Here is a 72089-nt window from a genome sequence, read left to right on the forward strand (position 1 = left end):
AATGATTTGTAACAGTCCGTATGATTATATTTCGAATATATAAAGGAAAAGTGTGATTACATTATGAAAATATAACAGAATATTACAAATTAGTACTAAATTAGGTAAATACCATTACATAAAAACTATTATTGAGAAGTGAAAAATGCCATTACATAAAAACTACGAAATGAAGAATAGTACAAAATGAATAATGAAAAATGCCATGAATAATAGTTTCCAATTGCGTGTAATGTTAGATAATAATAATAATAATAATAATAATAATAATAATAATAATAATAATAATAATATAACATCAAAATACAAACAATTGATTTGATTAAAAACAAAGTGCGAGTAAAAAATAATAACAAATAACATAACAAAGGCATGAGTTTAATAGATTAAATTGTTGACACACATTCCTCATTATTCATCTCTAAGTGGACTCCTCATTATTTGAATCCGCTTCTTTAGAATCCAAAATTCCAATTGGATCATATGATTTATCCTCTCCAGCTTGAGGGGAGTGTTGAAGGCAAATTATTGTGTGGACCATAACAAAAAGTACATTTTTAATATACTAAATGTATATTATTTATGTACTGAATGTACATTATATAATATAATGTACACTCAGTACACAAATAATGTACATCTCCTGAATACAATGTACATTTTTAATATACTAAAATACATTATTTTTGTATTGAATATATATTATTTCATAATATACAAAATATGGTCTACACAACTTGTGTGGACCATAGTTCACGCAATAATAATGGAGTGTTGAAACCCTAGGCCTTTTAAAAATAGGCCCATTAGGTTATAGTTTATTCCTAGTTAGGTATTCTTGGTCCTCTTATTCTACTACATATACATCATTCAACAACCCTGCTAGGAACGGACTACATATACACGCTTGTTGTTGGAAATGTTTGAAGGTTTAGTTTGGCAGTTGCTATTAGGTTACCTTGGCCAATACATTCGGGACATTCAAACGGAGCAGCTCAAGATTACTCTGTGGAATGGTAACTTGCTGATTATTTGAGAAAAGCACTCTTTTCCACTCCGGTTTACAAGTAATAGTAACAAAATTGACGAAGGGGAATTTTTTATTTTCTTTTCTTTAATGTGATTGCATTTGGGCATTTTCATTTCTTTGTGCTGGGGTTTGAGCTTTCTAATGAAAGTTTAGGGGTAAATATTTTGATGGTTGGCAATACATAACAAAGGATAAAGCTAATACTTTTTTCTCTTTTAACTTTTTAATTCATGTTATATTTTGTGGCATATCTGTATAATGATCATTTATAGCTACTTACAATAATCTGAATTTTAGATAAAATTTACATTAACAATCATCTTACTATCGCAGAAGAAGTATTATTGGAAAATGTTAAGCTGATTCTTGAAGCTTTTGATTACCTTCAGTTCCCATTTGCTTTAAAGCAAGGTAAATTCTCTGTACTTTTTCCATGTATTCTGCTAATTATTCTAGTACAAGCATTTTTAGAATGCTTTAAAAACACCATTTAGTTATTACTTGCCATAATTCCATTATAGTCTTATAGCTTGCAGCTATTGCTGTATCTGAGCTTAAATTATGCTTATGGAATTTTGTTCTCCAATTTGCTAAATTTACCTTAGCTTGCAACTGTTTGCTGTATGGTATTGTGGGAATTTAAAAGAACAACACTATGAAAGTTATAAGCTGCATTATTTTTTGGGAGAGGGTGGGTGGAAGCATAGATATTTTGATATGTGTGCTAAAGGTCGAAAGTCAAGTTTGTCAGCACTTGATACTTTGATGCCATTACAAGCCAACTAAAATAGTGTGACCTTTGGCTTTGTTATATTCATCTAAAACCCAAACCTGCTAAGTGAGTTATCACAGATAAATACTTGTGCAATATCCTCCAATTTAATAAAGAAATTATAAAGGGGATGAGGGGGTCTAAAACTTATTGTGAAGGCAGTTCCTTTGCCGTTTATGATCTAGGATTTATGGTTCATGATTATGAGTTCAGAGTACTAAAGCGTCTAACTTCATTTATGTTTATAGGTCATGTTGGCAAGTTGAGTATTAGGATTCCATGGAAAAAGCTTGGCTGGGATCTTGTTATAATCATCTTAGAGGATGTATTGATCTGTGCCTCCCAAGGAGATGAAAAAGAGGTATTAATTAATATAAACCACTATTTATGCTTGTTTTCCCTTTTAAACAGCTTTATTATAGTAGCTATTAATTAATAGCCGATTTTTATACATGATCCTAATTAAATGCTACCTAAGAATGATACAGAACTATAGTTATTTAGTAGAAAAAAAAAGTTTCAATAAGTAAAGCGGAGTTCCCTAGTTAATGGTATGCATTCAACAGAAAGAAAGGAAAAGATACAATGCTGAAATGCAGTAGCGGAAGAAAAATAAGCTGAAATGACAGAACCAACTTCCAATAGGATTCAAATAATATAATCTGACTTTTAACCAGAAAGGTCTAGTTTAAAGGAAGTGTTTGAAACATTAAATGCATGACAATAGGAAAGAAAATTAGATTTAAATGAAATGCAGATATAGCTCTAGCTGCCAAAACTGTAGGACTCTTAGACTTCCCGCTTACTACATCAGCCCCAAGTTTGCTGGTTATGGTGTTTATGTTGCTGTGCGTTCTTTTATGGTTGTTTCCTTACATCAGCCCTCAAGTTTGCTAGTTCTTGGTATTTATGCTGCTGTGCGTTCTTTTATGGTTGTTTCCTTTATATGAATTTTAATTGATGAACACTGCTTTGATTTATTCATTTATTTTTTCCAGGCAGTGACTGTATTTGCTATGAAGTTTTCAAGCTTGACAATTATGAAGCAACATTTTCCTGGGTATTATTCTATTTTTTGACGCACTAATTAGCTAAGTGCTCTCTGTAGTGGATAAATATAAAATAATAAATGTTTAGGCACAGCACAACAATTGCTAAGGCACAGAGAAACCAAAACTCTTAACTAGATTGTTAGAGATTGGTACTGTTGGAATTGAGGGATTGATAGGTCTGGCGGGTGGAGAATAACCACCACCCGCCAGTTAGGCGGAAGGTGAGAAGCAAAATATGTGAGAACCAAAGAACAAGAGAAGATAGAGAATATATTATAATGAAAGATTACAATAGATTGGCTCTCTGTATATGTTCTATACTTCAATGGACCTCTATATATACTAAACTAGATACTAAATTAGTCTAGGAAACTACTAATAAGAATAGGAAAGTAAGACAACTTTCATAATATTCAGCACTCCCCCTCAAGCTGGAACATCTGGAAGTTCCAAGCTTGGATTAAAACAAGCACTCTACCTCACTCAAAATTACAAATGAAAATTAAATGCAATTAGAGGATAACAATGCGAGATGGCTTCGGAGGGACAATGCAACCCTTGGGAATGAACACTTCAGGGGCAAAGCTTGTCACGAACATCCTTGGGAATGGGGGCACCAAGGGAAACACGAACACCGTCATAGCAACATAAGCACTCTAGGATGGATGACTTCAAAAGAGATTGCGCTATGTCTGACCCTTCCTTGGAATGAAGACGAAGGCCACCAAGAACGGAGCTGAACACAATCCTTGGGAATAAAGACGAGACACCAAGGACGAAGCTAAACACGATCTTGGGAATGAACACACCGAGGACGGAATTGAACATGAACCTCAGGAATGAAGATGAGCACACCAAGGATAGATTTAAATATGAACAACTCCCTATAACACAAGAGAGCGGTAGAGGCAAAAAGGAAGCAAAGAATAGCAAAGGACGCAGTAGAGCCCATAGTAGATAAAATACCAAATGATAGTAAAGGATAGCACACCGATTGTAGATAGTCACACTCCCCCTTACTTGAAACATGGGAAATAATCTAAGGTCTTTATAGTAGTGCTGAAACTGAACATCCATGGGATAAGCATACCAGAGATAAAGAAACAAACACGGTTATACCAAAACACAAACACCATGGGAAAAGTTCGGCAACAAACCCAAAGAAGCCTTCAAATTTCACCAACAAGTCGAAAGAAGGGAAAATAACAATCTGAAAAATTTCACCGAAAAATCTTGCCAGAGGTAGCGCGTGAGGATGACGGTGGGGGAGGAAAGCGATTAAATTTTCCAGATAAGGTCGCAAGAGGGAGAGGAATCCATTGGTGTATGAGGTGAGATCACAAAATCACTGGAGAAGAGGAGATCTGACCGGAAAAACTAAAGCAGTCCGTCGGCGATGGTGGCGCGTGACAGCGCGTGCGGCGGCGGATGGTGACGAGATTCCAGGCGTAGGCTCGCGACGATGATCCGAGAGGTCCTGTGGTGAAAGATTTGGAGAACAACCACAAGATACGTCGGAACAGGAGAAAACAGTCACTGGTTCGCCGGAAAATAAGTGTTGCCGGAAATATTGGAAGAAAAATAGCCTAGGAATGTAGGCTCTGATACCATGTTGAAATTGAGGATTGATAGGTCTGGCGGGTGGAGAATAACCACCACCCGCCAGTTAGGCGGAAACAAAATATGTGAGAACAAAGAACAAGAGAAGTTAGAGAATATATTATAATGAAAGATTACAATAGATTGTCTCTCTGTATATATGTTCTATACTTCAATGGACCTCTATATATACTAAACTAGATACTAAATTAGTTTAGGAAACTACTAATAAGAATAGGAAAGTAAGACAACTTTCCTAATATTCAACAGGTACGCAGCGAAAATAAATAAAGATAAGTGTGTGTGAGATTGTGTCAAGTATATCCCGTGAGAAGCAAATAAAGAGCAGTAAGTAAAGAAAGCAGTAAAGTACACAAGACAATTATAGTGGTTCGGAGGTGGTGTAATCCCCATACTTCCACTTGCTCTTATCTCCAAGAGCAAATCACTATATCCACCACTTCTTGGTTCCAAGATACAATGAATTCCGTGATCTAGTGCTTTGATCACCAAGCTCGCACTAATCACGCCCAGTGACACCACACTGCTGCTTCGGGTTTCACGTCGCCGTGCTACTTTCCCAGGATTTCACGACTCTGTGTTACTTCCCCCCCCCCCCCCCCCCCCGTCTTCTACGCTCCGGTAGAAACACTCTTCCGTGATCTAGTGCTTTGATCACAAAGCCCGCACTAATCACACTCAGTGTCTCCGACACTGCTGCTTCGGATCTCACAGCTCCGTGTGACAATCCAGGATCTCACATCTCCGTGTGACAATCCAGGATTTCACAGCTCCGTGCTACTTTCCTCCCTTCCTACACTCCTGTAGGAATATCACTTGTTCAAAGACAAGTTTTCTTCTTGCTTCCAACTTCTGAGACTCTGTAGATGATCATCAATATGATGCAGGTCTCTTGGTGATGAAGATTAAACACTCTTGAATGATTTCTCGAGTGTTTTTCTCTCTTTGAAAAGTATCAAGTATAACACTTGATTTTTTATGCTCTGTTTAGCCCTGTTTTTAGAACTCTCTGAAATATTTCTCTTTAAGCTCTCTAAGTTCTTTTTCTTTTCTCACTTGAAGATTTCTTTTCGTATGCTCAGTACCAATTTAAACTCTTGCTCTTTGAGTTCTTTGCTCTCTTATGCTCTATTTCGTATTTCTTGCTCTTTGTTCGTGAGTTCCCCACTTCCTCATCTTCAAGTCTTCATATCTTCATCCTTATATAGCTGGTAACGAGAATCTGCCCGTTGGAAAGAGACGATCTCATTTTTGAATTCTTATATCTTTTGTCAGATATCTTATCTTATCTTCTGGCAAAGTGTCAGAAAAGATAATCTAGCCGTTTGTAGAGCTCATGCAAATGAGTTCAAAGATAATCTAGCCATTTGTAGAGCTCATGCAAATGAGTTCCCAAACTTCATCTGATATTCCTCTGGTGTTCTCACGTTTCTTGGAAATATCTGGGTCTCAGTTTTATGTAGAACGGCTTTGGTTCTTGGGATTTTAAAGAAAGTATTTTTCTTTCTGAGAATTTCTTCACTGTAAGTTTTCTTCTTCTTCTTTCTCCCGTCTGGGTGTGGGTTTTCTTTGAATTTCTCTTTTGTATTCTTGATCGAACTCCCTCCCTGTCATCGTATCTTGTGTAAGAATCGTTTTCAGGCTTCTTATCGCTTGCCCATCAGTGGCAGTTTTGTCTCCCGTCCCTACCGATAGTAACTGATCAACTTACTGTTGGAGTTCAAGAGCATATCTTTTTCCATTATTAGTAGATTTCTATCTCGAAGTGGACAAAGGCATCAATATGAACTCCAAGCTCTATCGCTTGGGAATAAATGCTTCCCTAGCTGCTTGCCGTTGAAACCCGATCATTCGAAACAGCACAGACAGACCGAGGGTCTGGTGCCTATGATGTCATCGTCAAAGAACACTCGAATGGGCAAAACAAAAAAAAGAAAGAAATCCTTCCATCCAGCTTTCAAGTCAAGGAAGATTCAAAAAGATTTCCTGGATCTATTTATGACATATGTACGACTGGTTCTTGGGACCCAAAACAAGACTTCTCCTGGTTTTGAATTTCATCTCAATTCAATTTGCTTCCCAATGGCTCCTACAGCCAAACTAGAACTGAACTCCATGAGATTCGAACTTGAGCCATTTCGCATAATAAATCAAGCATTTTCCAACTCGTCCGTACGGTCTATTGGTTACATCTCCAATCATCTTTGATGTACTCCTTTCTTTCCATAGATGCTTGATCTTCAAGTCAAATTCATGCAAACTTCAAATCTTAATTTTCTTCCTCGAAAATTCTTCTGGGAATTCTTTCTGAGTAGTAGCGACGTGAAACTCATATCATTCATCTTCTTCTTCAATTTGTCATTTTCACCAGACAAATTCTTGATTTTAGGCTTTATATCTTCTTCTTTTATTTTCATACATCTTCCTCTGTTTTTCTCTTTTGCAAATTAAATAATTTCCCGATCATGGTCTAAGACTCTACTAGACCTATACAAATAAAATTGAGGGTTCTACAAATACATATTTGACATATCAAAACCATTACACTTTATTCATAACATGACTCAACAACATAGATATTTCAACACGTAAACATCACATCAAACTTATCAAGGCAACTCATGCTTACAAATAATTTCGTACTAATAAACCATACGAAAGTTATCTTCATGCTTTCAAGTTCTCATCATGTAAACTGGATATACAATACTTCAAAATGCAACTAAACCATCATACTCATAAACGAACTCGGCTAGTCATTCTCATTATGCAATTCATGCAATAATATACTCACATACAATCTCGTGCAAGACTATACTTTAATGCAATCTCGTGCAATACTATACTCAAATGCAATCTCGTGCAATACTATAAATATACTCATACACTCGTTTGTAAAATAGAATACATTTCTGTGTAGGTTTCTTAGAGTCGCAATGACTCGCTTTCTTTCTCTTGAGTCTCTTGATTCGATTTCATTCTTGTTCAAACTTTATCATATTTCTCATTTCACTTCTTGTGCGAGGCAGGTACTCCGCCGCAGCGAAACCCTAGCGTACGGTGCAATCTCGTGCATCCGCCACATCCGTAACTACGGAACCTCTAACTCATGGGGAGGTACGTCTTCACGAATCGTGAATGAACCTAACCGGCTCGGAAATCTTGCCAGCCACATACTCAACTCACCCATAGAACCACTCTCTTGGTTCTATCTCGCTTTCTTGCTTTCTCTGTGGAATCAGGTATCGTACCTTTAGTGTGCACACCAGGATTCCAAGTCTGGCGGGAAGCCTCCAACCTCGTAACATGGGAATACACCGCGTTATATGATAAATCTCTAGGACCGCAATGTCCATAACAAATCATCCGAGAAGACATAGTCCAAACGGGTCCTCCAAAACAAGGTTTCCTCACCATAGATATATATAGATATATCGCTCATGCATTTCATAATTGTAATACTTAGCTTATGCAAAATACATGCACATACTTCTCAATTTATTCTCAAAGATAAGATAAAGATGCTCTACGTGGAATGAGATTTTCTTTGGAAAATAATACTTAGGCTCACGTTGGCCACTTATTCATTTTTGAAACATGAAATACATGGAATGCCAAATACTAAACAACATGCTTCCAATTCATATAAATAGGTCATAAAGGTCTCAAGAATACAATATCATGCTCGGTTTGCAACATGTCAAATTCTATATATTTCTAACATCAAATTATACCCCAAATCCCATTGATCAAGCAACACATTCTAATCATGCTCTTCTAAAAATATTACTCCCTAAGTGATCATGCTTCTCTACTCAACACATAAATAATCATCAGGGCAACAAAGCAAGGCATTTTCTCATTACAGTGAACTCAAACAAACATACTACGAAGCAAAATCATCACTAAAACCTTCATAACATGCTCATTTCTAATCCAAATTCAACGAAATCAAAGTCTAAACGTGCGTCAAGACGGCCCGAGGTACCGAGCCACAAGAGCCCGTGAAACCTGGTCCGAAATGACACGTAGTTGAGCCACAAGGGCCCGGCCACTGCACAGGTAACTTGCAACGGTCCTAGCGGCGGGGCTAGGAGAGGCCCGCCGCCTGAAGCCGATCAAAGGCGGCCTAGGGCTGTTCATGCCACAGCTCTAGCCAACGGCTCTCCTCGTGGGCCGTTGGCTAGGCCCGCCACTTCCACTGTGCACACTGTGAGGTGCACCAGTGGCTTCTTCTTCATCTGTAAAACATTTCCATACAAGATTCCACTTCCAAATCATCACTAACACATTATACCACAACAACAAGTCAACTAATAGCTCAAACACACAACAATCAAGCATTTAGACTCATTTCTAATAATATAACAGTGGCTTCACCGAGCCAAAAAGAGATTGGGAATCCATGGGTTATACCTTTGTTGTTTCCTCTTCTTGTTGGGATTCCTCCTTCTTCCCAAGCTAGACATCTCCTTCACCTCCTAGACACCTCAAACAAGCCACACAACAACTCATAAAACTAAAGTCTCAGAGATAGAAACATGAAGCTGAAGAAATGGAAGGATAGAAAAACTTACTGTGTTTTCTTGTAGAGCTTTTGTTTGGGGAAGACAAGGAAGGGAATCAATACGCAATGGCTGAAAACATCTCATTTTATAGGGTTCTAAACGCTAGGAGAATGACCAATGATTGGTGGAGTGTAACACCCCCCTCAAACACGACCCATATAAAAGGCCTTAACACCTGCAGATCATACAACAAAACTAGCACAGCGGAAGATAAAACGAAAACTGGATAGAAGAAATCCAAAAGGGGTGTTATGCCACGTATACCAAACACGGTAAACGCTACGGTGATCAATCTGCAAGTGTATACATCTATCCCAAAAGGTAACAACCTAACACTACAACGGCACACAGGCCACAAAACAAAGGTAAAGATACTAGACTACCGGCCACTAACATCGCGCTCGTCTAGACATCACCTGAAAGATACAAAGATAAACATTGGGACGACGCCCGGTCAGCGATAATGCTGGTAACCCACCAATACCTGTTAAGTATCATACATAGGTAGGGTATATACAAAAATCATTTCGAAACGGAATACATATATATAAGTGTAAAACCAAGAGTAAACACCAACTCAAGACTCAACACTCATCAATAAACACCACGGGAACACATCCCAAGACCACAACGGATAGCGACACCACAAGGATCAAGACACGACAACCGGCAACACATGCCTAGGCAACACATGCCTTTGTGACTACACACGTCACAAGAGAGAACACACAACCACGGCTACACAAGCCCTCGCGACATCACCCGCCACGAGTTGATATGCCTTCCTTATGCCTTGTTCCAACCATATGGCTACCCCCAACCTTATATCTAGTTCCAACCTTTACCTCCATGACCCCTGTACATACAGTCCAACCTTATTCCCCCGGGAACCGTCGTTCCCCCTCCAACAGTCCTCCAACAAAGCCACCGATTCATAGTACACGAGGTACCGTACACGCACATGGCACACATGCCCGGATAACACCTGTTATCCCACAAAAACGTGAACCTTACACAAAGGCCACAGCTCCATAATCACGCCACGGCCACCACGAGGACCGCTGTAATACCTTGGTGACTAGTGTCCCATACCACTAATCGTGCAATCCAGGTAAAGCCACACACGCACCACAACTCAACAAGAGTCAAACAACGGATCACAACGAAGGTATGAAACATACTCAATCAAGGAACGGGTCACAGCCCAACAACATCAACGATTAATAACACAAGTTATCATCAACCAAACGGGAAGTTACAAACCACACACACGCTAGCATTAAGACAATAAACTAGCATGCTTAACAACGGAGAAACTCAAGATAGTTCCGAGGAACACACAAGACAGCTCTCGGTCCAACGAAACACAATGTTGAACACTTAGCACGATTCAAGACAACAAAGTCCTACATGGATACCTACCATATAGTTCTAGACATACGAAACATCAAGAAGACGCTCAAATAGTTCCACAAAAGAACATCGGGAAGTCAAAAGACCAAATACCGAGGCAAACGAATCACGGGGAACAAATCCCATCACAACACCAACCATGTACCCGCGGTGGACCCACGGGTAGTGCCCCACCCGTGGTTCCGCCCGCGGGTACACACTTGTACCACAACAAATCCCTTTGGGGATTTTCTTCTCCAAACACAAATTCAAGTCCAAAACATGCCAAATCTCACCCAACACAACAAAATGACTTGAATCATGGAAAATTCCAAGCAATGGAACAAAGGAACCCTAAACACAAGCTCTAGATATGCAATATCACAAGACAAATGCATAAACCCTCACATTTCATAGCAAAACACAAGTAGAATCCAAGAAATCACATATAGGTAAGCAAAATAGGTTTTAGTAGAGCATGGGTTACCTCTTGTAGACCAAAAGACTTCACTTTACACCTCAACAAGCTCCTTACAAGGCTTACTATCCAAACCCACTTCAAGATCAAACCAAAAGATCATAAAGATCCTACTTTTAAGAAAAAGACAACTAAGATGGAACCAAAAACACAAGATGGACTTAGATCTTACCATCCTAGATGCCCAAATAGCTGAAAGGTTGAATCTTGGGAGAAAATCTTGGAATCTTGACAAGGGTCTCAACTTGGCTTGGAGAATAAGCTACACTTATTTTCTAGAGAGAAGGTAGAGCTAATTTCTAGGAATTGTAAGGAATGAAATGAAGAAGTCTTCTAGGTTAGGTTACAATACTAACTCTTTGTGAAAAGTCAAGAATACCCTTACTAACCTTTAGAAAGTGTAAGGAACAAGGGAACTCCCCTCAAAGCTCAAGGTACAACACAACTTTAAGGTTGACTAGTCAAATACTAGTCCTTGAGTATTAAAAATCAGGATTTTAGGAATTAATTCCTCAAATAAAATAGGATTAATTACTCAATTAATCCATGGATTGAATGTGGATTTTTGGGGTGTCACATGGAGGGCAAAGGAGTAATTTAGCTTGGCTTCCAAAAGATCCGACAAAGTTTTGATAAAGCTTATGGTTCACCTTGCATCATGGACCAAGGTCTAGAAAGGAATTTTAAATAGTTTGGGGTCAAAATGTATTTTTCCAAAAATGATTTCCAAACCAACACTTGGTTCAGATTTCTCCCGGTCTCACTCAGATTGGTTTCTCAGTTTAAAACTTGGTACGCGAAGTACCCGAAAATTTAGGATTTTGGAATAAAAAATAAGTTTTGGTGTTGAATTAATTTAAAATGTGTTCAAAATAATTTATTCAAACGCCAATTGATCCGAAAAATTTTTAATAGAGTGAGAATGACTATTTTGGAATTTCTTAAAATTGGATTTATAAAATTAAATTTTGGGTTGTTACAGCCGCGGACATGGCAAAGGCCACCATGTCCGAGGACTGCCTCGGCCATGGTATCGGTCGAGGATTGCCTCAGTTGGTGGCCGAGGAAGCCTCGGCCACCATGGCTGAGGGTTGCCTCAGCCACCATAGCCGAGGACTGCCTCGGCCATGGCGGAGGCCTAAGCGCAGCCTCGGCTGCCATGGCCGAGGCGACCACTTTTTTTTTTTTTTTTTTTTTTTTTTTGTTTTATTTTGTTTTGTTTTTGTGTTCATAGCTCGCTTTGGCTGGTCATGGGCTCGACCAAAGGTATGCTCATCCGTAGGGTAGTGAGCGATGTCAGACGTCATACTAGGCCTTAGGGGATAACGTTTTCGTAACCATGCCATTGAGCTTATCCAAGAAAACGCCCTTCCGTCGGGTAGTTAGCAGGATCGGATCTCGTGTTGGCCCTTAGGGAATAGAGTGAGCGAGGTTTATTTTATTTTTTTAAAATTTTTTTTTTTGGAACTAGGATATGCGTCATTCAAATGAGTACGGGCCTCCTTTCTGTATTTCTAGCTTCGGGCTTGGTGGATGATTTTTTTTTTTCATTCAACAAAATTGATCAGGACGGACCATGACCAATAGTCACATCAATAATCTTATTGCTTCTTATGTGTTCTAGCGAATAACAAGCCTTTTGCGCTAAGCAGGTTCCTCATCTAACACCTTGTCTCATTCTTCCATGATCTGTTCGTACCCCCTCCCAAAAGAAATGTTAATGGCGACCGGGACTGGTATGCTCTCTTGTGCTGGGACCAGGAACGATGACGGCAATCCGTCATCCTTGAAAAAAACCTTAGAGAGAGAATCTGATTCTTGAATCTCTGATGAGTAGTGCGCTGGGGAAGGCAAGTCCTATCATTTTATAGCAACAAAAATTGACCCGATTCACATGAAATTAATACTTGGTATACATCTTTATAATTAAGATTAATTAAATAATAGAAAAAATAATAAACGGATATTACCGATTATATATATATATATATATATATATATATATATATATATATATATATATATATATATATATATATATATTGGAATTACACATTTTCCATCTTTAATTACGTTGCTTTATTTATTTTCCATCTTTACGCAATTTTTCTTATAATAAACGGATAGTACCGATTCTATATATATTTAAATTACACATTTTCCATCTTTAATTACACAATCTTCCTTATAAATTGTGGATACAACCGATTCTATTCCATTTTCCATTTTAAGATAAATAACATTATTATTAAAAAAAGTTTCAGCGGGAAACTACATATGAGGATTTTATTTTTATTAATAGTATAGAAGTATAGATCAGATAATATCAATATGATCCAAAGTATATTAAGATATTTTAATATTATCTGTATCAAATTTTCAATGTCAACAAATGCTCCATCGAGACTTGCTTGTACACCATTTGAGAGCATATGCCACTGAGAGTATGTAGTGGAAGGAAGTCTCAACACAATAGTTAAAGATATAAGGCCGTTTCAACTTGTGCCAAATAGTATCTTGAAGAATATGAGGTCATTTCAACTCGTGCCAAAGAATATCTTGAAGGATATGAGGTCGTTTCAACTCGTGTCAAGGAGCCTTGAGGGATATGAGGTTGTTTCTACTCGTACCAATGAGCCTTGAAGCATATGAGACCGTTTTAACTCGTGACAAGGAGTATTGTTTAACTTCATCCATTTCAAATTTCATATAGGGTTTGCCCCCATATCGGTTGAAATGTATGTTCTTATGAAGAGATGAGAGGCAAAGCTGTCCCATCGGGCATGCCAATTTGTTCTACTGAAGTGCCTCCGGGATTCAAACGGCGTGGCTTTCGCGATTCAAGTGATGAGTCTTCCAGCAAAAAATGTATCTTCAAGTTGTACCTTCAACTCTTCAAGTGAGCCTCAATTCTTCAATTGTCTTTAATGCCTTCAAGTGCCTTCAAGATCTTCAAGTTGTTATTTAAAGATATCGTTGTTCGAAATACATGGGAGAGAATTTACGAAGATATCGTTGTTTGAAACTCCATCCCCCAAGTTGGATACATAAAAATTTGTCCAACGTTCTGGCATAGTTTCTATTCGATTTTGAAATGCCTGCACACGGAAGACGCGATGATAAGCATACACATACAGGTGGGAAACTCAGAAATTGGAAAGAAAACCGAGAGAGAATACATACCAACAGCGACCGGGACCTGGATGCTCTCTTGTGCTGGGACCAGGAATGATTACGGCAATCCGCCATCCTTTAAAAAACCTTCATAATTAGAAGGTAAGTTGTTTTTGAATCACTGTAAATAGAACATATAATTTTATTTTTTTTACAATTCTTGTTCTGTTATCTTTGTTCCATGGTAGTATAGAGTTTAGTAATATTTTCGCGAATAGTATTAGGAGAACAAAGTGTAAAAATTAAGAATCATAATGCAATCTATTATATATATATATATATATATATATATATATATATATATATATATATATATATATATATATATATATATATATATATATATATATATATATATAAAAGTAAAATCCTCCTTCCTAAAATTTCTCCCCAAAACTTAGGTGCATTTGTGTAATATCCAAATTTAATTAATTAAAGAAATTATATATAAGATTAATTATACAAGATTAAGGAATATTTCGTGTGCATATACAAGATTAAGTAAATTCCGTGTGAATAATATATATATTTCATAAATATATAGTGTGTGACTAATTAGTTATGGAAAGAAAGAATTTTATGGTAATTAATTGATTACTTTATAAAATTTATTTCGTGTGAAGTTTTTCATAACTAAAATTTCATTAATTACAAATTATATATTCATATCCCTGTGTATATAATTACTAGATATATATTTCATAAATATTCTGTTTGTGACTAATTAGTTATGGAAAGAATGAAAATTATGATAATTAATTAATTAGTTTATAAAATTTATTCCGTGTGAAGTTTAGTTGACTTAAATTTAATTAATTATACAAATTATATATTCATATCCGTATGTATATAATTACTCTATATAAAGTTCATAAATATTCCGTTTGTGACTAATTAGTTATGGAAAGAAAGAAAATTATGGTAATTAATTAATTAGTTTATAAAATTTATTCCGTGTGAAGTTTAGTTGACTAAAATTTAATTAATTATAGAAATTGTATATTCATATCCGTGTGTATATAATAATTACTCTATATATATATTTCATAATCATAAATATTCCGTGTGTGACTAATTAGTTGTGGAAAGAAAGAAAATTGTGGTAATTAATTAATTTATAAAATTTATTACCTATGAAGTTTAGTTGGCTAAAATTTATTTAATTACATATTCATGTCCATGTGTATATTTTTTTTTTTTGAAAGTTACTGGCTCTATGACATTGTAGTATCTGTTCATATACTTTCTCAAACTATTGAAATACAAAGAACCAATAACGCCTCCACTAAGGCTCGAACACATAATCTTCCAAATGGAAGTCCAACCCGGGTACCATTAGATCACATAATCCTGGTATGTCCGTGTGTATATAATTCCGGGTGTGACTAATTAATTATGGTAATTAATTAATTAATTTATAAAATTGGAGTCCATGTGATGTTTAGTTGACTATTATTATTATTATTATTATTGTTATTGTTATTATTGTTATTATTGTTATTAAATATGAAAACAGAATGTGAAGTGATATGAGGGTAAATTCCCTGAAATTAGTACTATTGTTTGGAAAATCACCGACGTCCACGAGATCCAAATTGACTCCAAGATATTGAAATGGAGAAATCTTGGAGAAGAAGAGATGGGAAAGTTGCGATATTGGCAAAGCAGCTTTGCAAAGGGTTTCTGAAATCGAGAAATCTTGGAGAAAAAGAGATGGGAAGGTTGCGATATTGGCAGAGCAGCTTCACAAAGGGTTTCTGAAATGGAGATATCTTGGAGAGGAAGAGATGGGAAGGTTTCGATATTGGCAGAGCAGCTTCACAAAGGGTTTCTGAAATGGAGAAATCTTGGAGAAGACAAGATGGGAAAGTTGCGATTTTGGCAGAGCAGCTTCGCAAAGAATCACTTCTCGTACCCACAGCTTCGCGAAGAAGAAGTGGAAAATGACTTCCCCAAAAAAAAAAAGGGGGGGGGGGGGGGGGGGGGGAGTCATTTTCCGTAAAAATCCATTCATTTTCCATTGACTTTAGTGTTTTCCTTCTTGCCAAACACTGGAAATCCGGAAAATGATTTCCAGAAATCATTTTCCGGGTTTCTAAACACACTCTTAATACCACGTATATGAGTAGCATACATAGATGTACACGGTAAATTAAGTAATCATACCTAATATGCATGGTAATCTATAATTAAAATTATTTAATACCATACCTAATATAGACGGTATTATCTAATTAAAATTGATTTTAATACCATGTATATGATTAGCATACATAGGTGCACACACTAATTTTTTTTTTTTTTCTTCAATTGACTGATTTATTTCTGGCAAACACAAGATAATACATACCCAAATATTACTATATACATAATAACATACTTTATTATTATTTTTAATACCATGCACACCATTAAATAATCATACCTAATATATAGGATAATACCTAATTAAAATTATTTAATACCATAGTAGTTAATATACACGGTATATGATTACCTAATTAATATTTATTATGGTTATAAAATCATATTATGGTTTTACGTCCATAACTACCAAAAGTTAGGAGGCGATAAGCTTGTGATGACACGGATCCCTCGCATGACCACCATGTGCCTAACTATAACTCTCCCATTAATTACATCATAATAATTATTATTATCATTATTTACTTTCCTCACAAAATTTTCATCTAATGAATTGAAAAAAATGGATAGATTTTCAATTCATTGAAATTAACTTTGATGGAAAACCAATTAATATTATTTTAATATATTAGTTTATTATAGTTGGGGAAAAATTATACAATTATACAATTAGTTATATAAAATAAGGTAAAAATTTTGTGATATAATAGTAATAAAAATTTTGTGATACAATTAGTAATAAATTATAAAATTAGTTATATAAAATAAGGTAAAAATTACGGATTATTTACTTGCTGAAAAATTTTGAGTGAATTATTTTATTATAAGCAGCAAAATATTAAAAAGCGGAAAATACATAGGTTGTATTGTGTAAATTAAAACTGACAAAACCGGAAACTACATGCATACATAAATTTAGATTTTTAAATTATTTAATTTTCGAAATTTTTGAATAAATTTGAATAGTACTATACATATGGTGCAATACTTGGTTACAAAATAAGCTTTATATAATTCGTATATAAATATAAATTATTAACACAGTTATATCAATTACAAATGATCAATTTGTTAAATTATACAAATTGTAAAATTGTTACAAATAATTGGCAAAAATGGCACCACATCCGTAAATGATTTGTAACAGTCCGTATGATTATATTTCGAATATATAAAGGAAAAGTGTGATTACATTATGAAAATATAACAGAATATTACAAATTAGTACTAAATTAGGTAAATACCATTACATAAAAACTATTATTGAGAAGTGAAAAATGCCATTACATAAAAACTACGAAATGAAGAATAGTACAAAATGAATAATGAAAAATGCCATGAATAATAGTTTCCAATTGCGTGTAATGTTAGCATAATAATAATAATAATAATAATAATAATAATAATAATAATAATAATAATAATAATAATATAACATCAAAATACAAACAATTGATTTGATTAAAAACAAAGTGCGAGTAAAAATAATAACAAATAACATAACAAAGGCATGAGTTTAATAGATTAAATTGTTGACACATTCCTCATTATTCATCTCTAAGTGGACTCCTCATTATTTGAATCCGCTTCTTTAGAATCCAAAATTCCAATTGGATCATATGATTTATCCTCTCCAGCTTGAGGGGAGTGTTGAAGGCAAATTATTGTGTGGACCATAACAAAAAGTACATTTTTAATATACTAAATGTATATTATTTATGTACTGAATGTACATTATATAATATAATGTACACTCAGTACACAAATAATGTACATCTCCTGAATACAATGTACATTTTTAATATACTAAAAATACATTATTTTTGTATTGAATATATATTATTTCATAATATACAAAATATGGTCTACACAACTTGTGTGGACCATAGTTCACGCAATAATAATGGAGTGTTGAAACCCTAGGCCTTTTTAAAAATAGGCCCATTAGGTTATAGTTTATTCCTAGTTAGGTATTCTTGGTCCTCTTATTCTACTACATATACATCATTCAACAACCCTGCTAGGAACGGACTACATATACACGCTTGTTGTTGGAAATGTTTGAAGGTTTAGTTTGGCAGTTGCTATTAGGTTACCTTGGCCAATACATTCGGGACATTCAAACGGAGCAGCTCAAGATTACTCTGTGGAATGGTAACTTGCTGATTATTTGAGAAAAGCACTCTTTTCCACTCCGGTTTACAAGTAATAGTAACAAAATTGACGAAGGGGAATTTTTTATTTTCTTTTCTTTAATGTGATTGCATTTGGGCATTTTCATTTCTTTGTGCTGGGGTTTGAGCTTCTAATGAAAGTTTAGGGGTAAATATTTTGATGGTTGGCAATACATAACAAAGGATAAAGCTAATACTTTTTTCTCTCTTTTAACTTTTTAATTCATGTTATATTTGTGGCATATCTGTATAATGATCATTTATAGCTACTTACAATAATCTGAATTTTAGATAAAATTTACATTAACAATCATCTTACTATCGCAGAAGAAGTATTATTGGAAAATGTTAAGCTGATTCTTGAAGCTTTTGATTACCTTCAGTTCCCATTTGCTTTAAAGCAAGGTAAATTCTCTGTACTTTTTCCATGTATTCTGCTAATTATTCTAGTACAAGCATTTTTAGAATGCTTTAAAAACACCATTTAGTTATTACTTGCCATAATTCCATTATAGTCTTATAGCTTGCAGCTATTGCTGTATCTGAGCTTAAATTATGCTTATGGAATTTTGTTCTCCAATTTGCTAAATTTACCTTAGCTTGCAACTGTTTGCTGTATGGTATTGTGGGAATTTAAAAGAACAACACTATGAAAGTTATAAGCTGCATTATTTTTTGGGAGAGGGTGGGTGGAAGCATAGATATTTTGATATGTGTGCTAAAGGTCGAAAGTCAAGTTTGTCAGCACTTGATACTTTGATGCCATTACAAGCCAACTAAAATAGTGTGACCTTTGGCTTTGTTATATTCATCTAAAACCCAAACCTGCTAAGTGAGTTATCACAGATAAATACTTGTGCAATATCCTCCAATTTAATAAAGAAATTATAAAGGGGATGAGGGGGTCTAAAACTTATTGTGAAGGCAGTTCCTTTGCCGTTTATGATCTAGGATTTATGGTTCATGATTATGAGTTCAGAGTACTAAAGCGTCTAACTTCATTTATGTTTATAGGTCATGTTGGCAAGTTGAGTATTAGGATTCCATGGAAAAAGCTTGGCTGGGATCTTGTTATAATCATCTTAGAGGATGTATTGATCTGTGCCTCCCAAGGAGATGAAAAAGAGGTATTAATTAATATAAACCACTATTTATGCTTGTTTTCCCTTTTAAACAGCTTTATTATAGTAGCTATTAATTAATAGCCCGATTTTTATACATGATCCTAATTAAATGCTACCTAAGAATGATACAGAACTATAGTTATTTAGTAGAAAAAAAAAGTTTCAATAAGTAAAGCGGAGTTCCCTAGTTAATGGTATGCATTCAACAGAAAGAAAGGAAAAGATACAATGCTGAAATGCAGTAGCGGAAGAAAAATAAGCTGAAATGACAGAACCAACTTCCAATAGGATTCAAATAATATATAATCTGACTTTTAACCAGAAAGGTCTAGTTTAAAGGAAGTGTTTGAAACATTAAATGCATGACAATAGGAAAGAAAATTAGATTTAAATGAAATGCAGATATAGCTCTAGCTGCCAAAACTGTAGGACTCTTAGACTTCCCGCTTACTACATCAGCCCTCAAGTTTGCTGGTTATGGTGTTTATGTTGCTGTGCGTTCTTTTATGGTTGTTTCCTTACATCAGCCCTCAAGTTTGCTAGTTCTTGGTATTTATGCTGCTGTGCGTTCTTTTATGGTTGTTTCCTTTATATGAATTTTAATTGATGAACACTGCTTTGATTTATTCATTTATTTTTTCCAGGCAGTGACTGTATTTGCTATGAAGTTTTCAAGCTTGACAATTATGAAGCAACATTTTCCTGGGTATTATTCTATTTTTTGACGCACTAATTAGCTAAGTGCTCTCTGTAGTGGATAAATATAAAATAATAAATGTTTAGGCACAGCACAACAATTGCTAAGGCACAGAGAAACCAAAACTCTTAACTAGATTGTTAGAGATTGGTACTGTTGGAATTGAGGGATTGATAGGTCTGGCGGGTGGAGAATAACCACCACCCGCCAGTTAGGCGGAAGCAAAATATGTGAGAACCAAAGAACAAGAGAAGATAGAGAATATATTATAATGAAAGATTACAATAGATTGGCTCTCTGTATATATGTTCTATACTTCAATGGACCTCTATATATACTAAACTAGATACTAAATTAGTCTAGGAAACTACTAATAAGAATAGGAAAGTAAGACAACTTTCATAATATTCAGCACTCCCCCTCAAGCTGGAACATCTGGAAGTTCCAAGCTTGGATTAAAACAAGCACTCTACCTCACTCAAAATTACAAATGAAAATTAAATGCAATTAGAGGATAACAATGCGAGATGGCTTCGGAGGGACAATGCAACCCTTGGGAATGAACACTTCAGGGGCAAAGCTTGTCACGAACATCCTTGGGAATGGGGGCACCAAGGGAAAACACGAACACCGTCATAGCAACATAAGCACTCTAGGATGGATGACTTCAAAAGAGATTGCGCTATGTCTGACCCTTCCTTGGGAATGAAGACGAAGGCACCAAGAACGGAGCTGAACACAATCCTTGGGAATAAAGACGGAGACACCAAGGACGAAGCTAAACACGATCTTGGGAATGAACACACCGAGGACGGAATTGAACATGAACCTCAGGAATGAAGATGAGCACACCAAGGATAGATTTAAATATGAACAACCTCCCTATAACACAAGAGAGCGGTAGAGGCAAAAAGGAAGCAAAGAATAGCAAAGGACGCAGTAGAGCCCATAGTAGATAAAATACCAAATGATAGTAAAGGATAGCACACCGATTGTAGATAGTCACACTCCCCCTTACTTGAAACATGGGAAATAATCTAAGGTCTTTATAGTAGTGCTGAAACTGAACATCCATGGGATAAGGCATACCGGAGATAAAGAAACAAACACGGTTATACCAAAACACAAACACCATGGGAAAAGTTCGGCAACAAACCCAAAGAAGCCTTCAAATTTCACCAACAAGTCGAAAGAAGGGAAAAATAACAATCTGAAAAATTTCACCGAAAAATCTTGCCAGAGGTAGCGCGTGAGGATGACGGTGGGGGAGGAAAGCGATTAAATTTTCCAGATAAGGTCGCAAGAGGGAGAGGAATCCATTGGTGTATGAGGTGAGATCACAAAATCACTGGAGAAGAGGAGATCTGACTGGAAAAACTAAAGCAGTCCGTCGGCGATGGTGGCGTGTGACAGCGCGTGCGGCGGCGGATGGTGACGAGATTCCAGGCGTAGGCTCGCGACGATGATCCGAGAGGTCCTGTGGTGAAAGATTTGGAGAACAACCACAAGATACGTCGGAACAGGAGAAAACAGTCACTGGTTCGCCGGAAAATAAGTGTTGCCGGAAATATTGGAAGAAAAATAGCCTAGGAATGTAGGCTCTGATACCATGTTGAAATTGAGGGATTGATAGGTCTGGCGGGTGGAGAATAACCACCACCCGCCAGTTAGGCGGAAACAAAATATGTGAGAACCAAAGAACAAGAGAAGTTAGAGAATATATTATAATGAAAGATTACAATAGATTGTCTCTCTGTATATATGTTCTATACTTCAATGGACCTCTATATATACTAAACTAGATACTAAATTAGTTTAGGAAACTACTAATAAGAATAGGAAAGTAAGACAACTTTCCTAATATTCAACAGGTACGCAGCGAAAATAAATAAAGATAAGTGTGTGTGAGATTGTGTCAAGTATATCCCGTGAGAAGCAAATAAAGAGCAGTAAGTAAAGAAAGCAGTAAAGTACACAAGACAATTATAGTGGTTCGGAGGTGGTGTAATCCCCATACTCCACTTGCTCTTATCTCCAAGAGCAATTCACTATATCCACCACTTCTTGGTTCCAAGATACAATGAATTCCGTGATCTAGTGCTTTGATCACCAAGCTCGCACTAATCACGCCCAGTGACACCACACTGCTGCTTCGGGTTTCACGTCGCCGTGCTACTTTCCCAGGATTTCACGACTCTGTGTTACTTCCCCCCCCCCCCCCCGCCCCCCCCCCCCCCCCCCCCCGTCTTCTACGCTCCGGTAGAAACACTCTTCCGTGATCTAGTGCTTTGATCACAAAGCCCGCACTAATCACACTCAGTGTCTCCGACACTGCTGCTTCGGATCTCACAGCTCCGTGTGACAATCCAGGATCTCACATCTCCGTGTGACAATCCAGGATTTCACAGCTCCGTGCTACTTTCCTCCCTTCCTACACTCCTGTAGGAATATCACTTGTTCAAAGACAAGTTTTCTTCTTGCTTCCAACTTCTGAGACTCTGTAGATGATCATCAATATGATGCAGGTCTCTTGGTGATGAAGATTAAACACTCTTGAATGATTTCTCGAGTGTTTTTCTCTCTTTGAAAAGTATCAAGTATAACACTTGATTTTTTATGCTCTGTTTAGCCCTGTTTTTAGAACTCTCTGGATATTTCTCTTTAAGCTCTCTAAGTTCTTTTTCTTTTCTCACTTGAAGATTTCTTTTCGTATGCTCAGTACCAATTTAAACTCTTGCTCTTTGAGTTCTTTGCTCTCTTATGCTCTATTTCGTATTTCTTGCTCTTTGTTCGTGAGTTCCCCACTTCCTCATCTTCAAGTCTTCATATCTTCATCCTTATATAGCTGGTAACGAGAATCTGCCCGTTGGAAAGAGACGATCTCATTTTTGAATTCTTATATCTTTTGTCAGATATCTTATCTTATCTTCTGGCAAAGTGTCAGAAAAGATAATCTAACCGTTTGTAGAGCTCATGCAAATGAGTTCAAAGATAATCTAGCCATTTGTAGAGCTCATGCAAATGAGTTCCCAAACTTCATCTGATATTCCTCTGGTGTTCTCACGTTTCTTGGAAATATCTGGGTCTCAGTTTTATGTAGAACGGCTTTGGTTCTTGGGATTTAAAGAAAGTATTTTTCTTTCTGAGAATTTCTTCACTGTAAGTTTTCTTCTTCTTCTTTCTCACGTCTGGGTGTGGGTTTTCTTTGAATTTCTCTTTTGTATTCTTGATCGAACTCCCTCCCTGTCATCGTATCTTGTGTAAGAATCGTTTTCAGGCTTCTTATCGCTTGCCCATCAGTGGCAGTTTTGTCTCCCGTCCCTACCGATAGTAACTGATCAACTTACTGTTGGAGTTCAAGAGCATATCTTTTTCCATTATTAGTAGATTTCTATCTCGAAGTGGACAAAGGCATCAATATGAACTCCAAGCTCTATCGCTTGGGAATAAATGCTCCCCTAGCTGCTTGCCGTTGAAACCCGATCATTCGAAACAGCACAGACAGACCGAGGGTCTGGTGCCTATGATGTCATCGTCAAAGAACACTCGAATGGGCAAAACAAAAAAAAGAAAGAAATCCTTCCATCCAGCTTTCAAGTCAAGGAAGATTCAAAAAGATTTCCTGGATCTATTTATGACATATGTACGACTGGTTCTTGGGACCCAAGACAAGACTTCTCCTGGTTTTGAATTTCATCTCAATTCAATTTGCTTCCCAATGGCTCCTAAAGCCAAACTAGAACCGAACTCCATGAGATTCGAACTTGAGCCATTTCGCATAATAAATCAGGCATCTTCCAACTCGTCCATACGGTCTATTGGTTACATCTCCAATCATCTTTGATGTACTCCTTTCTTTCCATAGATGCTTGATCTTCAAGTCAAATTCATGCAAACTTCAAATCTTAATTTTCTTCCTCGAAAATTCTTCTGGGAATTCTTTCTGAGTAGTAGCGACGTGAAACTCATATCATTCATCTTCTTCTTCAATTTGTCATTTTCACCAGACAAATTCTTGATTTTAGGCTTTATATCTTCTTCTTTTATTTTCATACATCTTCCTCTGTTTTTCTCTTTTGCAAATTAAATAATTTCCCGATCATGGTCTAAGACTCTACTAGACCTATACAAATAAAATTGAGGGTTCTACAAATACATATTTGACATATCAAAACCATTACACTTTATTCATAACATGACTCAACAACATAGATATTTCAACACGTAAACATCACATCAAACTTATCAAGGCAACTCATGCTTACAAATAATTTCGTACTAATAAACCATACGAAAGTTATCTTCATGCTTTCAAGTTCTCATCATGTAAACTGGATATACAATACTTCAAAATGCAACTAAACCATCATACTCATAAACGAACTCGGCTAGTCATTCTCATTATGCAATTCATGCAATAATATACTCACATACAATCTCGTGCAAGACTATACTTTAATGCAATCTCGTGCAATACTATACTCAAATGCAATCTCGTGCAATACTATAAATATACTCATACACTCGTTTGTAAAATAGAATACATTTCTGTGTAGGTTTCTTAGAGTCGCAATGACTCGCTTTCTTTCTCTTGAGTCTCTTGATTCGATTTCATTCTTGTTCAAACTTTATCATATTTCTCATTTCACTTCTTGTGCGAGGCAGGTACTCCGCCGCAGCGAAGCCCTAGCGTACGGTGCAATCTCGTGCATCCGCCACATCCGTAACTACGGAACCTCTAACTCATGGGGAGGTACGTCTTCACGAATCGTGAATGAACCTAACCGGCTCAGAAATCTTGCCAGCCACATACTCAACTCACCCACAGAACCACTCTCTTGGTTCTATCTCGCTTTCTTGCTTTCTCTGTGGAATCAGGTATCGTACCTTTAGTGTGCACACCAGGATTCCAAGTCTGGCGGGAAGCCTCCAACCTCGTAACATGGGAATACACCGCGTTATATGATAAATCTCTAGGACCGCAATGTCCATAACAAATCATCCGAGAAGACATAGTCCAAACGGGTCCTCCAAAACAAGGTTTCCTCACCATAGATATATATAGATATATCGCTCATGCATTTCATAATTGTAATACTTAGCTTATGCAAAATACATGCACATACTTCTCAATTTATTCTCAAAGATAAGATAAAGATGCTCTACGTGGAATGAGATTTTCGTTGGAAAATAATACTTAGGCTCACGTTGGCCACTTATTCATTTTTGAAACATGAAATACATGGAATGCCAAATACTAAACAACATGCTTCCAATTCATATAAATAGGTCATAAAGGTCTCAAGAATACAATATCATGCTCGGTTTGCAACATGTCAAATTCTATATATTTCTAACATCAAATTATACCCCAAATCCCATTGATCAAGCAACACATTCTAATCATGCTCTTCTAAAAAATATTACTCCCTAAGTGATCATGCTTCTCTACTCAACACATAAATAATCATCAGGGCAACAAAGCAAGGCATTTTCTCATTACAGTGAACTCAAACAAACATACTACGAAGCAAAATCATCACTAAAACCTTCATAACATGCTCATTTCTAATCCAAATTCAACGAAATCAAAGTCTAAACGTGCATCAAGACGGCCCAAGGAGATCTGTGCCTCCCAAGGAGATGAAAAAGAGGTATTAATTAATATAAACCACTATTTATGCTTGTTTTCCTTTTAAACAGCTTTATTATAGTAGCTATTAATTAATAGCCCGATTTTTATACATGATCCTAATTAAATGCTACCTAAGAATGATACAGAACTATAGTTATTTAGTAGAAAAAAAAAGTTTCAATAAGTAAAGCGGAGTTCCCTAGTTAATGGTATGCATTCAACAGAAAGAAAGGAAAAGATACAATGCTGAAATGCAGTAGCGGAAGAAAAATAAGCTGAAATGACAGAACCAACTTCCAATAGGATTCAAATAATATATAATCTGACTTTTAACCAGAAAGGTCTAGTTTAAAGGAAGTGTTTGAAACATTAAATGCATGACAATAGGAAAGAAAATTAGATTTAAATGAAATGCAGATATTGAGATTTGAGAATAATTTAAAGCTCTAGCTGCCAAAACTGTAGGACTCTTAGACTTCCCGCTTACTACATCAGCCCTCAAGTTTGCTGGTTATGGTGTTTATGTTGCTGTGCGTTCTTTTATGGTTGTTTCCTTACATCAGCCCTCAAGTTTGCTAGTTCTTGGTATTTATGCTGCTGTGCGTTCTTTTATGGTTGTTTCCTTTATATGAATTTTAATTGATGAACACTGCTTTGATTTATTCATTTATTTTTTCCAGGCAGTGACTGTATTTGCTATGAAGTTTTCAAGCTTGACAATTATGAAGCAACATTTTCCTGGGTATTATTCTATTTTTTGACGCACTAATTAGCTAAGTGCTCTCTGTAGTGGATAAATATAAAGTAATAAATGTTTACTTAATGGTTTAAACTTTTAATTTAGGTGGAAATCCTACGTGCTACCCATCGATTCATGTGTTTTGCCCATAAAAAAAATCACATTCATATTAAGCTTTTAGTAGAGGTGGAACACATACTTATACTTTCTTCCTTCAGGAATAGTAGGAGGAAGTTGAAAACCATTATCATATCTGTCATAAACCTAATGTTTCAACCTTAGGAGGTTGCTTATGAGATGAGAGAAAAATAGATGAAATCTTTTTAGTATAATGCATTAGATTTTCTTCATACGTCTTACAAATTGATGAGCATGGATGCTTTATTTGTGGTAATTACTTGCAGTAATACTTTTTTTCCCTTTTCATGGGAATCATTCGCAGTTTGCGCAATCCTTCCAGTTTTTATGAGTGACTAGTGAAAGATGTTTTTTAGTGGTAGAGTTGTGTTAGAGGTTATTTTCACACTGGATATCGTCCACAAGGAGTGACGGAAGGGAGTTGACTTAAGAGGAGCTAATCACAAGTTATAACCGAGTATATAAGAGTTAGGTCAACAATCATGTAGGTTGAGATCTTAGGTTTAATCGAAATATGCACTAGACTCCTAAGCAAACACAGGTGAAGGAATACAAATATTTAACAAACAAGAATAGAAAGGAGGGACTCAGACTTCGCTATAAAGTCTTTGATGTAAAGAGGAGTTACTAGTGAATGTGCTACAATCTCGATACAACAATAGTGCCAATGATATTCTCATGACCATTGGACTAGCCAACTAGCCTTAGACTCCACTCTCATGGTTGCGTAATACTAGTTGGGCAATCTATCAAACACTTAGCATACAAGGCTTCTCTGTCCCTTCCTTTGTCAAGGTAAGTTCAAGATTGTGAGTAGGGATGGCAACCTTAACCCGAAACTAGTGGAGTAGTGGGCTAATTTGACAAAATCGAAAACTTTAAGGGTTAGGGTTGAAAATTTTAGCCCGATAAGCCCAATGGCCTGAATGGGCTAGTTTGAGTTTTCGTGGCTGACCGAATAGTTTGAGCTAGTCAAGGTTACTCATTGTTTCACAAGTGATGTAAAACAAAATATACATGAAAGTTTGTACATAAGCACATATTTAGTATTTTTAATTAAATTTAAGCAAATCTTTAGTATTTTACTATTTTTTAATTAAATATTAATACATATGTTATTAAATTTATTACATAACAAATTATTTTGTATTGCTATATATTATCTAATAGCAGGAAATCTTTTTGCCAACCTTTTTCATCCCTCCAATTGCCTTCCTAAGTTGCTTCTTAGTTCCTACTTTGTTTGACAGTTGATTTTACATTCCTAAAATTGTTATCTTCATATTATCTGCCAAAATGCTAGTTGGTATCTACTTGTTACCAAAATCATTTGATGAATGTGTAAAAACGAATCTGTTGCCTCTCTACATTTTTATTCTTCATAAAAACTCTTGTTCATCATTATCAGGTAAGTGTTGAAGATGTGATGCAAATGCTAGACGAAATAGAGAAAGAATCTGACATTGATGAGACCTTATGTTATGGATTGCTACAGGTAACTATGATGCATAGAATAGACTTGCGTAGCATACACTGTCAATTTAGTGGTGCATGTAAGTTTTATTTTTTTCTTGGAAGTTTAGCTTAAGAATACAAGAAGAATTGAAGAATTAAATCTATCATTTTTAAGAAATAAGAATCACATAATAAACACGTGCAATCTTGTTCTTTATATTGGTCTAAAAGATTTTTTTTTTGTCATTTTAAATTCTTAATTTCTGTTAAGAAAAAGTTTTCTCACACTGTTTGCAGGACGTTTTACTTGCTTCCTCGTCTAACAGTGTGAATACTGCTAAACCTCTCGAAGATGGACGACCATTCAGCATGCCCCGTTGATGGTTGAATTGGTTATCTCATGGGATGTTTGGGGTTGGCGGTACAGATGGTTCTAGCCAATTTTCAGGAATTATTTCAGATGACTCAATCAACGTAAGCACATTCCAAATGGTACATGTTTAATATGATTACTATTTTGTTTTGTCATCAACCAAGAATTTTGGCATCTGTTAGTGCAGGATATCTATGAAGCAACTACGTTCTAGCCTGTACAATCTCTAAATGTGGATGCTACAGAAAGTGCCAAAGTCTCTATTTCATCAATCAATTTCAGCATTATTCAACTTCCAGTTGCTTTGCAAAGCATGTATGATTTTCTTCAACTTTTTGTCAATCTTGTTATTATCTGAACATGCAATTTAGAAGCTAAATTGCTAGACTTGTTTAACCAGCTTTTCTCTATTTGTCATTTGAATGGCCCTTCAAGCATAAGAACTTTAATACGGAGAACTTTAATACAGTCTACACAACGACTATATGAGCCTTTTGCTGCCAGTATTCCTCCTCAATATCTGCCACTACAACAAAGCCACACTTTCTTTATAATAAAGCAATGCCTTATCATCATCCAGGTGTTGCTGCAGCACGTCCTCCAATGCTTGCACCCAATCCTCAAGTTCTTGCAACTTAGAAAAGATATCACTGTGGAAGCGAAGCCAAAATTATTATTTATATCCGAAAAATTGGAAGTCCCAAAGGTCAGCAATGAAGACGCTTTAGTGTTATTACTCACGCACAACGACTTCTTATTTAAGATAGCAATTTGACTTTCAAGGAGTTAGGACTCCTAGAAATGATAAATTGTATCCACCCTCCTGGGCACTGCAAGACCAACATAGTCCGATTTTGTTATGTCGTCTTCATCAATATTCAACAATGTTGTCAGGTCATCAGCCCCACCAACCTCCTTCTGTATCATGCCGCTAACTTCAGATGGAGCTTTCTCAGTGGTAACACTTTTGCTTAGATTCTCTATAGCTGGGTTTGTTGAGATCAGCACTTTGTGAAGCTCACTTTCCGATGCTAAAACATGATCCACTTCTTGCTCCCCTGCTTTGTTTTTTCAAATTCAACCTCTACTTCTTCCAACAAAATTTTGCTAATGGAAAAACGATGCCAGTGGTGAAACTGCTACCGTTTTCACCCCTCCTACTTGAACTTGAACTAATTCTCTTTCTATTTACTGCTCCTATTGCTTTGGGGGCATGGAGGAGTTTGAGCTCAAATTCACTCACTGATTTCTTTCTCTTCACCCTACTCGAAGAGGAATCATCTTTCATTAATGCTACTGAGGAGGATGAACGCTTTAAGCACACTTTTGAACCAGATGAATTTCCTTTACGAACCCCGCCTGAGGAAGCAGCAGCTTTACCAACATTATTCGAAACACCGCTTTTTGCTTTATATCTGGGGTAAGATTTACATCGGGTTGCCTTTTTGTGGCAGGCATCACTAAAATTCATTCGAAATGTACTCACTACGGACTTCATATCCTTTTCGCATAGAAGGGAAAAATAACTTCTTTCAACTCGGGCTCACTAAAGCATCTCTTTCCTTTACTTTCATATTCCTTGTATCTAACAAGAGTATGATTAGCAAAAGCATCTGCCTTTCCTTCTACTACTTTACTAGCAGCTTTTCTTGAGGAATTACCACCTCTGTTAGCCATCATCTTTTTGTATGCTGTGATGAGAAATAGGTTCATTGCTACCTATTCAACGTTCTTTTTCTCCTCTTGACTTTCACGCTGAATGGCTTCATCAATTTGGCTCAAGATTTTTGTCTTCTTTATACCCTGTTTCTTCAGCTCAACTTTACGTTCAATAATTTCTTGATCAATAGATTTTTCCTCCAAGGGTGGGGAAGGCATAGAGTCTAAAGGCATGTCAATGCTCTGTATCTCCATTCGTATGTTATCATCAAGCAAAAGTGTTTGATATAGGGAACTACAATATGATATATCAGATGTGTGCCAAGCTTGGAAGAAATTTTTGAACTAGAATCCTTTTTGTAAATCATAGAAAAATCTCCTCTAGCTGGAAATGGCTAGCAACCATTTGATGAGCTTTCATTACAATGGGATGAACTTGATTCACATTACTTTGAGTATGAGTTGCAATATTCCTATTATAGGAAACTTCATCCAGCAAGCAATTATCAGGAAATTGCAAGTCCACTTCCAACTCAACTTCAGTTAATACTTCGTTGCAACTATTTGAATCATTCGCCATAACATCAAGTGAACCATGGTCAGGCGAATGATCCAAATAATTGCAACGGATTCTTAACTAAAGTTGAGTTGGGAGTGGATTTGTGAGCTCCTGATAATTGCTTTACTGGATGAAGTTTCCTGTAATAGGAATATTGCATCTCATACTCAAAGTAATCAACGTGAATCAAGTTCATCCCATTGCAATGAAAGTTCATCAAATGGTTGCTTGCCATTTCCAACTAGCGGAGATTTTCTTTGCAATGAAAGTTCATCAAATGGTTGCTAGCCATTTCCAACTAACGGAGATTTTCTTGTGATTTCCAGAGAGGATTCTGGTTCAAAATTTTCTTTAAAGCTTGGCACATCTGATATATCATCCTGCAATTCCCGATATCAAACGTTTCCGCTTGATGATCGAATACGAATGGAGCTATAGAGCAATGACATACCTCTAGACTCCATGCATTCCCCACCCTTGGAGGAAAAATCTATTGATCAAGAAATTATGGAACTTAAAGTTGAGCTGGAGAAACATGGTATAATGAAGACAAAAATCTTGAGTCAAATTGATGAAACCATTCAGCGTGAAAGTCAAGAGAAGAAAAAGAACGATGAGCAGGAAGAAATGAACCTACTTCTCATCACAGCATACAAAAAAGATGATGGCTAACAGAGGTGGTAATTCCTCAAGAAAAACTGCTAGTAAAGTAGTGGAAGGAAAGGCAATGACTTTTGCCAATCGTAGTCTTGTTAGATACAAGGAATATGAAAGTACAGGAAAGAATTGTTTTAGTAAACCCGAGTTGAAAGATTGTTTTTCTCCCCTTCATGTGAAAATGAAATGAAGTCTATAGTGAGTACACTTCGAATGAATTTCAGTGGTGGTTGCCACAATAAAGGTAAGCCGGCGTAAATCTTACCCCATATATAAAGCAAAAAGTGTTGCTTTCAATGATACTGGTAAAACTGCTACTTCATCAAGCGGGGTTCAGACATGATATTCATGTTGTTCAAAAGTGCACATAAAGCATTCATCCTCCCTAATAGCATCAATGAAAGATGATTCCTCTTCGGGTAGGGTGAAGAGAAAGAAATCAGTGAGTGAGCTCGAGTTCCTCTATGCCCCAAAAGCAATAGCAGCAGTAAATGGAAAGAGAAATAGTTCAAGTGCAAGGAGGAGGGGTGAAAACGGAAGCAGGTTCACCATTGGCATCGTTTTTCCATCAACAGAATGTTGTTGGATGAAGTAGAGGTTGAATTTGAAAAACAAAGCATATGAGCAAGAAGTGAATCATGTTTTAGCATCGGAAAGTGAGCTTCACGAAGTGCCGATCTTTGTGGACCCATCTATTGAGAATCTGAGCAAAAGTATTGCCATTGAGAAACTCCACCTGAAGTTAGCGACATGATCTAGAAGGAGGTTGGTGGGGATAATGACCCGGCACCATTGTTTAATATTGATGATAGCAACATGATGGAATCAGACTATGTTGGTCTTGCGGTGCCCATGGATGATCTTTGGGACATCGAGTTTTTCGGATATAAATAATAATTCTGGCTTCGCTTTCAGGGTGATATCCTTTTTTTTTTTTTTTGTTGCAGGAACTTGAGGATAGGGTGCATGCATTGGAGGAGGTGCTGTAGACTTGGATGATGATACGGCGCTGCATGATTATAAAGAAACTGTGGCTTTGTTGCAACAATAGATATCAATTATGGTGGAAAACTGACAGCAACAAGCTCATATGGTCGCTTTGTAGACCATATTAAAGTTCTTGTGCTTGAAGGGTGAATAATGAAAAACCCTAATGACTGTGTAAATATTTTAGTTAAGGGCCAAATTTCTTTTAATGGTAAATATCCAATGAGATTGTGTTGTTGAACTACATATTTTGATACTCGTTATGAGATTTCTCTTGCTCTTATTTGGGTATAACTTCCTAATTTGAAGGGTAACTATTTTCTATACCATGTTTAAAGCAAATTGTTAAGATAATTAGCCGGTTTTTACATGTGGATGCTACCACTGCTAAATTTCTAGGCCTAATGTGGCTAAGGTTAAGGTAGATGTTGACCTCTTTTAGCCATTGTGTGGATATTTTGGTTAAGGGCCAAATTTCTTTAAATGGTAAATATCCCATGAGATTGTTTTGTTGGATGGCATATTTGATACTCATTATGAGATTTCTCTTGCTCCTATTTGGGTTTAACTTCCTAATTTGAAGGCTAACTTTTTTTCTATACAATGTTTAAAGCAAATTGTTAAGCCAATTAGCCAGTTTTTTTACATGTGGATGCTGCCACTGCTAAATTTTCTAGGCCTAATGTGGCTAAGGTTAAGGTAGATGTTGACCTCTTTCAGCCACATAGGACCAAGATGTTTATTATGATGGGCAGCAAAAACCAGGTAAGGGGGATGAGAGCTTTTGACAAGATATTGAGTATAAGAAGATCTCCCCTTATTGTCTAACCTAAAAGAAACAAGGGCATTTAGCCCCAACATGTCATTTTGGTATGAGGCGTTCAGACCCTAGTGTTAGTCATGAGCAACTATTTCCTCCTACTCCTCGAGGTCCACCGCTATCGGATGGTAGGAGTGATAGTGGTGGAGGTCCGTCGAACCCTCCTCCTGCCCCTCGTGCTCCACCACCTTCTAGTGCTGGCAATGCAGGGTTAGGGGGCATTGTTGGTCAACCTCCAACTGCTTAGACCCAGCCAGGGGGCTCAAGCTTGACTCGAAATCAAAAGAGGAATTCAACCAAGAGACGGAGGCAAGATAAGGGTAAGGACACCGTTGTTAAGGGGCAGTGTGTCAAGCCCACTGGTTAAGGATGGAGCTGAAACATAAGGTGTTGGCCTTGAGTTGGGTTTGCCACGACGTGAAGCCCCCCATGTGTCCCAACTTACTGCCTCTTCTTATTGCTACAAACAATGTGTTTACATTCTTGCAAGATGTTCAGGAGACGGAGCTAGCCGAAGGTGTCCCAACTTACTGCCTTTGTTCTTATTCCTACAAACAATTTGTTTACATTCTTGCAAGATGTTCAGGAGACGGGGCTAGCTGAAGGGACACACAAGACTTTGACACAACATTGGATGATCATTTGGCGGGGGTTATTAGTCAAGATTGGGTTCCTCCGGACCCTCAAACTCAATTACAAGAGGAACCTCAAGAGCAATCACAAGAGGAGCCTCAGACTCATAATTAGGAGCACATGGGGACTTAGGCACTTGGTCAAGGTGAAGCCCACACTCGGTCACATGTGGATACTCAATCCCCGGTTCAGGCACATAATGATGGGGTTTGCACTCACACCCTCCATCTACACCCGGGGATGCTAGTTCTTCGTGACAGGTATGTTTTACTCCTTCTATTGTTTCAGAGTCTATGGATCCCCAAACACTGGTTTTGGGTGCGGGGATAGGTTTGTGTGGCTTAAACATGGATCATGTCCCCATCCCCATGGTGTGACACCCCGCAAATCTAAATTCTATTTAGTGATTAATTAAGTAATTAATCCTAATCTAATTGGTGAATTATTCTTCAAATTCAAGAAAATTCAATAGTCGGGGACTAGTAATTGACTAGTCAACCCAAGTCAAGGTGTTGTACCTAAAACATTGAGAATAGTTCCCTTGTTCCCTTACACTTCTTCATCTTAGTAAGGGTAATGAAGACATTTCACCTCATGATTGTATTCCAAGCTAACCTAGAAGACACCTTTCATTCTTTCCCTTATACTTTCAAAACATAAGTTCTTCCTTCTCTCTAGAATTTAGCTAGCTTTTCCTTCAAGCTAAGTGGGGACTTTCCAAGATCTTCAAAGTTTGTCTCCAAGATTCCACCTTTCCTACTCTTGAGCATCTAGGAGGGTAAGATATTTGTTCCTTTTGTGTTTTTAATGCTTTCTAACGTATCTTTTTCTAAAGATGAGATCTTTATGGTCTTTTGGTGTGTTCTTGAAGTGGGTGTTGAAGGTGAACCTTGTTAGGAGCTTTGAGAAGTGTTTTAAGTGAAGGTTTAGTCTTCAAGAGGTAACCCATGCCCTACAAAATCTATTTTGCGTACCGATATGATGATTTCTTGGATATTACATGTGATTTTGCTATGAAATGTGAGTGTTAATGCATTGTCTTGTGAAAATGCATATCTAGAGCTTGTTATTAGGGTTCTTGTATGCCATTGCTTGGCTATTCCTTTGATTCAAGTCATTTTGTTGTATTTTGTGAGATTTTGGGTTTTTTTGGACTTGAATTTGAGCTTGGAGTTGAAAATCCCCGAAGGGATTATTTTGGTACAGGGTATGTACCCGCGGGCGGAACGGCGGGTAGGGGTCCACCCGCCGCCCCACCCGCGGGGTACACAGCTTGTGGGATGTGGTCCCCGCGGGCCGAACCACGGGTGGGGGTCCACCGTGGCTCCACCCGCGGGGTACAATGTGGGTTTGTGTGGGGATTGGTTCCCCGTGATTTTTTTGACTCGGTAATTGATGTTTTGACTTCCCGATGTTCTTTTGTTGGGCTTTTGAGTGTCTTCTTGGTGTTTCATATGTCTTGAACTATATGGTAGGATTCCATGTAGGTTTTTGGTGTCTTGAATCGTGCTAAGTGTTCAACATTGTGATTCATTGAACCATGATGAGTCTTGTGTGTTCTTCGGAACTATGTTTTGTTTATCCGTTTGATCAGCATGCTAGTTGGATGTTGAAATGTTAGCGTGTGTGGTTTGTTCTTCCCTATTGTGGATGATAACTTGTGTTGATCTTCGTTGATGTTGGATCGTAGTCCTTCCTTGATTGACTATGGTTTCATATCTTTGTTGTGATCCATTGATTGATTCCTATGATGAATGTGTGTGTTAGCTGTACCTGGATTGCACGATTAATGGTATGGGACATTAATCACCAAGGTACAAATGTGGTCCTCGTGGTGGCCATGCATGAGTTTGGTGGTTTGTTATCGTGAGTATAGCTCACACGGTTTGGCGGTTTTGTGATGTGATCTTGCAATGTACCCTCGTGTACTTCAACTCTTCAAGTGAGCCTCAAGTCTTCAATTGTCTTTAATGCCTTCAAGTGCCTTCAAGATCTTCAAGTTGTTATTTAAAGATATCATTGTTCGAAATACATGGGAGAGAATTTACGAAGATATCGTTGTTTGAAACTCCATCTCCCAAGTTGGATACATAAAAAATTGTCCAACGTTCTGGCATAGTTTCTATTCGATTTTGAAATGCCTGCACACGGAAGACGCGATGATAAGCATACACATACAGGTGGAAAACTCAGAAATTGGAAAGAAAACCGAGAGAGAATACATACCAACAACGACCGGGACCGGGATGCTCTCTTGTGCTTGGACCAGGAATGATTACGACAATCCGCCATCCTTTAAAAACCTTCATAATTAGAAGGTAAGTTGTTTTTGAATCACTGTAAATAGAACATATAATTTTATTTTTTTTACAATTCTTGTTCTGTTATCTTTGTTCCATGGTAGTATAGAGTTTAGTAATATTTTCGCGAATAGTATTAGGAGAACAAAGTGTAAAAATTAAAAATCATAATGCAATCTATTATATATATATATATATATATATATATATATATATATAAAAGTAAAATCCTCATTCCCAAAATTTCTCCCCAAAACTTAGGGGCATTTGTGTAATATCCAAATTTAATTAATTAAAGAAATTATATATAGGATTAATTATACAAGATTAAGGAATATTTCGTGTGCATATACAAGACTAAATAAATTCCGTGTGAATAATATATATATTTCATAAATATATAGTGTGTGACTAATTAGTTATGGAAAGAAAGAATATTATGTTAATTAATTGATTACTTTATAAAATTTATTTCGTGTGAAGTTTTTCATAACTAAAATTTCATTAATTACAAATTATAAATTCAAATCCCTGTGTATATAATTGCTATATATATATTTCATAAATATTCTGTTTGTGACTAATTAGTTATGGAAAGAATGAAAATTATGATAATTAATTAATTAGTTTATAAAATTTATTCCGTGTGAAGTTTAGTTGACTTAAATTTAATTAATTATACAAATTATATATTCATATCCGTATGTATATAATTACTCTATATAAAGTTCATAAATATTCCGTGTGTGACTAATTATTTATGGAAAGAAAGAAAATTATGGTAATTAATTAATTAGTTTATAAAATTTATTCCGTGTGAAGTTTAGTTGACTAAAATTTAATTAATTATAGAAATTGTATATTCATATCCGTGTGTATATAATAATTACTCTATATATATTTCATAATCATAAATATTTCGTTTGTGACTAATTAGTTGTGGAAAGAAAGAAAATTGTGGTAATTAATTAATTAGTTTATAAAATTTATTACCTGTGAAGTTTAGTTGGCTAAAATTTATTTAATTATAGAAATTACATATTCATGTCCGTGTGTATATAATTACTCTATATATATTTCATAAATATTCCGGGTGTGACTAATTAATTATGGTAATTAATTAATTAGTTTATAAAATTGGAGTCCATCTGATGTTTAGTTGACTAATTAGGCAGTACGGAAATTTAAGAAATTTTTTTTCAAAGTTTATGTTCATATCCGTGTGAATATAATTACTCTATATATATTTCATAAATATATAGTGTGAGACTAATTAGTTATGGAAAGAAAGAATATTATGGTAATTAATTGATTACTTTATAAAATTTATTCCGTTTGAAGTTTTCATAACTAAAATTTCATTGATTATACAAATTATATATTCATATCCCTGTGTATATAATTGCTCTATATATATTTCATAAATATTTTGTGTGTGACTAATTAGTTATGGAAAGGAAGAATATTATGGTAATTAATCAATTAATTTATAAAATTTATTCCGTTTCAAGTTTTGTTCACTAATTAGACAGTAGGGTAATTAAAAAATAATTTTCCATAATGTCATAGGCAAATTACCGTGTATATTGATATATATATATATATATATATATATATATATATATATATATATATATATATATATATATATATATATATATATATATATATATATCATGGTTGTAGTAGGCGCTAGGCACTAGTCGGGCGCCCGGACAGCGCCTAGCGCCTAGGCGGGCGCCAAAAAAATAGTGGTGGACTTGAAGTTTGACAATTTTAATGAGGCTGTTTTCAACATTTAATCAAATAACACATCTAAATAAATGAATTAATGATAATTTCATAAGTCATAACATCAAAACAATGGTTTTAAAAAAAAAACATTAAAACAATATTAAAAATTAAAAATACTCAAATATGAAATACTCAAATACTTCAATCATCCAAAGATTCAAAGTATCAAACTAGTCTACGAGTGTATATAAGTCATATTATATATATGTATGCGCGCGCGCACACACACACACACACACATATAATAAAAAAAATAGGTCGAGCCGATCAGGTTAACTCGACCGAAATGGACGAGTTAACTCGACTAACTTAGACGCAAGGCGGCCAAATCGGCCGAGTTCGGCGCTAGGCGGACGCCTAAGCAGCCGGTAACCTAGGCGGGCGCCTAGGGAGGAAATCGCCATGGTCTAGAGGTGTCTAGGGCCTAGGCGGGGCCTAGACCGAGTTTTACAACCTTGATATATATGTGTGTATATATATATATATATATATATATATATATATATATATATATATATATATATATGTATATGAATGATACAACTCTCACTAAGATTTTCTTATAAAATCAGAACACAATACACAATACACAATACTACGTTTTCCTCATCTACCTACATATTAAAACTCATACACAATACTGCGTGCATCGGTCTAGGTTGAATTCCCATGTAGTCTAATTAGCTTTCTATAATCGATCTCTCTCTTAGAACTACAAAAACATCTATATGCCTTAGGTTAATATGCTGCTATTTTTCTAGAGAATATCAACGCACGCCATTGCACCACCAAACTTTGGAATGCTTATTTCATGATTATAAGGTATGTATTTAATTTATAAATTATTTACAACATAGTTTTTTCTCTTTTATTCAATATCTATTTATCAATTGTAATTAATGAATGATTCCTGTAGGGAATATGCATACATCTACAAATTCCAAAAGAATATATGGACAAATTTGCTACTGTTTTGATCGAAGGAAAAGTGTATGACTTTGAGAATTTTATTGTGCACACATCTCGCGTGAGGTTTAAGATGTGTCAACACAAATTCATTATGAAAGCAAACAGTGAAACGATGATTAAAGTCTCGGATCAAGATGATTTAATTTTTTCCAAAAAAAAAAAAATCATGTTTAAATTTATGGACTTTGGGTCCTTGAAGGCTCCAGGGGTGATGATTGTAACGAATTAATTGGTAAGATCATTGCAACAACTTTTGTACATATTGTTCTTTTTATTACTCTTTCATATAAACACATGTCATTTATTTTTGCAATTTTCCGATTCTATTTTTTTCCCACAGATTTGATTGGTCGTGTAGTTTCGATTTGTGAGCCTAAAGTTCATGTTCATCAAAAACCTCAAAGGTTGATTGATTTTTTCATTGAGGATTGTAGGTATGTGTTTTTGTAAAATTGTTATGTCGTCTTTGTTGGTATAATTAAATATAAATATATAGCCTTAATTATGAGCCTAAAGTTACTCATGTTCATCAAAAACCACAAAGGTTGATTGATTTTGTCATTGAGGATTGTAGGTGTGTATTTTTGTAAAATTGTTATGTCTTCTTTATTGGTATAATTAAATATAAATATATAGCCTTTATTACGAAATCAATTTATGTTAATTCAGGAAAAGTCGATTGAGCATAACCTTGTGGGACGAGTATGTGGATTCGTTGTTGCCGTTCTATAATGTCGTTTTAATAGATCCATTGATTGTTATACTTCAATTGTGTAGGGAAAGGGTGACTGAAGGTGAGTAATAATACAAAGGTAGATTTTAATTTATTTTTGTCAAATATACGTATTTAAAACTATTTTTTATATTAGATGGTGAGGTCAAGATTTCTAGTTCCTATACAGCAACTAAGATTTTGTTCAACTACGAATGTCCTGAGTTTTTCAATTTTAAAGAGAGGTATTGACGCATTTTAATTTGGTCACGCCATATAATATTCAATCGATAACATCTTGAACGATTACAACATATTTGTTTTAAGTAGTTTGCCTAGGTTTTTTACTCATGTGCGGAGTATAAGCTCAACTTCCAGACTCATTGGAAGCGGAACTATTGGAGCTATGTCAAATCATAATATCACAGTAAGTTCTTTAAAGGATATTCATGACGAAAAGAATGTCACAATCATTTAAACTAAATTTATATTACATTCCTTTTAACATACAACTCATGATTTGAGGTGTTTTTAATAAACTTTGTAGGTTGGACAATTTTGGGTGTTCGGAGAAATTCGTGATTTTGAAAACGATTGGTATTTTACTGCATGTACAAATAAGAACTGTGGGAAGAAACTTCAACAAAGTGAGAACAAAATTTATTACAAGCCATGTAACAAACAGTGGTCAGATGGAATCATAAAATATAAATTGGTGATTGATATCCTTAATGATGATCAAGATGGTCAATTAATACTTTGGGATAATGTGTGTACCCCTCTACTAGGGGTCACTGCTAGCGAGTTAAAGGTGAAATATTCTGAGGTTAGTGAAATCACCACTTATTTTTTACAATGTTAATAATTTTATCAGTTTTATAATATCTACTTTAATGTTTATTTGGTTGACATAAGAGGGTTGTATGCCCAATGAGATTAAAAAATTGATTAGAAATAACATGAAATTCAGGATAGTCACACGACAGAAACAATTCAATTATAGAGGAAACGTGACTTCTACTGTTCTTTCCATGGAAAATGATTAGAAAATATGTACTTCAGTCAACAAAGGAGAAGAAGAAAGTATGGTTAGGAAGCTAGCTGATGAAAAAGAGTTCAATGAAAATTTTGAACAAGTTTGTACTATCTTTAACATGTTTTTATAGAGTGTTTTAAATGTCTTTAATGCTAATGTTTTTAATTGTTTAAAACATTAGCATTAAAAACATTTAATTTAAAACATTGTATAAAAACATGTTAAGATAGTACAAACTTGTTCAAAATTTTCAGTGAACTCTTTTTCTTCTGCCAGCTTCCTAACCATACTTCCTTTTTCTCCTTTGTTGACTGAAGTACATACTCTCTCATCATTTTCCACTCCTAGAACAGTAAAAGCCACATTTCCTCTATAATTGTATTGTTCCTGTCGTGTGACTATCCTGAATTTCATACTCTTTCCAATCAATTACTTAATCTCATTGGGCATACAACCCTCCTATATCAACCAAATAAACATTAAAGTAAAAATTATAAAACTGATAAAATTATTAACATTGTAAAAAACAAAGTGGTGATTTCACTAACCTCAGAATATTTCACCATCAACTCGCTAGCAGTGATCCCTAGTAGAGACGAACACACATATTATATTACGTGACATTGTAATGAATATCCTTTAAAGAACTGACTGTGATATTCTGATTCGATATAGCTCCAACAGATCCACTTCCAATGATTCTGGAAGTTGAGCTTATACTCCGCATAGGAGTAAAGAACCTAGGCAAACTACTTAAAACAAATACGTTGTAATCGTTCAAGATGTTATCGATTACATATTATATGACGTGACAAAAGTAAAATGAGTCAATACCTCTCCTTAAAACTGAAAAACTCAGGGCATTCGTAGTTGAACAAAATCTTAGTTGTCGTATAGGAACTAGAAATCTTGACCTCACCATCAAATATAAAAACCAGTTTTAAATACGTATATTCGACAAAAATAAATTAAAATCTACCTTTGTGTTATTACTCACCATCAGTCACCCTTGCTCTACATAGTTGTAGTACAACAATCAATGGATATGTTAAAACAACATTATAGAACGGCAACAACGAAACCACATGCTCGTCCCACAGGGTTATGCTCAATCGACTTTCCCTGAATTAAAACAAATTGATTTAGTAATAAAGGCTATATATTTATTTATACAAATAAAGAAGACATAATAATTTTACAAAAATACATACCTACAATCCTCAATGACGAAATCAATCAACCTTTGAGGTTGTTGAATAACTTTAGACTCTTGAATGGAAGCTACATGACCAATCAAATATGTGGGAAAAAAAATAGAATCGGAAGATTGTAGAAAGAAATGACATAGACTAATATGAAAGAGTAATAAAAATAACAATATGTATAAAAGTTGTTGCAATAATCTTACCAATTAATTCGTTACGATCAACACCTCCTAGATCCTTCAAGGACCCAAAGTCCTTAAATTTAAACATGTTTTTTTGGAAAATTGAATCATCTTGATCCAAGACTTTAATCACCGTGTCACCGTTTTCTTTCATAATGAACTTGTTCTGGCACGTCTTAAACCTCACGCGAGATGTGTGCACAATGAAATTCTGAATGTCATACACTTTTCCTTCAATCAAAACAGTAGCAAATTTGTCCACATATTCTTTTGGAATTTGTAGATGTATGCATATTCCCTACGAGAATCATTCATTAATTACAATTGATAAGTAAATATTGAATAAAAGAGAAAAACTATTGTGTAAATAATTTATAAATACAATAAATACCTTATAGTCATTAAATAAGCATTCCAAAGTTTGGTGGTGCAATGACGTGCGTTGATATTCTCTAGAAAATAACAGCGCATTAACCAAAGCCATATAGATGTTTTTTAGTTATAAGAAAGAGATCGGATGCAGAAAGCTGATTAGACTCCATGGGATTTCAACCGTACGAGGCACTATTGTGTATTGGTTTTATATGTAGGTAGATGAGGAAAACGTAGTATCGAGTATTGTGTACTGATTTTTTTATAAGAAAACTTCACCGAGAGTTGTAGCATTTATATATATCAAAGTACACGGTAATACAATATGAGAGTATTGAAAGAATATACCATATTTTGGATTAATACCATAAAACCATACTTTATTATTAATTTTAATAATATGCATGCGATTAAAGAATCATACCTAATATGCACGATAATGTATATATAATCTTGACGGTAATATATACTTAAAATTGATTTTAGGGTCCGTTGGAAAGTAAGAAAATGACTTCTGGAAAATGTTTTCTTGAAATTGAGTCATTTTCCAGAAAACATTTTTCATTCTACTGTTTGGTTGCACACGGAAAATTACCTTTGTGTGTTTGGTTTACTTTTCGGAAAATGAGCTTTGTATTATTATTATTATTATTATTATTATTATTATTATTATTATTATTATTATTATTATTATTATTATTATTATTGTTATTATTGTTATTAAATATGAAAACAGAATGTGAAGTGATATGAGGGTAAATTCCCTGAAATTAGTACTATTGTTTGGAAAATCACCGACGTCCACGACATCCAAATCGACTCCAAGATATTGAAATGGAGAAATCTTGGAGAAGAAGAGATGGGAAAGTTGCAATATTGGCAAAGCAGCTTTGCAAAGGGTTTCTGAAATGGAGAAATCTTGGAGAAGAAGAGATGGGAAGGTTGCGATATTGGCAGAGCAGCTTCACAAAGGGTTTCTGAAATGGAGAAATCTTGGAGAAGACAAGATGGGAAAGTTGCGATTTTGGCAGAGCAGCTTCGCAAAGAATCACTTCTCGTATCCACAGCTTCGCGAAGAAGAAGCGGAAAATGACTTCCCAAAAAAAGAAAGGGGGGGGGGGGGGGGGGGGGGGGAAGTCATTTTCCGTAAATATCCATTCATTTTCCATTGACTTTAGTGTTTTCCTTCTTGCCAAACACTGGAAATCCGGAAAATGATTTCCAGAAATCATTTTCCGGGTTTCTAAACACACTCTTAATACCACGTATATGAGTAGCATACATAGATGTACACGGTAAATTAAATAATCATACCTAATATGCATGGTAATCTATAATTAAAATTATTTAATACCATACCTAATATAGACGGTATTATCTAATTAAAATTGATTTTAATACCATGTATATGATTAACATACATATAGGTTTACACGGTAAATTAAATAATCATACCTAATATGCATGGTAATACCTAATTAAAATTATTTAATACCATACCTAATATAAATGGTATTATCTAATTAAAATTGATTTTAATACCATGTATACCAGTATATGATTATCATACATAGGTGTACACGGTAAATGAAATAATCATACATAATATGCATGGTAATACCTAATTAAAATTATTTAATACCATACCTAATATAGATGGTAATATCTAATTAAAATTGATTTAATACCATGTATACGATTAGCATACATAGGTGCACACACTAATTTTTTTTTCTTCAATTGACTGATTTATTTCTGGCAAACACAAGATAATACCATACCCAAATATTACTATATACATAATAACATACTTTATTATTATTTTTAATACCATGCACACCATTAAATAATCATACCTAATATATAGGATAATACCTAATTAAAATTATTTAATACCATAGTAGTTAATATACACGGTATATGATTACCTAATTAATATTTATTATGGTTATAAAATCATATTATGGTTTTACGTCCATAACTACCAAAAGTTAGGAGGCGATAAGCTTGTGATGACACGGATCCCTCGCATGACCACTATGTGCCTAACTATAACTCTCCCATTAATTACATCATAATTATTATTATTATCATTATTTACTTTCCTCACAAAATTTTCATCTAATGAATTGAAAAAAATGGATAGATTTTCAATTCATTGAAATTAACTCTGATGGAAAACCAATTAATATTATTTTAATATATTAGTTTATTATAGTTGGGGAAAAATTATACAATTATACAATTAGTTATATAAAATAAGGTAAAAATTTTGTGATATAATAGTAATAAAAATTTTGTGATACAATTAGTAACAAATTATAAAATTAGTTATATAAAATAAGGTAAACATTACGGATTATTTACTTGCTAAAAAATTTTGAGTGAATTATTTTATTATAAGCAGCAAAATATTAAAAAGCAGAAACTACATAGGTTGTATTGTGTAAATTATTGAAAATATAACAGAATATTAAAAACAAAGTGCAGAATATGAGTAAAAATAATAACAAATAACATAACAAAGGCATGAGTTTAATAGATTAAATTGTTGACACATTCCTCATTATTCATCTCTAAGTGGACTCCTCATTATTTGAATCCGCTTCTTTAGAATCCAAAATTCCAATTGGATCATATGATTTATACTCTCCAGCTTGAGGGGAGTGTTGAAGGCAAATTATTGTGTGGACCATAACAAAAAGTACATTTTTAATATACTAAATGTATATTATTTATGTACTGAATGTACATTATATAATATAATGTACACTCAGTACACAAATAATGTACATCTCCTGAATACAATGTACATTTTTAATATACTAAAAATACATTATTTTTGTATTGAATATATATTATTTCATAATATACAAAATATGGTCTACACAACTAGTGTGGACCATAGTTCACGCAATAATAATGGAGTGTTGAAATCCTAGGCCCTTTTAAAAATAGGCCCATTAGGTTATAGTTTATTCCTAGTTAGGTATTCTTGGTCCTCTTATTCTACTACATATACATCATTCAACAACCCTGCTAGGAACGGACTACATATACACGCTTGTTGTTGGAAATGTTTGAAGGTTTAGTTTGGCTGTTGCTATTAGGTTACCTTGGCCAATACATTCGGGACATTCAAACGGAGCAGCTCAAGATTACTCTGTGGAATGGTAATTTGCTGATTATTTGAGAAAAGCACTCTTATCCACTCTGGTTTACAAGTAATAGTAACAAAATTGACGAAGGGGAATTTTTTTTTTTTCTTTTCTTTAATGTGATTGCATTTGGGCATTTTCATTTCTTTGTGCTGCGGTTTGAGCTTCTAATGAAAGTTTAGGGGTAAATATTTTGATGGTTGGCAATACATAACAAAGGATAAAGCAAATACTTTTTTCTCTCTTTTAACTTTTTAATTCATGTTATATTTGTGGCATATCTGTATAATGATCATTTATAGCTACTTACAATAATCTGAATTTTAGATAAAATTTACATTAACAATCATCTTACTATCGCAGAAGAAGTATTATTGGAAAATGTTAAGCTGATTCTTGAAGCTTTTGATTACCTTCAGTTCCCATTTGCTTTAAAGCAAGGTAAATTCTCTGTACTTTTTCCATGTATTCTGCTAATTATTCTAGTACAAGCGTTTTTAGAATGCTTTAAAAACACCATTTAGTTATTACTTGCCATAATTCCATTATAGTCTTATAGCTTGCAGCTATTGCTGTATCTAAGCTTAAATTATGCTTATGGAATTTTGTTCTCCAATTTGCTAAATTTACCTTAGCTTGCAACTGTTTGCTGTATGGTATTGTGGGAATTTAAAAGAACAACACTATGAAAGTTATAAGCTGCATTATTTTTTGGGAGAGGGTGGGTGGAAGCATAGATATTTTGATATGTGTACTGAAGGTAGAAAGTCAAGTTTGTCAGCACTTGATACTTTGATGCCATTGCAAGCCAACTAAAATAGTGTGACCTTTGGCTTTGTTATATTCATCTAAAACCCAAACCTGCTAAGTGAGTTATCACAGATAAATACTTGTGCAATATCCCCCAATTTAATAAAGAAATTATAAAGGGGATGAGGGGGTCTAAAACTTATTGAGAAGGTAGTTCCTTTGCCGTTTATGATCTAGGATTTATGGTTCATGATTATGAGTTCAGAGTACTAAAGTGTCTAACTTCATTTATGTTTATAGGTCATGTTTGCAAGTTGAGTATTAGGATTCCATGGAAAAAGCTTGGCTGGGATCTTGTTATAATCATCTTAGAGGATGTATTGATCTGTGCCTCCCAAGGAGATGAAAAAGAGGTATTGTTTCACCATATATAGCATTGATATCTAATATGTTGCACTTCATATAAACCACTATTTATGCTTGTTTTCCTTTTAAACAGCTTTATTATAGTAGCTATTAATTAATAGCCCGATTTTTATACATGATCCTAATTAAATGCTACCTAAGAATGATAACTATAGTTATTTAGTAGAAAAAAAAGTTTCAATAAGTAAAGCGGAGTTCCCTAGTTAATGGTATGCATTCAACAGAAAGAAAGGAAAAGATACAATGCTGAAATGCAGTAGGGGAAGAATAGGATTCAAATAATATATAATCTGACTTTTAACCAGAAAGGTCTAGTTTAAAGGAAGTGTTTGAAACATTAAATGCATGACAATAGGAAAGAAAATTAGATTTAAATGAAATATAGATATTGAGATTTGAGAATAATTTAAAGCTCTAGCTGCCAAAACTGTAGGACTCTTAGACTTCCCGCTTACTACATCAGCCCTCAAGTTTGCTGGTTATGGTGTTTATGCTGCTGTGCATTCTTTTATGGTTGTTTCCTTACATCAGCCCTCAAGTTTGCTGGTTCTTGGTATGTATGTTGCTGTGCGTTCTTTTATGGTTGTTTCCTTTATATGAATTTTAATTGATGAACACTGCATTGATTTATTCATTTATTTTTTCCAGGCAGTGACTGTATTTGCTATGAAGTTTTCAAGCTTGACAATTATGAAGCAACATTTTCCTAGGTATTATTCTATTTTTTGACGCACTAATTAGCTAAGTGCTCTCTGTAGTGGATAAATATAAAATAATAAATGTTTACTTAATGGTTTAAACTTTTAATTTAGGTGGAAATCCTACGTGATACCCATCGATTCATGTGTTTTGCCCATAAAAAAAATCCCATTCATATTAAGCTTTTAGTAGAGGTGGAACACATACTTATACTTTCTTCCTTCAGGAATAGTAGGAGGAAGTTGAAAACCATTATCATATCTGTCATAAACCTAATGTTTCAACCTTAGGAGGTTGCTTATGAGATGAGAGAAAAATAGATGAAATCTTTTTAGTATAATGCATTAGATTTTCTTCATACGTCTTACAAATTGATGAGCATGATGCTTTATTTGTGGTAATTACTTGCAGTAATACTTTTTTTCCCTTTTCATGGGAATCATTCGCAGTTTGCGCAATCCTTCCCGTTTTTATGAGTGACTAGTGAAAGATGTTTTTTAGTGGTAGAGTTGTGTTAGAGGTTATTTTCACACTGGATATCGTCCACAAGGAGTGACGGAAGGGAGTTGACTTAAGAGGAGCTAATCACAAGTTATAACCGAGTATATAAGAGTTAGGTCAACAATCATGTAGGTTGAGATCTTAGATTCAATCGAAATATGCACTAGACTCCTAAGCAAACACAGGCGAAGGAATAGAAATATTTAACAAACAAGAATAGAAAGGAGGGACTCAGACTTGGCTATTAAGTCTTTGATGTAAAGAGGAGTTATTCGTGAATGTGCTACAATCTCGATACATCAATACATCAATACTCCACTCTCATGGTTGCGTAATACTAGTTGGGCAATCTATCAAACACTTAGCATACAAGGCTTCTCTGTCCCTTCCTTTGTCAAGGTAAGTTCAAGATTGTGAGTAGGGATGGCAACCTTAACCCGAAACTAGTGGAGTAGTGGGCTAATTTGACAAAATCGAAAACTTTAAGGGTTAGGGTTGAAAATTTTAGCCCGATAAGCCCAATGGCTTGAATGAGCTAGTTTGAGTTTTCGTGGCTGACCGAATAGTTTGAGCTAGTCAAGGTTACTCATTGTTTCACAAGTGATGTAAAACAAAATATACATGAAAGTTTGTACATAAGCACATATTTAGTATTTTTAATTAAATTTAAGCAAATCTTTAGTATTTTACTATTTTTAATTAAATATTAATACATATGTTATTAAATTTATTACATAACAAATTATTTTGTATTGCTATATATTATCTAATAGCAGAAAATCTTTTTGCCAACCTTTTTCATCCCTCCACTTGCCTTCCTAAGTTGCTTCTTAGTTCCTACTTTGTTTGACAGTTGATTTTACATTCCTAAAATTGTTATCTTCATATTATCTGCCAAAATGCTAGTTGGTATCTACTTGTTACCAAAATCATTTGATGAATGTGTAAAAACGAATCTGTTGCCTCTCTACATTTTTATTCTTCATAAAAACTCTTGTTCATCATTATCAGGTAAGTGTTGAAGATGTGATGCAAATGCTAGACGAAATAGAGAAAGAATCTGACATTGATGAGACCTTATGTTACGGATTGCTACAGGTAACTATGATGCATAGAATAGACTTGCGTAACGTACACTGTCAATTTAGTGGTGCATGTAAGTTTTATTTTTTTCTTGGAAGTTTAGCTTAAGAATACAAGAAGAATTGAAGAATTAAATCAATCATTTTTAAGAAATAAGAATCACATAATAAACACGTGCAATCTTGTTCTTTATATTGGTCTAAAAGATTTTTTTTTGTCATTTTAAATTCTTAGTTTCTGTTAAGAAAAAGTTTTCTCACACTGTTTGCAGGACGTTTGTTGGTCCCGAATGGGTGGCGAGAAGTCTAGAGGGGGGGGGGGGGGTGAATAGACTTCTCTAACTTTTCCAATTCTTTCGCAAAACACACAAGGCAAATAACACTATAATTATATCAACTCTAAGTAACAGGCATCATCAAGATAAACAACTTAGAGTGTGCAGCGGAATAGGTAGCGGTATAGTGTTATGCTTAATAGTGTGGTGCTCAAAGAGAGATTCTAAACATGCAATACGTTAGAAACACTTAATATGGTTCTAAGATAATGTACGCAAAGTTTGGCTCGCATTCAAACGTGGGAACTATCAAACCCAGACAGATAAAGATACGCGATAAATCGTAATCGGGTTAGTTCGCAGTTAGAATAAGCATGCACAAAATATATGAGCAGTAAGTAAATAGAGAGAGAGATTTATAGTGGTTCAGAGGTGGTGTAATCCTCCTAGTCCACTCTTCTCCTTTTCACTTCAAGGAGCAAATTCACTATTCTTCGATCACCCAGATACAATAGTGAATAAGTGCCCAACGACACTTCTCCGAGTGCTTCGCACAAAGCTACACTCCTCCAAGGTTTTTCGCAAGCTCCTCTTGTTACTCCGCCTCCCCGAGTACTTCGCACCAAGCTGTACTCCTACACCACGAGAACTACGCATAAAGCTACGTCCTCCAAGGGTTTTCACAAGCTCCTCTTGTTACTCTGCCCTTCACCACGAGTGCTACGCACAAAGCTACACTCAACCAGGGTTTTTCACTCTCTCTAGTTACTCCGCCCTCTTTCTACACTCAGTAGAGAATATTACAAAGAAATAAAATTTCTCTCTCACTCAGACTTGAATTTTATCGTGTATAGCTCAATACATGACTTGATGATTGATTGGATATTCTTTGAGTTTGTATACTGCTCTTGTTCGTGATTCAAGTCATTCAATCTCTACTTGTCTTCAAGTCTGCTTGGACAATTTATAGCTAGTGAAAAACTATTTGCCCGTTGATCAACTTTCGATCTTGATCGTCCATTTTGAATTGAGTTGATCTGATAATTTTGTCAACTTGATCTGCAATTGTAGGTAGATGTCATTTCTCCTTTTTGTCAGATGATTTGAATAAATTGCCCGTTGCCGTGTCTTGAATTTTGTAGCCTCCAAAATTTGAATAAGTTCGGCGCGGCGTGCTTGATTTTCTTCTCCTTCATAAATGCTCTGACATGTCAAGTTGATCAAATAATTTAACTGCTGATTCTTGCTTGAGTATAAAATTATTTCTCCGCAAATCATCCTTCTTCGAGTGTCTCCAGTTCCACTGTAAAAACTTGATGTTCAGATGAAAATATATCAGATATTTTCTCCTTCATGATCCTTGTAAAATAATATACTGGAACCTCTGTAAAAACTTCACTGTTGTTCATGGTGAGATGCTCTGTTTCGAATTTCAAGCTTAGTCCACCATACTTGGTATGTTTCTCCATATGGTGCATGGCTTCTGTGAGACTAGCTAAAAGGAGACTAGCTAATGGAGACTAGCTAAGGAGAGACTAGCTAATGGTCTCCCCTTAGCTAGTCTCCATTCTAGCTAGTCTCTTTTTCAAGCTAGTCTCCATACGGTTCTAGCTAGTCTCTATTTTAGAGAGTCTCTTTTTAGCTAGTCTCTTTTTCAAGCTAGTCTCCATACGGTTTTGTATACATTGAGCTAGTCTCTCATACTTCTCCCATACGATTATACGGTCCAAGCTAGTCTCCCATACGATCCAAGCTAGTCTCCAATACAGTGAAGCTAGTCTCTCATACGGTGGAGTTAGTCTCTCATACGGTCCAAGCTAGTCTCCATTTAGCTAGCTTAAAAATTGCTTCACTTGAGATTCGAACTAAGGATCACTTGGCTTAGCTCACACGCGTTTCTTCTAACTCCTCTAGCATGGTTCTTGGTGACTTTTCCGCAACATAATTATGTTAAGCTATAATCCCGCTTAACATCGAAAATCAAAATATGATTTTCCAGACTTGTACTTGGGTTGCATGATATAGGTGCACCATACTCTGTAGACTAGGACTGACTCAAATAGAATAAAATTGGGGACTACTTGATTTTTCAAAAATACATTCGGCTCATCAAAATTTACAATATATTCCTAACAACGTTTTACTTGCTTCCTCGTCTAACAGTGTGAATACTGCTAAACCTCTCGAAGATGGACGACCATTCAGCATGCCCCGTTGATGGTTGAATTGGTTATCTCATGGGATGTTTGGGGTTGGCGGTACAGATGGTTCTAGCCAATTTTCAGGAATTATTTCAGATGACTTAATCAAGGTAAGCACATTCCAAATGGTACATGTTTAATATGATTACTATTTTGTTTTGTCATCAACCAAGAATTTTGGCATCTGTTAGTGCAGGATATCTATGAAGCAACTACGTTCTAGCCTGTACAATCTCTAAATGTGGATGCTACAGAAAGTGCCAAAGTCTCTATTTCATCAATCAATTTCAGCATTATTCAACTTCCAGTTGCTTTGCAGAGCATGTATGATTTTCTTCAACTTTTTGTCAATCTTGTTATTATCTGAACATGCAATTTAGAAGCTAAATTGCTAGACTTGTTTAACCAGCTTTTCTCTATTTGTCATTTGAATGGCCCTTCAAGCATAAGAACTTTAATACGGAGAACTTTAATACAGTCCTTTACGAACCCCGCCTGAGGAAGCAGCAGCTTTACCAACATTATTCGAAACACCGCTTTTTGCTTTATATCTGGGGTAAGATTTACATCGGGTTGCCTTTTTGTGGCAGGCATCACTGAAATTCATTCGAAATGTACTCACTACGGACTTCATATCCTTTTCGCATAGAAGGGAAAAATAACTTCTTTCAACTCGGGCTCACTAAAGCATCTCTTTCCTTTACTTTCATATTCCTTGTATCTAACAAGAGTATGATTAGCAAAAGCATCTGCCTTTCCTTCTACTACTTTACTAGCAGCTTTTCTTGGGGAATTACCACCTCTGCTAGCCATCATCTTTTTGTATGCTGTGATGAGAAATAGGTTCATAGCTACCTATTCAACGTTCTTTTTCTCCTCTTGACTTTCACGCTGAATGGCTTCATCAATTTGGCTCAAGATTTTTGTCTTCTTTATACCCTGTTTCTTCAGCTCAACTTTACGTTCAATAATTTCTTGATCAATAGATTTTTCCTCCAAGGGTGGGGAAGGCATAGAGTCTAAAGGCATGTCAATGCTCTGTAGCTCCATTCGTATGTTATCATCAAGCAAAAGTGTTTGATATAGGGAACTACAATATGATATATCAGATGTGCCAAGCTTGGAAGAAATTTTTGAACTAGAATCCTTTTTGTAAATCACAGAAAAATCTCCTCTAGCTAGAAATGGCTAGCAACCATTTGATGAGCTTTCATTACAATGGGATGAACTTGATTCACATTACTTTGAGTATGAGTTGCAATATTCCTATTATAGGAAACTTCATCCAACAAGCAATTATCAGGAGATTGCAAGTCCACTTCCAACTCAACTTCAGTTAATACTTCATTGCAACTATTTGAATCATTCGCCATAACATCAAGTGAACCATGGTCAGGCAAATGATCCAAATAATTGCAACGGATTCTTAACTAAAGTTGAGTTGGGAGTGGATTTGTGAGCTCCTGATAATTGCTTTACTGGATGAAGTTTCTTGTAATAGGAATATTGCATCTCATACTCAAAGTAATCAACGTGAATTAAGTTCATCCCATTGCAATGAAAGTTCATCAAATGGTTGCTAGCCATTTCCAACTAGCGGAGATTTTCTTTGCAATGAAAGTTCATCAAATGGTTGCTAGCCATTTCCAACTAACGGAGATTTTCTAGTGATTTCCAGAGAGGATTCTGGTTCAAAATTTTCTTTAAAGCTTGGCACATCTGATATATCATCCTGCAATTCCCGATATCAAACGTTTCCGCTTGATGATCGAATACGAATGGAGCTACAGAGCAATGACATACCTCTAGACTCCATGCCTTCCCCACCCTTGGAGGAAAAATCTATTGATCAAGAAATTATGGAACTTAAAGTTGAGCTGGAGAAACATGGTATAATGAAGACAAAAATCTTGAGTCAAATTGATGAAACCATTCAGCGTGAAAGTCAAGAGAAGAAAAAGAACGATGAGCAGGTAGAAATGAACCTACTTCTCATCACAGCATACAAAAAAGATGATGGCTAACAGAGGTGGTAATTCCTCAAGAAAAACTGCTAGTAAAGTAGTGGAAGGAAAGGCAATGACTTTTACCAATCGTAGTCTTGTTAGATACAAGGAATATGAAAGTACAGGAAAGAATTGTTTTAGTAAACCCGAGTTGAAAGATTGTTTTTCTCCCCTTCATGCGAAAATGAAATGAAGTCTATAGTGAGTACACTTCGAATGAATTTCAGTGGTGGTTGCCACAAAAAAGGTAAGCCGGCGTAAATCTTACCCCATATATAAAGCAAAAAGTGTTGCTTTCAATGATACTGGTAAAACTGCTACTTCATCAAGCGGGGTTCAGACATGATATTCATGTTGTTCAAAAGTGCACATAAAGCATTCATCCTCCCTAATAGCATCAATGAAAGATGATTCCTCCTCGGGTAGGGTGAAGAGAAAGAAACCAGTGAGTGAGCTCGAGCTCCTCTATGCCCCAAAAGCAATAGGAGCAGTAAATGGAAAGAGAAATAGTTCAAGTGCAAGGAGGAGGGGTGAAAACGGAAGCAGGTTCACCATTGGCATCGTTTTTCCATCAACAGAATGTTGTTGGATGAAGTAGAGGTTGAATTTGAAAAACAAAGCATAGGAGCAAGAAGTGAATCATGTTTTAGCATCGGAAAGTGAGCTTCACGAAGTGCCGATCTTTGTGGACCCATCTATTGAGAATCTGAGTAAAAGTATTTTCATTGAGAAACTCCACCTGAAGTTAGCGACATGATCTAGAAGGAGGTTGGTGGGGATAATGACCCGGCACCATTGTTTAATATTGATGATAGCAACATGATGGAATCAGACTATGTTGGTCTTGCGGTGCCCATGGATGTTCTTTGGGACATCGAGTTTTTCGGATATAAATAATAATTCTGGCTTCGCTTTTAGGGTGATATCCTTATTTTTTTTGTTGCAAGAACTTGAGGATAGGGTGCATGCATTGGAGGACGTGCTGTAGACTCGGATGATGATACGACGCTGCATGATTATAAAGAAACTGTGGCTTTGTTGCAGCAGCAGATATCAATTATGGTGGAAAACTGACAGCAACAAGCTCATATGGTCACTTTGTAGACCATATTAAAGTTCTTGTGCTTGAAAGGTGAATAATGAAAAACCCTAATGACTGTGTAAATATTTTAGTTAAGGGCCAAATTTCTTTTAATGGTAAATATCCAATCAGATTGTGTTGTTGAACTACATATTTTGATACTCGTTATGAGATTTCTCTTGCTCTTATTTGGGTATAACTTCCTAATTTGAAGGCTAACTATTTTCTATACCATGTTTAAAGCAAATTGTTAAGATAATTAGCCGGTTTTTACATGTGGATGCTACCACTGCTAAATTTCTAGGCCTAATGTGGCTAAGGTTAAGGTAGATGTTGACCTCTTTTAGCCATTGTGTGGATATTTTGGTTAAGGGCCAAATTTCTTTAAATGGTAAATATCCCATGAGATTGTTTTGTTGGATGGCATATTTGATACTCGTTATGATATTTCTCTTGCTCCTATTTGGGTTTAACTTCCTAATTTGAAGGCTAACTATTTTTCTATACAATGTTTAAAGCAAATTGTTAAGCCAATTAGCCAGTTTTTTACATGTGGATGCTGCCACTGCTAAATTTTCTAGGCCTAATGTGGCTAAGGTTAAGGTAGATGTTGACCTCTTTCAGCCACTTAGGACCAAGATGTTTATTATGATGGGCAGCAAAAACAAGGAAAGGGGGATGAGAGCTTTTGACAAGATATTGAGTATAAGAAGATCTCCCCTTATTGTCTAACCTAAAAGAAACAAGGGCATTTAGCCCCAACATGTCATTTTGGTATGAGGCGTTCAGACCCTAGTGTTAGTCATGAGCAACTATTTCCTCCTACTCCTCGAGGTCCACCGCTATCGGATGGTAGGAGTGGTAGTGGTGGAGGTCCGTCGAACCCTCCTCCTGCCCCTCGTGCTCCACCACCTTCTAGTGCTGGCAATGCAGGGTTAGGGGGCATTGTTGGTCAACCTCCAACTGCTTAGACCCAGCCAGTGGGCTCAAGCTTGACTCGAAATCAAAAGAGGAATTCAACCTAGAGACGGAGGCAAGATAAGGGTAAGGACACCGTTGTTAAGGGCAGTGTGTCAAGCCCACTGGTTAAGGATGGAGCTGAAACATAAGGTGTTGGCCTTGAGTTGGGTTTGCCACGACGTGAAGCCCCCCATGTGTCCCAACTTACTGCCTCTTCTTATTCCTACAAACAATTTGTTTACATTCTTGCAAGATGTTCAGGAGACGGAGCTAGCCGAAGGTGTCCCAACTTACTGCCTCTGTTCTTATTCCTACAAACAATTTGTTTACATTCTTGCAAGATGTTCAGGAGACGGGGCTAGCTGAAGGGACACACAAGACTTTGACACAACATTGGATGATCATTTGGCGGGGGTTATTAGTCAAGATTGGGTTCATCCGGACCCTCAAACTCAATCACAAGAGGAACCTCAAGAGCAATCACAAGAGGAGCCTTAGACTCATAATTAGGAGCACATGGGGACTTAGGCACTTGGTCAAGGTGAAGCCCACACTCGGTCACATGAGGATACTCAATCCCCGGTTCAGGCACATAATGATGGGGTTTGCACTCACACCCTCCATCTACACCCGGGGATGCTAGTTCTTCGTGACAGGTATGTTTTACTCCTTCTATTGTTCCAGAGTCTATGGATCCCCAAACACTGGTTTTGGGGGCGGGGATAGGTTTGTGTGGCTTAAACACGGATCATGTCCCCATCCCCATGGTGTGACACCCCGCAAATCTAAATTCTATTTAGTGATTAATTAAGTAATTAATCCTAATCTAATTGGTGAATTATTCTTTAAATTCAAGAAAATTCAATAGTCGGGGACTAGTAATTGACTTGTCAACCCAAGTCAAGGTGTTGTACCTAAAACTTTGAGAATAGTTCCCTTGTTCCCTTACACTTCTTCATCTTAGTATGGGTAATGAAGACATTTCACCTCATGATTGTATTCCAAGCTAACCTAGAAGACACCTTTCATTCTTTCCCTTATACTTTCAAAACATAAGTTCTTCCTTCTCTCTAGAATTTAGCTAGCTTTTCCTTCAAGCTAAGTGGGGACTTTCCAAGATCTTCAAAGTTTGTCTCCAAGATTCCACCTTTCCTAGTCTTGAGCATCTAGGAGGGTAAGATATTTGTTCCTTTTGTGTTTTTAATGCTTTCTAACGTATCTTTTTCTAAAGATGAGATCTTTATGGTCTTTTGGTGTGTTCTTGAAGTGGGTGTTGAAGGTGAACCTTGTTAGGAGCTTTGAGAAGTGTTTTAAGTGAAGGTTTAGTCTTCAAGAGGTAACCCATGCTCTACAAAATCTATTTTGCGTACCTATATGATGATTTCTTGGATACTACATGTGATTTTGCTATGAAATGTGAGCGTTAATGCATTGTCTTGTGAAAATGCTTATCTAGAGCTTGTTATTAGGGTTCTTGTATGCCATTGCTTGGCTATTCCTTTGATTCAAGTCATTTTGTTGTATTTTGTGAGATTTTGGGTGTTTTGGACTTGAATTTGAGCTTGGAGTTGAAAATCCCCGAAGGGATTATTTTGGTACAGGGTATGTACCCGCGGGCGGAACGGCGGGTAGGGGTCCACGCGCCGCCCCACCCGCGGGGTACACAGCTTGTGGGATGTGGTCCCCGCGGGCCGAACCACGGGTGGGGGTCCACCATGGCTCCACCCGCGGGGTACAATGTGGGTTTGTGTGGGGATTGGTTCCCCGTGATTCTTTTGACTCGGTAATTGATGTTTTGACTTCCCGATGTTCTTTTGTTGGGCTTTTGAGTGTCTTCTTGGTGTTTCATATGTCTTGAACTATATGGTAGGATTCCAAGTAGGTTTTTGGTGTCTTGAATCGTGCTAAGTGTTCAACATTGTGATTCGTTGAACCATGATGAGTCTTGTGTGTTCTTCGGAACTATGTTTTGTTTATCCGTTTGATCAGCATGCTAGTTTGATGTTGAAATGTTAGCATGTGTGGTTTGTTCTTCCCTATTGTGGATGATAACTTGTGTTGATCATCGTTGATGTTGGATCGTAGTCCTTCCTTGATTGACTATGATTTCATATCTTTGTTGTGATCCATTGATTGATTCCTATGATGAATGTGTGTGTTGGCTGTACCTGGATTGCACGATTAATGGTATGGGACATTAATCACCAAGGTATAGATGTGGTCCTCGTGGTGGCCATGCATGAGTTTGGTGGTTTGTTATTGTGAGTATAGCTCACACGGTTTGGCAGTTTTGTGATGTGATCTTGCAATGTACCCTCGTGTACTGTGCGTTCGGTGATTTTGTTTGGCGGTTGTTGGAGGGAGAACGACGGTTCCCGGAGGCAAAAGGTTGGACTTGGAAGTATAGGGTGGCACTCGGAGGTAAAGGTTGGAATCATAATAAGGTCGGGGGTAGGCATAAGGTTGGAACAGGGCATAAGGTTGGAACTCGGAACTTGAAACTTGTGACATGAAGTGTCATTGTGGCATGAAGTGCCAGTGTGTGGATGTTTATCCTTATCTGTTGAGTTATTCTGTTGTTGCTCGTGTCTTGATGTGTTTTTGGGATGTGTTTTCCCTTGTCCTTGTTGTGAGTGATATAGAGTCTTGTGGTTGACTTCTATCTTTGGCATTGAACCGATATATACAGTATTCCGTTTCAAAATGATTTTGTATATACTATCTATGTATTATACTTAACATGTATTGGTGGGTTACCAGCATCATTCGTTGATCGGGCGTTGTCCCATTTATTTGTGTGCTTTTCAGGTCCCGTGTAGTGGCTAGCTTGATCTAGTGATGGATAGAGTAGTTCCCTCAGACTTCGTTAGCTTTGTTTTGGGCCTGTGTGCCTTTTATGATGAACGTTAGATAGTTGTTGTTTTGACCTTGTCCCTTGTTAGACTGATGATGTTGATGTTGTTCTCGCCTGTGCGTTCACCTTAATGTGGACGTGGCATAACACTCTTCGTTTTCCAATTTTGAATAGTTAGACTTCCGTTGTGTTTGCTTATATTGTGGTTAGATTATCTTGCATAATTAAGTTTAAAATGGCCTGAAAATCAGGGGTGTTACACATGGTATCTCAAGTTACTCAGCCCTTTGCACCAGTTTCGATAGTTAGGCATGCTCGGAGAACCCGGTCAGCGTCGGAGCGGTCTAACGTTGCGGGGTTCTACCTGAGGCGTATGATGATGATAGTGAGTCTTCAGTTGCTGGTACAGCTGTTACCTTTGAGTCTACGGGGCATTGTAGAGAGCCATTGGGCCATCCCTCACCCCATAGAGCGTCTTAAGTGCCCTTTGGTGGTAGATATACTACATCATAGGTACATTTGAAGGAGAGAAAGTAGTTCGGGCTTAGGTACACCTATCTCATCTCAATCTCCTTCTTTTTGATGATGCATTTTCTTGTCTGGAATGTGCGGGGAATTGCCTCGCGTGGTTCTTTTCAAATGTTGCATTTGCTGTTTAAGGAGCATAAGCCTTTTATGTTATGTCTCCTTGAGTCTTTCTGTAATACTGATAGACTGGATTCCTTTAGGTTATGACTTGGATTTGACAATGCTTATGTTGGTGTTAATGATAAATTGTGGCTTTTCTGGAATTTGATTTGCAATTTGAATCTGGATCTGATCAGTCTATGCCTGTTTCATGTGCTCATGTTACTATTCCTTCCCCTTTTTGGGTTTCTTTTGTCTATGCAAAGACTATGGGTTGTCAACGGGAGCCTCTATGGGTTTAGTTAGGCTTAGTTTCAAATAGGGTTCCTTTGGGGCGTTTCTTGGTCTGTGATGAGTGATTTTAATTATTTGCTAAGTGTGGATGAGAAAAAAGGTTGGCTTCCTTATCCTCATATGAAGACTACTACTTTTCGGGAGTGTGTTAGTACTTGTGACCTTATTAACTCTACTGCCTTTGGTTCCTCTTTCACTTGGTGGAATGGGAGGCGTAGGGAGTCAGCTATTTGGATGCGCCTGGATTATTTTCTTTACATTTCGGTGTGGGAGTCAATGTTTAGGAAACCTGTTTAGCATATGTCTAGGGGTGGAAATAGGCCAGGCCGAGCCAGGCTTTTGAAAAGTAGGCCTGCGCCTGCTATGAAAATCTAAAGCATGGGCCTGGGCCTGAGCCTGTATGTAGGTTTTTTGTTAGGCTCAAGCCTGAGCCTACAGTAGGCCTGGCCTGGCCTGAAGCCTTTTTAAAAGTTTATTTAAAAGCCTATTTAACATATAGGGCATTAAAAAGGCTTCAAAGTAAATCCTAAATAGGCCTTGAACCTATTTAAATTGGCTCAAAGCTTATTTAAATAGGCTTTGAGCCTATATTTAAAGCTTTCATTTTAATGAGTTTTAGGCCTTCATTTTAATGAGTTTTAAAATATATCGATAAAAAATTTACAAAAAAAAAAAAATTACCTAATACGTACACAAGTATATTACCACAAATCTATGTATCATATTATAAAATTACAATCAATCAATAAATGATAAAATACGATAAAATGACAAGTTATAATCTCCTCTTGTTCAGAATCCATACACAATGAAAAAAATTGATGATAAATAATTAAGTCCATTACAAATTTACTAAGTTCGAAGCCTTTGAAGTAACTTTTTTTTTTTTTTTTTTTTTTTTTTTTTTTTTTTTTTGTGATGGTTCCTCCTTCAGTGCTTCCAGTAGAAAATGCAGTGATTCTATTTGGCTTATCAGGATATTGTTGACCAGAAAATGAATAGTCATGATCATTTTCAGAAACACTGGGATTCAAAGTCCTGTCATTGCCACATTGACAGATATTACAGCTTCATCAAGCCACATCCTAGATACCATAAATTAGCTCCCAAAGCTTATAAAGAAGTAAATTTTAAGTAGTAATATGAAATAATATTCTTACCTTTTGTTTTTGTTTTCTCTCCGGCCAATACCTTACCAAAAATTAAAAGCTTAATTAACAAGGAAAACAAGCTAAATCATTAAATATTGAGCAATACGAAAGCGGAAGCTAAACTCAATTCGGGTAGTGCTATGCCACATCTATACCAACAATAGGTGCACAGGCTACAACTAACAACATCTAAACAAGTCAAATGTCTAAGGCACACATGCCAACAATCTATCTAGGAGAAAGCAAAAGGAGCTACGCTAACTACTGTAACACCCACGAATTTCAACAACTTTTAAAACCAATTAAAGCTTATGATAGAGGTAAAGTCTAATCATTAAGAATAAGAAAAGCAGAATCTAACTACACAAATCCGGGAGATGTTATGCCACACCTACACAACATTAGGTGCACAGGCAAACACTAACTACTAAGCAGTCTAACAGTTCAACTACTTAGGCTCACAGGCCTCAACAACTATTAAAGGACGAGATCTAATCTATCTACAGTCCATTAGTGCGCTCTCCAAAGCTACTCAACCTGTAAAAGATAAGGGATAACACCCGGTCAGCGAATAATGCTGGTAACCCACCAACACGCGTTAAGTATCATAATATACATAGAGATAATCAAAACCATTTGAAACCGGGAATACTGTATATATCATTTTAAAGTCGAGAGAGGGAAAACATCAATAGACTCATCAATCACTCACAACAAAGAACAAAGACCAACATACTCAGTAAGATAATAGAACCACAAGCAACAAGCTCAACAATAAAGTACAACGTACGACCCACAATGAAGGATTCACAAAATACATGCTCTTAAGCAATGGAAGACAAGATTCACACCACAACGAGTTCCAAGTCCTCATAGGACACAATCACTCCAAGTCATATACTGTGGAGTCAGCACCACGGCTCGATTCATAGTGGATCAGTGTGGAGGGCTCCAAATCATCAATCATGTATCACGTAGTCATCGCAACGACCCAGATCACATGCTATAGTGTCATCGCAATGACAAGGACCGTAGCCCAATGGAAGCAAAGCTAGTAACTTTAAGTGTATACACCCCCAATTGAGATTCCAAGCTCAACAGGTTAGTTACTATCTCTGGCAACAGGGATAAGTTTCCCACAAGCCATAAGTATCCAAATGGCAATCCGGAGCTTTAAACCCACTACCGGATCAATTCACACATAAGTCCCCACAGTGTCCACTTTACCAGCTCAATCATCTCATCACACCAATCCATCATCTCAACAAGAGTCAATACACACGGAATCTAGAGATACAACAGCACCTAGATTCCACACAAAGTGTGTACAACAGAGGATAAGCACAACAATAGCTTAATCAAGGAATAATCATACACACGGGATCACATCAAGGAATTCAATCAAGGGGTTTCAATGAAGGACATGAAACAATACTCAACAACAACAATGGACCTCAATCCAATATCAACATGATTGGCAACACGAGTTGCCAATCCTCAATAGAAAGGGACAAACAACACATACTAGCATCAATGACACCAAGACTAGCATTCATATCAAACGGGTAAATCAAAATGGTTCCAACGGACCTTCAAGACTCATATTAGCCCAATCCTAACATGGATTCCCTACACATCGTTCTAGACATACGAAACATCAAGAAGACTCACAAAAGCTCAATACTCGAACAACGAGAGGTCAAAACATCAAATACCAAGAAGAAAGGATCACGGCGAACAAATCCCCGCAATCCCCACATATGTTCCCCGCGGGTGGGACCACGGGTAAGCCCCTACCCGTGGGCCTGCCCGCAGGGTACACCCTACTTTCATATTGTTCCCCGTGGGTGGGGTGGTGGGTAGGCCACTGCCCGCTGTTCCGCCCGCGGGGTACACCCTGTATCCACAATATTCCCTTCGAGGAAATTCATCAACAAAGCCATGTTCAAGTCCAAAACACCCAAAACCTCACACACAACAAAGATATGACTTGAACCCAAGAATAGCTCAAAGAAAGGCATTCAAGAACCCTAAATACAAGCTCTAAACATGCATTATCACAAGATCATGCATCAAATCACTCACAACATCAAGAATCTAAAAACATAATAAGTGTGAATGAAAGTTATACCCCTGATTTATGTCCGTTTTTTCCGTTAAGTTTTTTTGTACATTATGCTATAAAGGTTGTACATTAAAATATTTTGGACAAATATACCCCTACCGTTATAACTTCCGTTATCTTTTTCACTATTTTTACCATGCACATGCATCCACCATATATTTTCTTATCTTCTTCATTAATAATAATATATACACATACATTAAATATTTGAGTTATATGTTAATTATTACATAAATATAAATATCAAATTTATAAAAATGATTTACATTATTATTATTATTTAGAATAATTTAAATATCTAAATTTAAATAAATTTAAAATTTTAATATAATGTATTAATATTGGGCACCTATTTTTTGCGCATCGCACATAAAAAATACTAGTCATCAAATAGAAGCCAAGAAATATCAATAACAAGCATAAAATTTGTTTTGTAGAGCATGGGTTAAATCTTGTAGACCAAGAACACCTCCTTCAACCCAAAGCAAGACCAAAGCTCCTCTAGATCAACCTATCATTTCACCCACCACTAGATCTTCTACAAACTCCCAAAACCCACAATGGACTTCAATCCATTATCAACATGATTGGCAACACAAGTTGCCAATCCTCAAAGGAATGGACAAACAACACATACTAGAATCAAAGACAACATATCTAGCATGCTCATCAAACGAGTAAACCAAAATGGTTCCAACGAACCTCAAAGACTCACATAAATCCAACGAATCATAAAGTTGGACCATAAGCACGATTCAAGACACCAAATCCTAACATGGTTATTCAGGACATCGTTCTAGACATACGAAGCATCAAGAAGACATCCAAAAGCTCAACAATCCAACAAAAGAAGGTCAAAACATCACATACCAAAGGATGGAACCACGGGAAAACAACACCTGACATGCCACCCTTAATGTACCCCGCAGGTGGGTCGGGGGGTGGACATCAACCCGCCGTTCCGCCCGCGGGGAACACCCTATGCAACACATAATTCCCTTTAGGGAATTTCATCTCCAAGGTCAAGTTCAAGTCCAAAACACCCCAAATCTCACATACAACAAGGAAATGCCTTGAACCCAAGAATAGATCAAAGCATCGCATTCAAGAAACCTAGATACAAGCTCTAAACATGCATTATCACAATATCATGCATAAAATCTCACATTTACACCAAGAATCATCAATAGAAGTCAATAATCATCAATAGCAAGTAGAAAATAGGTTTTGTATAGCATGGGTTACCTTTGAAGACCAAAAGTTCTTCCTTTCTACCCTCCTAAGCTTTTCCTTGAAGCTCCTCTTCAACCAAATCTTCGTACACAACCAAAACCACAAGAAAACACTAATCTTAGATAAAGACTAGGTAAAGACAACTAAAAACACCAACTAATCCTAGATCTTACCCTTCCTCAAGCTTGGGAGATGGAAAGGTGGAATCTTGGGATGATTCCAAGCAAGGTTGGATGGGATCTTTCTTGGCTTGGGGAAGAAGCCAAGTTTTCTTAGAGAGAAGGGAGAGAAAAGTTGTCTTGCTAAAGTGGGGAAATGAACTTTGGGTTTGATAGGTTAAGGCTTCAAGACCAAGCAAGGGGAAAAGACCATCATACCCTTACTTTCCCTAGAAAGGCTTAGGAAGACCCCAAAGAGTTAGGTACAACCATCAAAGCTAAAGGTATTTCTTTTTTACTTAAATCAATTGACCAAGGAGTTGGTCAATTTCAGTTCTCCGACTACCAATTTAGGAAATTGATTAGAAAGTCAACAAGGATAACTTAGGATTAATTATCTAATTAATCTTATTTAAAAGATAGGATTTTCGGGGTGTCACACTTACTTTATTTATTCCGTTGTGCACAAGACTCTAACAATCTAGTTAAGAGTCTTGATTTCTCTGTTGCCTTAGCAATTATTGTATTTGCGAAATGGTTTAAAAGTCTATTCACCCCCCTCCCCCCCCCCCCCCCTTTACTTTTACCTTACCTCTTTTTGGCCAACAAATCTGACCTTTGTCTGTGATCTTTTACTTCTTCGTGTCTCTTAGTATTGTCAATCCTGTTAGTTTCTTCATATTGCTGGTTGTGTGAGTTGTCCTAAACGGAATGGAGAGATGAAAACTGTAAACAGAAGAATAGTTCAATATGGAGTGCATATCTATACTATTTCATATGGAAACAATAATTACATATCTAAAATTATTTAAATGAATATTACCTATAATAGGGAATTTGGAGCATAATTGTAACTATGAATTATTTCCTTGATTAACTGAGTTTTAATAGTCTATTTTGTAATGTATTCCATTTAGTACAATTTCCTTTTATACATCTATATATGTAGTACTAATTAAAAAACAAATATGACAGCTTCATATTGATTTGCTTTGATATATATATATATATATATATATATATATATATATATATATATATATATATATATATATAAATTAATTTTTTAAGAAGTTAGATAGGTAATATTTATTTATTCATTTTATATCACACACTGTATTTTGTGAGTTCAATACTAAAAATATGTATGTTCAATGCAGGGTATGTATGTCCTTGGCAATGTGGCATATGGAAATGAATTCCACAAGGAAGTAGTTATGCACCAACTTTTCCCACCTTCGTCTAATGACACCCACTCAGTGGACTTTAAGTTCTTGCAAAGTCATGATAGCCAATTACGCACTGCTGCTGTTTGGGCTTTAGTAAATCTAACTTTTGCAAGTAGTCCTGGAGCATTTCATCGGGTTGTGAAACTACGAAATTCAGGAGTTCTTTACCAACTGAAGAATATGGTCAATGATCCTTGCTTGGATGTGAAGGTCAGTTACAAATTAACTGAAACTAAACTACATGTAGATTATCATTAGTCTCTTTTTTTAGTCTAACTTTTTGTTTTATTGCAGCTTAGACCAAGAAAAGTTCTTGGGCAATCAATGACTTCTTGTGATGGCTCAGCATGAATATTATGTTTATATATGCTTAATCAAATGGGTAGCACAACAGTCCAAGTGGAGCATGATCGTTTGTGTAACACCCCCTAAAAACGTACTATTTTAAAGCCTTAAACATGCAGATAACTAAACCAAACAGCAAACACAACGGAAGACTGAAAGATAGATAGATATAAATAAACTGGAATACGGGGTGCTATGCCACGTTCACCAAAGGGATGAACGCACACGCAACATCTGCAATGTTTAAATCTAAACCAAATGTCTCATTGTTCTACATCTAAGCTAGCTCACAGGCCACAAAACGTAAGGGAGAAGCTATACTAGCAAGCACTAGACCGCGCACTCGTCTAGACATCACCTGAAAGAACACAATAAAACATGGGACGACGCCCGATCAGCGAATAATGTTGGTAACCCACCAATACTTGTGAAATAACATACATAGGTAAGATATAAGTTGTAAAGCCATTTTCGAAACGGAATACATATATATAAGTCAAAAACCAAATGTAATGATCAACACAAAACTCAACACTCTCAACAAGAACACGGGAACATATCCCAAGACTACAAAAGACAACAACGACTCACAAGAAGTCTCAAGGTATGGTCTGTCATCACACAATAGACCAACACCCGACATGCACAACGCAAAGGAAGTAAAGACACGACACACGGCAACACATGCCAAGGCAACACATGCCATTGTGAACACATACGTCACAAGAAGAGAACACACAACCACGGCTACACAAGCCCTCGTGACATCACCCATCACGAGTTGATATGCCTTCCTTATGCCCTGTTCCAACCTTATGGCTACCCCCAACCTTATATCTAGTTCCAACCTTTACCTCCAGGACCCCTGTACACCAAGTCCAACCTTATTCCCTCGGGAACCGTCGTTCCCCCTCCAACAGACCTCTAACAAAACCACCGATTTCATAGTACACGAGGGTACCGATCACACATGGCAACACATGCCTTAGATAACATATGTTATCCCAGAAATAAACACGTGAACCTTACACAAAGGCCACAGCTCCATAATCACGTCATGGCCACCACGAGGACCACTGCAATACCTTGGTGACTATTGTCCCATACCACTAATCGTGCAATCCAGGTAAAGCCACACACGCATCACACCTCAACAGGAATCAATCAACGGATCACAACGAGGATATGAAACCATACTCAATCAAGGAATGGGTCACAACCCAACAACGACAACGATGAATAACACAAGTTATCATCACTCATTAAGAAGGTACAAACAACACACATGCTAGAATTCAAACACCGAACTAGCATGCTCATCAAACGGGTAAACCAAATGTAGTTCCGAAGAACGCACAAGACTCACCACGGTTTAACGAAACACAATGTTGAACACTTAACACGATTCAAGACACCAAAACCTACATGGATTCCTACCATATAGTTCTAGACATACAAAACATCAAGAAGACACTCAAATAGTTCCACAAAAGAACATCGGGAAATCAAAAGACCAAATACCGAGTCAAAAGAATCACGGGGAATAAATCCCAATCAAACACCACAGTGTTCCCCGCGGGTAGGCCCACGGTAAGCCCCTACCCGTGGTTCCGCCCGCAGGTACAGGCCTTCATTTCCTTTGTACCCCGCGGGTGGGCGGCGGGTTGGACCCCTACCCGCTGTTCCGCCCGCGGGTACACACCTGTGCCCAAAATAATCCCTTCGGGGATTTTCAACCCCAAGCTCAAATTCAAGTCCAAAACATGCCAAATCTCACCAAATACAACAAAATGACTTGAATCAAAGGAAATGCCAAGCAATGGCACAAATGAACCCTAAACAAAAGCTCAAGATGTGCATTTTCACAAGACAATGCATAAACACTCACATTTCATAGCAAAATCACATGTAGAATCCAAGAAATCATCATATAGGTAAGCAAAATAGATTTTGTAGAGCATGGGTTACCTCTTGTAGACTAAAGACTTCACTTTACACCTCAACAAGCTCCTCACAAAGCTCACCTTCCAAGCCCACTTCAAGAACATACCAAAAGATCATAAAGATCCTATTTTAAAGAAAAGACACCTTAGATAATACTAAAAACACAAGATGAACTTAGATCTTACCCTCCTAGATGCCCAAATATGTGAAAGGTTGAATCTTGGAAGCAACTCTTGAAGTTTTGGCAAGGCTTCAATCTTGGCTTGGAAGGAAATTAAAGCTATCTACCTTTTTAGAGAGAAGGTGGAGCTAGATTTTTAGAAAGTGTAAGGAAAGAATGAAGGTGGTCTACTAGGTTAGGTTACAATACTAACACTAAGTGAAAGGTCAAGAATACCCTTACTAACTTAAGGAAGTGTAAGGGAACAAGGGAACTCCTTACAAAGCTTAAGGTACAACTTTGACTTTGGGGTTGACTAGTCAATTACTAGTCCCCAACTATTAAATTTTCAGGATTTTAGGAATTAATTCACCAATTGAAATAGGATTAATTACTCAATTAATCCCTTAATTGAATTTGGATTTCGGGGTGTCACAGTTTGGGCTTCAACTTGTTTCAAAGTGTCATTTCTTCTTTATGTGGAGCTTAAAGATCATGGTATGCCTTGATCAATATTTGCAATCATTTTATTTATAATGATTGCAGTCATAGCAACATCTCAACATGAAATAATCAAATGATGCTCTTTCGAAAAGTATTCAAAAATATAGATTTCCAATTCTTTTGTGAATACAGTCAATGTGATAGAGCAATTATGCTTAATAGTTGATTGTGATTTTATTATTTTAAGCCATTGGACAACAACAAATGGATCTGTAGATTTGTTTGCTAAGTAAAAGTATTTATTAATAGTGCACTAATAAATACCTTTTATCAATAGTCCCAACTCATGAATGGTGTACTCTTTCATTGAAATGTTACTGCAGATATGGTTGATGAGAGTCCATAATCATTCAATGGACCACCCTCTAATGGATATGAACCTGCAATCTGGATTATGAAACACAACTCATAATTAGAAGGTAAGTTGTTTTTGAATCACTGTAAATGGAGCATATAATTTTTTTTTTTTTTTTTACAATTCTTGTTCTGTTATCTTTGTTCCATGGTAATATAGAGATTAATAATATTTTCACGAATAGTATTTGAAGAACAAAGTGTAAAAATTAAGAATCATAATGCAATATGTTATATATATATATATATATATATATATATATATATATATATATATATATATATATATATATATATATATATATATATATATATATATATATATAATAAAGTTCAAATGCGGCGGGGTCTTCCCGTGCGGCCATGCGGCGGAATTCCAGAATACACCAACAGTGTTAACAATATGCACCAACAGTGTAATAAAAACACACCCCAATGAAATGCAATAAAACATCACAAAATACACAACAGACTCAAAAAAATACACCATATAACTCACCACCCCCAATGGTGTATTTCCGAACAGTGTATGGTGTTTTTACTCACACCTAATGGTGTGTGTTTGGTGATGCGGGGCTCTGTTTACTCTGTTTTGTGTGGTGTATTTTCCTAACGTTGAAGGTGCATATTTGTTGAACTATTGGTGTTGCCGCAGCGTAAGAAATCGTCGCACCGTAAGACACTGCCGCACCTGAACTCGTCTATATATATATATATATATATATAAAAGTAAAGTAAAATCCTCCTTTCCAAATTTTCCACCCAAAACTTAGTGGCATTTGTGTAATATCCAAATTTAATTAATTAAAGAAATTATATATAAGATTAATTATACAAGATTAAGGGATATTCCGTGTGCATATACAAGATTAAGTAAATTCCATGTGAATAATATATATATATATATATATATATATATATATATATATATATATATATATATATATATATATTTCATAATATATAGTGTGTGACTAATTAGTTATGGAAAGAAAGAATATTATGGTAATTAATTGATTACTTTATAAAATTTATTTCGTGTGAAGTTTCCATAACTAAAATTTCATTAATTACAAATTATATATTAATATCCCGGTGTATATAATTACTCTATATATATATTTCATAAATATTCCGTTTGTGACTAATTAGTTATGGAAAGAAAGAAAATTATGATAATTAATTAATTAGTTTATAAAATTTATTCCGTGTGAAGTTTAGTTGACTTAAACTTAATTAATTATACAAATTATATATTTATATCCATATGTATATAATTACTCTATATAAAGTTCATAAATATTCCGTGTGTGACTAATTAGTTAGGGAAAGAAAGAAAATTATGGTAATTAATTAATTAGTTATAAAATTTATTCCGTGTAAAGTTTAGTTGACTAGAATTTAATTAATTATAAAAATTTTATATTCATTTCCGTGTGTATATAATAATTAGTCTATATATATTTCGTAATCATAAATATTTCGTGTGTGACTAATTAGTTATGGAAAAAAAATAGAAAATTGTGGTAATTAATTAATTAGTTTATAAAATTTATTACCTGTGAAGTTTAGTTGACTAAAATTTATTTATGTAATTACTCAATTAAAGCGTGTGCTCCATCTCAACTTAAGCTGATAGTTGGATTGCACCGTAGTCGCTTATGAGTGGCACTGAGATTCGAACCTATGACCTTTAGTCTGTCTCTGATACCAACTTAAAGCATGTGCTCCATCTCAACTAAAAACCTAAATTGATAGTTGGATTGCACATTAATGGCTATATGATCAACATACTCTATATATATTTCATAAATATTCCGGGTGTGACTAATTAATTATGGTAATTAATTAATTATTTTATAAATTTGGAGTTCGTGTGATGTTTAGTTGACTAATTAGACAGTACGGTAATTTAAGAAAAATTTTCTCAAAGTTTATGTTCATATCCGTGTAAATATAATTACTCTATATATATTTCATAAATATACAGTGTGTGACTAATTAGTTAAGGAAAGAAAGAATATTATTGTAATTAATTGATTACTTTATAAAATTTATTCCGTGTGAAGTTTTCATAACTAAAATTTCATTAATTATACAAATTATATATTCACATGCAAACACCCTTAAAATACAAACATGAGGACAAAATCTAGCTATAGGATTAGAGTGTTTGGACGGCACAGATTCAGAAGATTGGCAGGGAGTAATTAGGATATAAATTTAAAATAGGGGTAATTGAGGAAATGTAAGCAAACGTAAATATGGATAATATTAGAATACAAAATAAAAAAGGATTACATGTCTTTTAATTTAGGAAGGAGTCTAATATGCAACTGTGATTCCTCCGGCAGCAAATCACCACTTCGACGCAACCATCAAGAAGCGCAGGAAAAGGAGATGGTTATATATGGCGACAATTTTTATGCTTTCAAGGACAACACGCTCTACACATGTGTAGAAACCAAAACACAACCTTGTGCATCACTTGATAATTACACTTTTTAAAATTGGATTGTTAGTTCTCAATTCAATTGTCAATCCACAGGCACCCAACACCCCATTCCTAGAGTCCAGAACCTGGTCCCTATGCAAGGAGCACTGTCAAATTTACTTAAACTACAATAGAACTAGACAAAAACATTTCGTCAAATTAGAATGATAATTTAGAGCCACAAATATTTGCAAACAATTCGGGTGTGAACATGGCTAGGCAACGTAGAATTCTGCAATTATGGGACGTAATGTGCACACACATAGACGCATGAATGCACACAAATAACCTCTTGGAAAACCGTGTGCACCCACTTTAGGATCTCTGTGCATGTATAACTGTTATACAAAAAACAAATTGAGTCAATCAGAGTGCTTAATGTGTGCATTCACGAACAGATATGTATGCTTGGAAATGTAATGTCTTTTGAAGCAACATACCAGACAAACAGGTGTGCACAAATGGTGGTTGAAATTAGGTGTGTGCACTAATACATATGTTATCCATGAAATACACCGCGTGCGCAAAAATAAAGGGAGTGGCAAAAGGGATTTATTAACATATATCTCAAGAGAAGATGCACAAATGGTGGTTGAAAACATGTTTTAGAAAAAAAAAAAAAGATTATTCCATACTACTAGTTTGATTTTGACCTCAGTGAAGATAAATAATGATGCTGCATATTTTGGGCTGACACGCTCGAAAGGAAAAATTATGCGTGCTTTAGAGATGTAATGTCTTTTTATTTAACATACCGGTCAAACATGTGCGTTTATTGTTTAAAGTTTAATTTTAATAGTATAAACTTTTTTGTGCGTTAAAGATTACAATGTGATTCAGTGTGTGCATAGTGGATATTAGGTGTGTGCACTAATACATATGTGATCCATAAAATACATCTGGTGCGCAAAAACAAAGAAAGTGGTAAACGGTACAAAAGCTCCAAAGAAAATTGGTGAGCTGTCGTAGGCTCCCAAATTAAAACCTTACAAACGTAGTAGCGGGAGTAAGGATCGATCCCACGAGG

At 35.8% G+C, this 72089-nt stretch overlaps 3 protein-coding genes across 3 annotated transcripts; all 3 read left to right on the top strand.

The window, feature by feature from the left end:
• The first annotated feature begins 894 nt into the window (after positions 1-894).
• Positions 895-2881, top strand: LOC109152465 (putative vacuolar protein sorting-associated protein 13F). The gene is made up of 4 exons (XM_019300165.1): positions 895-1016; positions 1364-1441; positions 2051-2163; positions 2801-2881. Exons 1-4 carry the CDS (start codon positions 920-922, stop codon positions 2879-2881), a joined length of 369 nt encoding a protein of 122 aa, XP_019155710.1. The 5' UTR covers positions 895-919.
• A 15382-nt stretch (positions 2882-18263) lies between these two features.
• LOC109152466 (putative vacuolar protein sorting-associated protein 13F) lies at positions 18264-28574 on the top strand. The gene is made up of 7 exons (XM_019300166.1): positions 18264-18385; positions 18733-18810; positions 19420-19532; positions 20174-20235; positions 27476-27533; positions 28147-28233; positions 28491-28574. Exons 1-7 carry the CDS (start codon positions 18289-18291, stop codon positions 28572-28574), a joined length of 579 nt encoding a protein of 192 aa, XP_019155711.1. The 5' UTR covers positions 18264-18288.
• A 14711-nt stretch (positions 28575-43285) lies between these two features.
• LOC109152467 (putative vacuolar protein sorting-associated protein 13F) lies at positions 43286-49071 on the top strand. The gene is made up of 6 exons (XM_019300167.1): positions 43286-43424; positions 45538-45624; positions 45973-46050; positions 46660-46772; positions 47434-47495; positions 48997-49071. The coding sequence occupies exons 1-6, from the start codon at positions 43286-43288 to the stop codon at positions 48998-49000; spliced, it is 483 nt and encodes a 160-aa protein (XP_019155712.1). The 3' UTR covers positions 49001-49071.
• The last annotated feature ends 23018 nt before the right edge of the window (positions 49072-72089 follow it).

This window comes from Ipomoea nil, unplaced genomic scaffold (genome assembly GCF_001879475.1).
Source record: "Ipomoea nil cultivar Tokyo-kokei standard unplaced genomic scaffold, Asagao_1.1 scaffold2422, whole genome shotgun sequence".
NCBI lineage: Eukaryota > Viridiplantae > Streptophyta > Magnoliopsida > Solanales > Convolvulaceae > Ipomoea > Ipomoea nil.

Coding starts and splice junctions, on each gene's coding strand:
- LOC109152465 (XM_019300165.1), top strand. CDS start 920: ATGTTTGAAGGTTTAGTTTGGCAGTTGCTATTAGGTTACCTTGGCCAA. Junction 1,017..1,363: donor CAAGATTACTCTGTGGAATG/GTAACTTGCTGA, acceptor TTACTATCGCAG/AAGAAGTATTATTGGAAAAT. Junction 1,442..2,050: donor CCCATTTGCTTTAAAGCAAG/GTAAATTCTCTG, acceptor TTATGTTTATAG/GTCATGTTGGCAAGTTGAGT.
- LOC109152467 (XM_019300167.1), top strand. CDS start 43,286: ATGGAGAAATCTTGGAGAAGAAGAGATGGGAAAGTTGCAATATTGGCA. Junction 43,425..45,537: donor GCAGAGCAGCTTCACAAAGG/GTTTCTGAAATG, acceptor AAATGTTTGAAG/GTTTAGTTTGGCTGTTGCTA. Junction 46,051..46,659: donor CCCATTTGCTTTAAAGCAAG/GTAAATTCTCTG, acceptor TTATGTTTATAG/GTCATGTTTGCAAGTTGAGT.
- LOC109152466 (XM_019300166.1), top strand. CDS start 18,289: ATGTTTGAAGGTTTAGTTTGGCAGTTGCTATTAGGTTACCTTGGCCAA. Junction 18,386..18,732: donor CAAGATTACTCTGTGGAATG/GTAACTTGCTGA, acceptor TTACTATCGCAG/AAGAAGTATTATTGGAAAAT. Junction 27,534..28,146: donor CTGTCCCTTCCTTTGTCAAG/GTAAGTTCAAGA, acceptor CATCATTATCAG/GTAAGTGTTGAAGATGTGAT.